Source organism: Wolffia australiana, chromosome 13, assembly GCF_029677425.1.
Source record: "Wolffia australiana isolate 7733 chromosome 13, ASM2967742v1".
Taxonomy (NCBI): Eukaryota; Viridiplantae; Streptophyta; class Magnoliopsida; order Alismatales; family Araceae; genus Wolffia; species Wolffia australiana.
This window is the reverse complement of record NC_135847.1, coordinates 6,158,403-6,230,491: the sequence shown is the minus strand read 5'-3', so window position 1 is coordinate 6,230,491 and position 72,089 is coordinate 6,158,403. Positions and strand designations below refer to the sequence as shown.

General features: G+C 45.6%; 1 protein-coding gene, 2 long non-coding RNA genes and 1 pseudogene across 3 annotated transcripts; 3 read left to right on the top strand and 1 right to left on the bottom strand.

The window, feature by feature from the left end:
* Positions 1-12,253: 12,253 nt before the first annotated feature.
* Positions 12,254-12,571, top strand: LOC144710879 (putative mitochondrial protein AtMg00820 pseudogene; annotated as a pseudogene).
* A 3,807-nt stretch (positions 12,572-16,378) lies between these two features.
* LOC144711092 (uncharacterized) lies at positions 16,379-17,126 on the bottom strand. The gene is made up of 2 exons (XR_013583451.1): positions 16,721-17,126; positions 16,379-16,644 (listed from the first exon to the last, which is right to left on the bottom strand). It is a non-coding gene; the product is annotated as an uncharacterized LOC144711092 (long non-coding RNA).
* Positions 17,127-23,269: 6,143 nt separating this feature from the next.
* Positions 23,270-50,127, top strand: LOC144710935 (uridine/cytidine kinase UKL1, chloroplastic-like). The gene is made up of 14 exons (XM_078584785.1): positions 23,270-23,620; positions 23,743-23,834; positions 23,997-24,066; positions 24,179-24,297; positions 28,771-28,867; positions 29,375-29,454; positions 32,749-32,943; positions 33,021-33,104; positions 33,164-33,224; positions 48,876-48,936; positions 49,138-49,231; positions 49,320-49,392; positions 49,654-49,736; positions 49,861-50,127. The coding sequence occupies exons 1-14, from the start codon at positions 23,449-23,451 to the stop codon at positions 50,002-50,004; spliced, it is 1,425 nt and encodes a 474-aa protein (XP_078440911.1). The 5' UTR covers positions 23,270-23,448; the 3' UTR covers positions 50,005-50,127.
* A 5,815-nt stretch (positions 50,128-55,942) lies between these two features.
* Positions 55,943-58,095, top strand: LOC144711470 (uncharacterized). The gene is made up of 3 exons (XR_013583559.1): positions 55,943-56,678; positions 56,858-57,187; positions 57,272-58,095. It is a non-coding gene; the product is annotated as an uncharacterized LOC144711470 (long non-coding RNA).
* The last annotated feature ends 13,994 nt before the right edge of the window (positions 58,096-72,089 follow it).

Sequence of the window (72,089 nt, the reverse complement as noted above, 5' to 3'; positions counted from 1 at the left end):
AGACTTTGGCATGTGACCTGTCGGCCTCGACCATGGAGGCCCTCGACAATGGAGACAGCGGAATAGGAGCGGCAAGGTACTGTGGAGCCCCCCGACATGGGAGGCACTCGGCACCAAAGACAGCACATCGTATGTAGAGATTGTCGAGACTGTAGTGGCAGAGAGCCGGTGCCAACGGCGGCATGTGCGATGCTAGGGTTTCCCAACAAGAGGCCAAACAAGAGAAGGGAAAAATGGGACAATACAAATAAAAATAAACATGCTTTTTTTGTTTTTTTTTAAATGTTCTTCATCGATACTTTATTTCTCTTATTTTCTAACTAGTGACAGGGTTACCCCCCCCCCCCTCCTTACATAGGGGTTACTATGGGCCCCATTAAGAGAATAAGAGGGCCCCTTACAAGGGGTTACTATGCAGCCTCACACACACGAACATACATCTTGGCCCATATAGAAGGCCCACAAATGGAAAAAAAGTCTCAAAATAGGAACAAATATATCGTCAACCTCCAGAGGCCTATTGACTAGGTTAAATACTTGAAGGCCAGGTCTTCAACTTCAGCCCATGTTCCTCAAGCTGGTTGAGACCGGTCTTCGGTTCTAGATGGTCCCCATTAAAGTTGTTCCCCTTCTCATAATACTGTCACAATACAACTTATGCCACATGTTACAACCATCCAACATCAGCTAGTTTAATGTAAATTCATTCAATTTAACTCAAAATGTTTTTCATCTCAAGCTATTTTTTTTCAAAACATAATATCTAAATAATTTATAGGGTTGAACTCCATATCTAATGATTCAAGGTCAAACCATAAATTTGTTTTTTGAACATTGATTCAATTAGACCCTATGGAATCAAACTAAAATTCTAACTCAAGCAAATATGTTAATTTTCTAACACCAGTTGTGTAATTTAGAGTCAACTAAACCTCATACCTACAACCCAAATCATTTAAATGAAAGTATTTAAATCTAAACAATCATACATAATTGCATTGTCCTTTATTCCTCAATCCACTATTTCCAATTTTCTCAAACCATATGCATCACCTCAATACTTTTTCCTAACCTTTTCTCTACTATTATTCCTATCTCACTCTACATGTGTCATTGATGATTGAGAGCATGCACCTCGCATGTTGGTTCTTAAGTTACTTAATGTGTAAATATCATTATTAAGTGGTTTAAAGGCATAAATTTTGTCACTTCTCCATTAATATGCGATGCCACTTAAGTTAATATTTGACATTATCTTATGCATACTTATCTATTTTCAGGTGTGTTAGACCTTTTTCAAGGTAAAAAATTACTAGTATTTAAACCTACACGATTGATATTATTATTTCTTGACTTAAGTGAATGTATTTAGCTCCAAGAAGTGAATACGAGTTAATTAGAAATCAAGTCAAGTCTAGTTGATATGGTTGGAACTTATATGTCAAACTAACATTTTGTCTTGAGTTTTATCTTTCAGGAGGCACAGAATAAAATAGAATTGAATTCTCGATATAATGGAGGATTTTCCATAAAAAAGGCCTTATCACGTTGGATATATGGAATTTTGATGTTTAACATTTTTTGGGACTTTCTGATATTTTCAAGAAATAAAATACCAAAAATAACAAAAGCTTATGTGTGCAATTAAGGGGCATTGGTGGTAGTTGACATTGGTACACCGCCAAGTGGCGTCATGCAACCAATCCAACCTGGCAATAAAGGCACACAACTGTCATGCACACAGTGCCCATGTCGTGCCTAGGTTGGTTGCATATGCAATTAAGGGGCATTGGTGTTTGGAGATTGATGTATAAGCATGAATCTCAATCTGGGAATTTTGATGAATTTACTACACACCACAACATGGGTTAACTCACAATACTAAGTCAATATAATCTATGATCCAAGTGCCAGAGAGTGTTTAAAATCCAAAAAAATTAGTGGTCAGAGTCAAGATTAAATTTTAGGTCAAAATTGTCTTAATAGCTTCCCTAGCTATTATCCAATAATGATAACAAGTTATAGGACTAGGGCATACATGAAAAATATCTTGAATCATTCCAAGTAACCAAACATTTTGTTTTATTTCAGATTATTACTGAATGTAATTTTTATTTTGGAAAACATGTTGTTTTACTTCTTAATCTCAATTAAGCATACTGTTATTTCCCTATTTACCCTAAACAAGAAGTAACCGTTACATTACGCATTGCAGGGGCATTTTAATCAGAATTTTAGAATCTTTAAAATGAAGAAAGAAACATGAAATGTAACAGGTGCTTCTTTTTTGAGTTTTTGATTCTAGACCGCTCTTGCAATCTCTCCTATCTCTCTATCATTCTTGAAGAAGGATCAACTGGTTGAAGCGAGATCAAAAGTTATTTGTGCAAGATTATAAGAAAAGAAGAAGGGCAATCAGGATCAACTACTGAGCCTATCAATCAAGATCTTTTAACATCATTGTGCTCAGGAGATCCTAAAATCCAGAACATCCAAAAGCAATCCAGTAAGATAAGTCTGTGTTGTGTTTTTATGTCTTTCTATTTTAGGGTAAACCAAACTTTGTGATAAGGTGTTGTGAGATAGAGGGTATTTCAAATCGTCATAAGTTTTTGAATCATCAACACAAGGTAACATTTTTTTTTCTAAGGTCTCATTAAATAAATATTACCTGTGTTAATCCTCATAGAAATACAAACCTGAGGAATTATTAGAATCTCTGGATTGTGGACACACACAATCAAAACTTCAATAGGGTTTTCAAGGGTTAAACAAGATTGCTAGGTCTGAATAAACCCATCTATCATTTGGTACACTATATTGTTGTTGAAATTATTCTCGTTGAACTTAACTACATCTATTTATAGTAATTCAAGGAGCAAAATTTTAATACAATTCTTTAAATTTTTTTCTTAGGTACATAGTCAAAACTCTGAGAAAATGTATGCAATTTTAGAAAGCTATATTATTGAGGAACAAGGTTTGACACATATCACAAGTCAAGTAACTTGTGCAAGACCTCTTTCTCTTTGCATTTCTTAACTAGAGACTACTACAGGCAAATTTTTTAGTGAAAGCCATTGATCATCAATTGAGATTACTATAGTAAGCTAGATTGATATTAATCCTACAGTGAGTACCTTCTTTATTGTTGGAAAAGACTTGCGTGTATAAGATAACTCTGCAAGAGAATTGAATCATGTATCAAGGAGTAGTGAAGAAGAACTTTCACAAGTTTATTCAGGTTTGAGTTCAAGTCTTCTATTGAGTTTAATTCCTTTCAGCTTTTACTGGTTAGTTTTATCTTGAATTGACAAACATTGAAAATACACTAAGTGATGTCATATGTTGTCGAGGACGTCATCCCCGACGGTACCGAGAAGATGCTCTGATACCAAGATGATGTTGGACGTCGTCAGGGATGCCATTTAGAGGGTATCAAGACAATGCTCTCATACCAATATGATGTCGGATGTCGTTGGAAATTTCTAACAGGTAAATTCCCTAAGGAAGTTTAACTACATGATGATGTGTCCTAGGCAGATGTATGTGCCAAGCTCTAAGCTCCGGGGCGGGTGGCCGATTGCGGTGACCTTCTGACCCTCGTCAGAGTGGCGACGATGACTAAAACGTGGAACGGAATAGTTCTGTTGGTGCTTGCACGTAATATATGGGCTTGACTTGTACCAAAGAACTCACTCAAATCATAGTTTTTGATATTTAAACTCTCGCCTAATCTGTCCTGAGTGCGGTGGAGTGCAGCCGGGAATATTCAAAAAGAGATAATATAATTGACGAGTAAAGGCGAACAACTTACCCACGTTTGTGGTGTTGCTCATCATCAGTATATTCATCGGGCAAAGACTAGTGCGAGAAGATGCGAAGGAGGTGTCGGAGATGAGCACGTGGTAGCTTGACTGGCAGCAATGGCATGATGCAAGAGTGAGTCGTTGGAGATAGGAGGCGATAAAGAGGGACGATCGGCAGTGGAGCATCTCAAGCTATCGGTCGTGTTTGGTGGTGCAACCTAAAGACGGTTTGGTGCGAGTGGCGTTTGGCACCGTGAAGGTGATGCGAACACTCATGCAGCAACAAATGATGCATGTGACGCGGCGGTGGCTCTAACGATCAGCATTCTGATAGGCTGCACAAGGTAGCAACTCGGCAGTGCGAGGGCAGTGGGATAGTCTAGGCTTGCAGCGGACGAGCCGGTGAGAAGTGATGCTGGGAGCCAGCGAGGCGGCATTTGAGCAACATCACACATTCCACATCTCGTTCCATATTCATTCATACAACATATTCATTATAGTGCACATGTGATGCTTATAATGAAGTCCATGAATACATGATCAAACCTAGTGAATTATGATGATATCATAATACGGAGATCGCTAGTCTTTTAGCATGTGTTCCAAACATTCCTATTTAGAGGATACGCGAGAGGGACATCAAATTATCTAGAAAGAATAGCACTATCTAGCCTCACTCATATGATGAGTATGGCTAGTCCCGTAGCCATTAGTGTGGACACACTAAGGATAGATAGTGGATGCTCTTTAGCGGAAAGAGTTCAATGAATTGAGCCATACGAATCCTTGAATGGTATTATACTAAACTGTCAATCAGGTTGGTTCACGCCACAGTTGTGTAAGTGGTCCTTAGACCTGAGACACTAACGCAGCCTTGGTATACGAACGATGCAGGAACACGACTTGAGTCCACAAGCCTTGCTCTACTTGAAGGAACTAAGTCCTGAATCCACAGAACTAGCCTCTCCAAACCTTGAGTCCACAAGGGGTTGTACTTGAATCCACAAACACACAATCACTCTCTAACAAAGAAAACACTCAAAAGGGAGAAACAACAATTTCAACAAGACAATAGATTTCAATAATTCTCATTCAGGGGGACATGGGGCCTTATATAGGCTACAAGAAGTGTAGGGTCATCCATAATGACTGTAACCATGAGAAGACAAGTCAAAACATTGAGAAAAACAAATCTGACAAGCTAAAATAGAGGATAAGCAACCTGACAGGACTGAGCAGAGATATCCTACAGATTTTGGGGCATGTAGAAGTTGTCAAGAGATATTTGTGTGGCTCAAGAAGATCCTGATGGGACAAAATAGAAGATATGCAGATATGACAAGTTAGAGCAGAGATCTTGGCAGAAGAAGAATCTGGTAAAGGATTCTGTCAGAAGATATTGTTAGAGAAAATCATGTTAGTGATAATCCTGTCAGAAGATCTTGTTAGGGAAAATCATGTTAGAAGATCTTGTTAGAGAAAATCCTATCATAGGATTTTAAAGGGCTTAAGGTATATTTTTGTAGATCATGTCAGTTCTAGAAGAATCTCTTTCTTGGGCCACAACTCGCCAATGGGCCTTAGAAATGGGCTTCTGGGCTACATCAGGCACCAAAGACGTATTGCGAATGGACAGTTGTACTTTGACTGTGGCCAACGAGTCTCTAATCATGGGATTCTAAACTGTCTTACTTCGAGTACATCAAGAAGTTTACGAAGACGATTGAGTGGTCAAGATGGCGTCGTCCACCCTTGGTATAAGAGGTGACAGCTCAAGGAAGATGATGCGATGAAGTCCTTGGCCAAGGTAGCGAAATATCAGAGAAGAGTTCTTCGATGATTTTTGAATGCATCAGTACTAACTCAGATGGCCGATTAGCGTTTGACAATTGACCATACCCTAAGTCGTCCAATGAGCATTAAGTGGATGAGGGACTATACATAGTAACTGATAACGAACAGGTTCCATGAGTGAGTCGATACACACTCCTTTGTATCTTCTAGAACACGAGGTGTAGCTTGGCCCCCCACGTGTTGGAGACTCAACCAATCGATTGGGTTAAATCAATCTGACATTATATAATCTATATGATGATATAGTTAATTACTTTAGAAGGCCAATAAAGGTTACTGGGTTGCTGGAGTCATTAACTATTATCAATGATCATTGCTTACACAACACAAAGGTATCAAGTATGACATTTTATATTCAGCTTATCAAAATTTCAATTGCATCTCATATTTTCAGGATGATATGGTCATTTTGATAAGGTCAAGGAAATGAGTCTGAGAGCCATGAACATAATTCTATGTTACATAGAACTAACATAAGAACTGTCACATATCAATCAAAATTATACTTATCATTGCCAGAGATAGAGAGCACCGCCGGGATCACAACATGGTCATCATCATCATTGTCATCGATGACCTACCGCTGCGCCCCGCGGCTTAAACGGGTACGCAAGAACGGTGAAGAAATTCAGGTTTAACTCCCCGGTTGATTAGCACGAGCATGCCATCCCATGTTTTGAATTTCTTGTTGGCTCGTGCTCATTTCATTTTCCAATTTATAGTGTTTTCATTTACGTCGCCTATATCATTGTGTTCGTACGTATCGTCGTGTTTCCTATTAATCTGTATCATCACATCGTCTAATTTCCAAATTTTATTTTGTTGTAAAACTATCAATCATATTTATTCATGTCATGTTTGTGTGACTGGTCCTTAGACTTGAGACACCAAAGATGTCTTGCAGATAGACAGTTGTACTTTGACTATGACCTTCAAGTCCTTAATCATGGGATTCTAAATTGTCTTAGTTCAACTGCATCAAGAAGTTCACAAAGATGATCAAGTGGTCAAGATGAGATCCCCCACCAAAGTATAAGAGGTGACAACTCAATGAAGACGATGTAATGAAGTCCTTGGCCAAGGCAATGAAATATTAGAGAAGAGTTTTCCAATGATTTTTGAACGCATCAGTACTATCTCAGATGATTAATTAGGGTTTTATAATTGATCATTTCTTAAGTTATCCTAAGAGTGTCAAGTGGTTGAGGGGCTATATGTACACGGTAAGCAATGATAAACAGGTTCCACGAATGAGTTAATACACACCCCTTTGTATATTCTTGAGCACGAGGTGTAGCTTGGCACCCCACATGGTGGAGACTCAACATATCAATTGGGTTAAATCGATTTGGCATTAATTAATCTATATGATGATATAGTTAACTAATATGGAAGACTAATAAAGGTTATTGGGATACTCGAGTCATTAACTAGATTAATACATAGGCCTAGAGGGTCAAACACATATGGTCTTTTGGACATTGGAAGATATCCTTAACTTTTGGGGGTTTTTTAAGAAAGATAGCACTTAGTATAAATTGGGAAAGGCCTTGAACAAAATTCACCCAGGCCATAACTATTCAGTGGCATTTCACTTCTTATCCTCTCTCCCCACACCTCCTCTCTATTCCCAATGCAATTGGGACGGCATAACGATGACGATAGAGGGTGAATAGAGCTTGTCAAGGTGAAGGAGGAGATTTGAGAAGCCGAGGATCACGTTGATACATTCAGAGTCTGCACACCTGAGTAGCTCAGCTAGTCTTACTTTGAGATCAAAGAAATCACGAATCCAATTCATTTTGTAGTGTTTTGTTTCAATGGTTTGTCGATGCCATCATGGTTCCATTATGAGTCTTTTGTTGTGAGTGGAATCCTCATCTTCATCCAGATCAAGGCCTCTAGAACCCAACAGATACAGGTCGAATATTATTAGGGTTAGGGTTGGTGTGTGATGGCAAAAACGTAGCCTTTCCAGGATGATATAGTGGAAACTGGAAAGCAACGAAGTTATGAGTTTGAAAAAGCCAAAATATCACATTAACCTCATTCTAGTGTGACTACATGCATAGTATTGTCTTTTCTTCATGAGTCTTTATCAAATGTCACTCCTTCAATCCTCACTCATAGAATGCAAGAATGGATCCAAATAATATTTTTGATGAGGATATCACTTTGTTAATTATAGTTAGGAATAGAATCCAAAGATGACCTATTTATATGGATAAAATATCTATTTATAATTCAAAGAAAATAACTAGATATATGGTAGAAAGATGAAGGTATACTCAAAATTTCACAACTGAGGCTCGAGGAGAATTAGATATCATGAGTTGAAGTTCAATACTTCTCAAGGGTCCATTTTCTTCTCTCATATTTTATATGTTTGGAAAATTGCTAGCGTGGTACCAAATTTTTGGAATCCATGAAACGTAAAAAATTAATTAAAACTAAAATTATATATTTTAACTTATAAAAATATTTTTTGTACTTTTAGACCATACAAATACTAAAAAAGTGAGAGAAAAAAAATATCGTTATAAATAATACTACAGCCCCAAAATTTTTTAAATAAATAAATATATTCTTAATCATCAAATTAGTTTTTTATTAATTTATGGTCAGAAAATTCAAGGAAAATTATTAATTAGGAAAAATCATAATTACTTTATAAAAATATAATAGAGCCCTATAATATTTTTAAGGGGATTTTTTTTCATGAATAAAATATTTTAATAATTTCAAAATAAATGAAAATTTGATTTTAAAATGTAATAAAATATTTTAAGCATTAATAAAAAAACATTTATGATCATTTCCAATTAAAATAAAAATATTAGCTTATGAAAATAATTTTTAAAATAACATGTTATTTGTGATTATTAGTGATATTGTTTTATTTTTTTAGAATTTTATTTTGATTTTCGTTTTTATTTTTTTTGTGATTATTACTGATCTAGGTACAAGTTGCTACAATACGCATATATCATATTGGTTTCATTCCTGATAATGCCTTATGTCTTCGAGTCAGGCATTTGATGACATTTTCATAGGTTGACGATTGATATTAGTTTTTCTTATATCTAACATATAGTTTATTTTGGACTCAGGCATTTTATGTTCATCATATTCTTTGTATGAATAATAATAATTTATGTTAGAGTATTAGTGTTAGAGTTTTCTCTCTCCTCACTCTCTCCTCTCTCTCTCTCTAGTGGGCTCCCCCCACTATTATGTAATCCCTATAAGTACCTCCCCACGTTATGGGTAGGAAAGATCATAGAGAAACCCTAGCCGTTAAGGCATTTCCATCGGGTTCTCTCTCTATCTCTTCGATCCCCCTCTCTCTCAATCAACTTGGTATCAGAGCTGATTGAGAGAGGATCGATCATCGCCGGTGGCTCCTGCATCATCTCCTCCGCCATCTGCAGCGCCGCCCATCTGCAGCGCCGTCCATCGTCTCCGCCGCCCATCTGCAGCGCCGCCATTTGCAGCGCTGCCCATCTGCAACGCCGGTTCCTGCAGCGTCGCCTATCTCCGTTGGTATCTGCATCGTCTCCGCGTCCTACTTGGTGCATCATCTCTGCATCGTCTCCGGTATCTGCATCGCCTTCGCCGGTATCTGCATCGTCTTCGCCGCCGGTCCATCGCTGCCGTCGCTGATTCATCTGCTGCCACCGGTTCACTTCCAGCTGTCGTCGGTTCCTTCTCCGGTGGGAGTTGACTTGCTGGTCAATCCTCTTATCTTCTCTCCCCTCGCCGATCAGCCAATATGGCCGAGTCGACCGCGATCTCATCCTCCTTCGTGGCCACGCAGTCGTCATCGGGCCCGCCTCCTCATCCAGGGAAGCACTCCATCGTGACCGCTCTCACCAAGCCAGCATATGTCTTCGACGGGTCAAACTATGGACCATGGAGGGGCGCCTTCCTGGAGTTCCTCAATGCTCACAGCCTTCGGCATCATCTAACCGATCCTCCTCCCGAGGAATCGGATCCAGAGTACCCGGAGTGGAGCAGGCTGGAGTCCGCAGTATGTTCATGGCTTATTTAGAGTGTGGCGACTCATATCATGGAGCCACTCAGTATGACTTGTCCTGCCCGGGCTCTGTGGCTCAAGTTGGAGACGACGTACGCCAACAAGAGCAACGTGAGCAGGACCGTTCGTCTGTATGAGGAGCTATTTGCTTGTCGCCAGGGGACCCGGAGCCTATAGAGCTATTACGGGGCATTCGAGGCCATCTTCACTAATCTCAACGTCTATCAGCCTTTGATTCTGGACCTCGATGTATTGACTCGCTACCGCGACGAGCTACGAGCTGGAGCATTTCTCAGCGGATTACGTCCAGAGCTGGCCGATATGATTCGAGGACAGGTACTTGGTGGACCCCGAGTATTGCCCACAGAGGAGATTTTCGCAGCCGCACTTCGAGTGCAGGACAGTCTGCCCCCTTCCCTGACAGCGCAGCCTAGTGAGACCTCGGCTCTCATTGCATCAGGAGGAGCTCCCAAGGCATCCGGGAAGGGCGCGACGTCCGGGAAGACCCGGAACTCCTATCCACCCTGCAAATATTGCGGGAAACAGTCTCATCCATCTGAGAAGTGCTGGAAGGAGTTTGGGAAGCCCTCTTGGGCTCTGGCTGCCACTGGAGGTAAGGCATCTCCGACCTCATCTAGCGCTGGCGGATCCTCCTCGACCACTTCCTCAGCTGCGGGTACGGTCAGCCTCGCACTATCTCCCTCGGAGCTGGCCTATATTCAAGCGTCACGGGCCTCATCACTCTATCCGACCCCAGCGCCCTCCGCCAGCCTCGCATCACTGGCTAGCAGCTTAGCCTCATATGCGGGGGGACTGGATCCTCTCTAGGTACGCCATCTATCCCTGCTCCTCTAAATACTTCTTGGGTTATTGACTCAGGGGCATCCTCACATATGACCGGTTCCCCATCTATCCTCACCTCCTATCGTCCCGACACCTCCCTTCCTGATGTCCGTATTGCTGATGGACGATCTTGTCCCGTCCTTGGATCTGGCCGGTCCCATGCCACCTCTTCCCTTCCTTTGCAGAATGTCCTGTATATCCCTGACTTCCCTACGAACCTGCTGTCCATCAGTGCGATCACTAAGGCACTCCACTATGGTGTATTCTTCTTTCCTCATCACTGCATCTTCTAGGATCTCGGTTCGGGCCGGAGGATTGGACTGGGCCGTGAGAATGGACGCGGCATCTACGAACTGGTGGCTGACTCTCCCTCTTCGGGACTTCAAGCCCTTTTTGCACTTTCTGCTTCTTCTAGTTCTCTTAATGACTCCTTTTTGTGGCAATGCCGGTTGGGGCATCCCAGTTTTGGAAAGCTTAAAGAAACCTTACCATGGTTACACTTATCTGATTTTCATTGTGAGTCTTGCGAACTAGGGAAGCACCATCGCTCATCATATCCATCGTGCACGGGACCACCCTCCCATCGTCCGTTCGATTTGGTCCACTATGATGTCTAGGGCCCCGCACCGGAGGGAGATACTACATTGTGTTCGTCGATGATTACACACGGGCGAGTTGGACATACATTCTAAAGAGTCGTAAGGAGGTTCTCTCTCGTGTCCAGCACTTCCTCATTGAGATCATTACCCAGTATGACACGAAGGTGAAAGTCCTCTGCACGGACAACGCGCTTGAGTTCACTCAGAAGGCGATTGAGGAGCTCTGCCTAACCCACGGCATAGTTCATCAGACTACCTGCCCGTACACCTCGCAGCAGAATGGAGTCGCAAAACGGAAGCATCGGCACCTCCTGGACATGGTACGCACATTGCTACTTACTATGAAGGTGCCTCAGTACCTCTGGTCTGATGCAGTACTGACCACCACTTACTTGGTGAACCGACTTCCCTCTGCTGCTCTCGGGGGTGCCATTCCCATTCAGAGACTGACACCCGAGGTCGATCTCTTCTCTCTACCCCCGAGGGTGTTCGGCTGCACATCATTTGTTCAGGATCATACGCCGGGACTCTCCAAGCTGGCTCCTCGCGCGCAAAAAGGTGTGTTTGTCGGATACGCTCGGACTCAAAAGGGATATTGCGTGTACTTTCCCGATCGCCACCACTATGTTACCTCTGCTGATGTGACGTTTCACGAGGATGTGCCCTACTTTGCCCCTACTTAGTCTAATGGTGACATCTCCTCGCCCGCACTATCTTCCTTACCCTCTTCCCTTCCTGTATCCGACACCATTATTCCCGCCCTTCCTCCTTCCCTCTCGGCGCCTCTGCCCGCTGCGTCCTCCACCCCTGCACCACTACCCTCCGACCTATCATCAGAACCATCTCCACCTTCCCTGTCGTCTCCATCGCCCCCATCGCCTCCGGTTTCCTCGCCTCCACCACCGCCTCCTTCTCCTCTCCCACGCTCCGATCTCGACATCCCTATTGCCCATCGCAAGGGCACTCGGCAGTGCACGCAGCATCCCATTGCAAACCATGTCTCCCCGGCCCGCCTCTCTCCCTCCTACCAGTCCTTTGCCCTTGCCGTCCTAACTGAGTCGATTCCCAAGTCGTATGTAGAGGCTTTGCAGGTTCCGGCGTGGAAAGCGGTGATGGACGCGGAGTATGTTGCCTTCATCCAGCGGGAGACCTGGACATTGGTTCCTCGTCCTACTGATGCCAATGTCGTCTCCTGCAAGTGGGTGTACTCCCTCAAGTACAATCCGGATGGCTCCATCGCTCGCTACAAGGCGAGCCTCGTGGCTCGCGGCTTCTCTCAGGCTTATGGTCTTGACTATCATGAGACGTTCTCTCCTGTGGCACGCCTCAGCTCTATTCGTGTTCTCTTCTCCATCGCTCTGGATCAGTCCTGGCCTCTCCATCAGCTAGATGTCTCCAATGCCTTTCTTTACAGAGACTTGGACGAGTAGGTGTTCATGGAGCAACCTCCGGGGTATGTTGCTCAGGGGGAGTCGTCTGAGGTATGTCTCCTCAAGAAGGCCATCTATGGTTTGAAGCAAAGCCCTCGCGCATGGTTCCACAAGTTCTCCCAGCTACTTTTCTCTTATGGCTTCGTCTCCACCGTCTCAGATCCTACCGTTATGCGGAAACGCACCCCGCATGGATGTGTTGTCCTGGCCGTATATGTCGATGACATCATCATTACTGGCAGTGATGAAGCCGCGGTTGCTGCAACCAAGGCGCATCTGTCTCAGCACTTCGTGACACGGGATCTGTCTCCACCCAGGTACTTCCTCGGACTTGAGATTGCTTATCGTCAGGGGCAGATGGCCATCTGCCAACGGAAGTACGCACTTGACCTACTGGAGGAGACACGGATGTTGGGGTGCAAGCCGGCCTCTTCGCCTATGGATTTGAATGTTGACTGGTGGGACAATGCCACGACACTTCTTGAGGACACAGGACTCTATCGTCGACTTGTGGGGAAGCTAATTTTCCTCACGGTGACTTGCCCGGACATCTCCTATGCGGTTAGCGTGTTGAGCCAGTTCATGCAGGCCCCCCGTTCTATCCATCTTGAGGGAGTCTACAGGATTCTGGCGTATATCAAGAGAGCTCCTGGGAAAGGTCTACTATATCGACGACAGGGTCATCTGCGCATCGAGGCCTACTCTGACTCCGGATATGCGGGCGACATGGAGGACCGGAAGTCTCATGGTGGATATGCCACTTATGTTGGGGGTAACCTGGTTACCTGGCGATCCCAGAAGCAGTCTATCGTATCGCGCTCTAGTGCAGAAGCTGAGTATCGAGCCATGGCAGACACCACGGCAGAGATGTTGTGGCTGCGTTCACTCCTCACCGAGCTTGGCTTTCCGCCCGAAGAGCCAATGAAGATGTATTGTGATAACATGGCTGCTACCTTCATCGCCAGTAATGCGACGTTCCATATGAGGACGAAGCATATTGAGATCGATTGCCACTTCATCCGACAGTACATCGTGAACGGTACTATCTGTACCCCACACGTTGCTTCCGCTCATCAGTTGGCAGACATCTTCACCAAGGCCCTACCTGGACCGGCATACGAGACCATGGGATCCAAGCTGGGCATGTTTGATCTCCACGCTCCAGCTTGAGGGGGAGTGTTAGAGTATTAGTGTTAGAGTTTTCTCTCTCCTCACTCTCTCCTCTCTCTCTCTCTAGTGGGCTCCCCCCACTATTATGTAATCCCTATAAGTACCTCCCCACGTTATGGGGAGGAAAGATCATAGAGAAACCCTAGCCGTTAAGGCATTTCCATCGGGTTCCCTCTCTATCCTTCGATCCCCCTCTCTCTCAATCAACTATTTCTATTAAGTTATATTTATTTTCAGTTAGGTCAAACATGTTTAAATTGTTTGATGAATTCCTAGAGACCAAAGGGAGACGTAGAATTTTTTAGTTTGCTCTGGATTAGAACAAAGCATTTATGATGCACTCTGTCTGAGCCGAAAGCTAATTATCATGTGCTTGTGTGTATACAAAAAGGACCAAAAAGAGACATTAACAATCAAGTCATCATGGAAATTTATTAGTCCTCTCCTGATTTGAACAAAGTGTCTATCAAGTACTCTATGTCTGCATCAAAAGCGACTTATTATGTACACATGTTAGTACAATATTGGTGCAATTGAAGCTATGTTATTGCATGAGAAACGCAAGAACATGACGCGAATCCACAAGCCTTGCTATTCTAGAATCCACGACATCTTGAGCTCACATAACTCACTGCTCCAACTCTTGAGTCCATAAGCACTGACCACTCTCCAACAAAGAGAAAGCACAAAGGGGATAAACAATATGATCAACAAAACAAAATAATCCAATGATAATCCGTCAATGATACAATGGGCTTTATATATGCCACTTAAGGTAACGAATCATCCACAATGACAGTTGCCTTGAGAATACAACTTAAAACACTGGAAAAACAACTCAAACATGATTAAACAGAATATCATAAGGCTAATAGGCCTCATTAGAGATCTTTAGCATATTATGAGGTCTCATGAAATGGGCTTTTGGGCTACACCACTAGTAATTTAAATTGTGGCATTTAAATGCTACTTATCTTATTTTATTATCTCGTATTTTCCCTTAAAAAATCGACCAATATCCATATCTCACATATGGAATATGCAGATATCGATATCGAGTACACATTATGATATCTGATATTTAGATAGCAGACTCTGACAACTTGATATCAAATTCTGATATCCATGTTTTCAATTTGGACTTAATATTTGCCAGAATATTGACACTTTTGGCACCCGTCCGCGTAATAATGGATGGTAGATATTAGATACCCGTCTGATATTCCATGTCCAAAACCATAATACAATATCTAGTTATTTGATTTGATATCCTTCGCTGTCCTGGCCCTTAGATGTCCCGATTAATATATGATTTGGGGCAAATATTTTTGATATCCCTCTTAGCATAACGAGTAGTCTCAGTTTCATGCTGATAATATGTTTATTTCCTTTAAAATTGGATCCCCCCTACATTTTCTGCTTAGAGATAGATAGGTAGATAGATAGAGAGAGGGGGGTAGGGATCGGGGATCGGATCTGATCTTTCGAATCTTGATCGAAAGATTTGAATGAACCAGTATGTTCGAATCTTTTGATCGAACAAACCCTTTGTTCGTGTTCGAATAAATAATTTGAATGAACTATTTGGTCGTCCGTGTTCGATCTGCCATTTGTTCAAACTGTTTGAACAAGTTCGAACAAATGGCAAGGGGCTCGCGGGGGACTGCCCATGGCTGGCGGTGCTGCGATGGCCATTATTGGCAACGTTCGCTGGTGGTGGTCGGTAGAAGAGGAAGAAGGAGCTAGAAGAAGAAGAAATAAAGGGAGGAGCTAGAAGGAGCTAGAAGAAGAAGAGGAAGAAGAAGAACGAGCCAGAAGAAGTAGCTATAAGAATAATAGGTAGAAGAAGAAAGAGCGAGAAAAAGTAGCTACAAGAAGAAGTGGAAGAAGTATTCCCCTTCCAAAAGAAAACGTACTGGACCATTATTTTGATTTTCTTCAAAGGAACAAATTTTGCTCCTAGCGAAGTGCTATTGGCGGGCCAAATTTTGCTTCAACGGAACAAGTTGAAAAAGATAAAACGACTAAAGAGGAAGAAGAAGCATAAGAAGTTAAAGAAGAAGAAAAAGAAGAATACGAAGCAGAAGAATGAAAATAAATGCAGAATAAAAAATGTAGAATGAACAAAAAAAGAAGCAGACTAACCTAGTATTCGAATCGGATTGCAAGAGCCGATCGTGAGTCCGGAGTCTCTCTCATTCTCTCTCTTCCTCTCTCTCTTTCTCAGTCTCCCATTCGCTGTCTCTCCCTCTAGTACTCTCTCTCTTTATCTTTGTGCCTCTTTTCTCCACTTTCGTCGAGACGATGATTCGACAGCTCGGGTGGGAAATGCACACCGAGTTTGGATTCGGTCATTTGAACCGATCCGATTTGAACAACACGTTCGAATCGGATCGAATTTGAACATTCGATCCGAACCGAGGGTTTGTTTGAACAATTCGATCTGAACCTGATGCATAGATTGGGTTTGGATCAGATCTGAAATCAACAGATGGGTGTTCAGATTCAATCATTTGAATGCTTGATCTGATCGAACATTCAAACGATCTGTCCGAAATCCTTGATCCCCAAGAGAGAGGAGGGGGAGTGGTGGAGAACAACAAGGGAAATGCCCCCCCCTCAACGAGATAGAACGTATTTCCTTTTAATTCCTTTTCTTTTCTTTTAATAGTTTTGGTTTTTTTTCTTGTAATTCCAAATGTTATCGTTGTCGTCACTGCCATTTTTGCCGCTGTGCCACCGCTGCCGCACCCGCGCCAAGCTCTCCTCCTCTCGTGTGCGACGAGCCGTTGCCATTGCCGGCATCATTTCTGTCGTCTGGAATCTGTCGCCTTCACCTACACGAATGCCACCACCACTGCTGCTGGTGTCCTGCATCAGCCACCATTGCTGCCGCTACCGTCCTACATCAAATTGGTATCAGAGCGCAAGATCCTAACGGATACAACTAAATCACAGTCTTTGTTGTGGATTTACTACACTTCTATGAAGAAGTTCATCAAGCCCTGGTGGATGTATTTCAGCTGATTAATGATGCCTTCCAGATATTTGAGTCCAACATGGACAAACGTCGATGCACTTGCAGTATGAGACGCTCCATAGTCCCTAGCAAGCTCCGTATGAGGCACTGGCAGGATCATCCAAAGCTGCATCGAGTGTTGTCGACATCAGTTCAAAAACCACCTCTTCCATCGTCAGCGCTACCCATAATCTCCTCCACGGCTCCTGCCGTCCGTCCCCCTCCAGTGTCAACCGAGCCTTGGTCTTCCCTGGCGGCACAACCTCCTACACTAACGGGCATTCCAAACCCTAACATTCACAATGGTCTACAGCCAAATCCGACACAGCTTGCTAGCTGCTTCACAGACCTGTATTAGTGGGGGAATCCAACTAGACTCTGCCTCTGTTGTCCTCGTGCATGCGCCCCTGCCATGTGCTCGAGCCAGCCATCCGTAATTCCACCGAAAGTTCTGCCCTACACCATCGACGTGCGCCACCACTCACACCTCCGCCCCTCACCGCCTTTCCACATAGCCGATCATGGCTCCGCCGCGCCTTGCCATCCACCATGCTCTGCTACCCCACGCCGCTGCCTTCGTTTGTAACCTTAACCGCATAAGACGCCACCCATGGCTCTGGCCTCGCGCCACCGCCCATGGTTTCGGCCTGCGCCCCTTGTTCAGTGCCGCCATGGACTCGACGGTGCGCTCGCGCCACTTCCTTGCATCACGGGGCTGGTGGCGCACGCTTGCGTCATCAGGCTCACATGATCTCCCTTGGCCATCTGCACTCACGCCGCCATGGTTACACCACCGAACTCTTGCCGCCGCACTTTGCTGTCGTTGCAGCAGTAGTCGCCACTCTTGGCACCTTGGCACAACCCCCTCATTTTGGTGCCCTATCTTCGCCTCACCACTTCACCTTCGCCTACCTGCTCGGTCACCCTCCAACTGTTTGTGACAATGTCTCACCGAGTCTGGCGCACTACTACGCTACTTGGAATCAACTTTTCATGCCATTGGATGTGATCATACCATCACTCATGCGTACTGCTCATCCACGTTACTCGCTAGAGTCGAGTTCTCTAATAGGGAGAATTGGTGGAGAACAACAAGGAAAACGTCCCCCCCCCTAACAAGATAGAACGTGATGGACGCTAGATTTCCTTTTATTTCTTTTTATTTTCTTTTAATAGTTTTGGTTTTTTTTTCTTGTAATTCCAAATATCCCAATGGAGAAGGCTATAAAAGCCCCTTCCCTGACCTAAACATTGGTGAAATTTGAATAGAGAATATTTTCATTTTTGCCCTATCGTTTGCCGCCTGATAACACCCTAATTTCGGTCTTTATTTCATGTTATTAGCATGATTTATGCATTTAAAAGGCTTAAATTTGGGTTGTTATCATATATTTACACAAAAATAATGCTTCCAAGTAATTTCTGATTTTTCCCTAATTTTCTGTTAATTATATAAATTTTTAAGGATTTATTGAAGCTCGAAATAATTATTTTTTGATGAAAATGGCACATTCAAAAGTTTATTTCGACATTTATCAACATGGGAATTAATCAGGGAATTTTCTAGAATTTTCTAGAATTTTTTACGAATTTTTAGGAATTTTCTGGGATTTATTTCAAGAAGAAATGCATTTATTCTATGAAAAAGGGCATATTTATAAGAGAAAAAATGTATTTATGCAATTTCTAGACTTTTGGGGCCTTTTAGCGTTTAGTTGCAAAAAGACCCTGAAAACTCTCGTCGCCACGGCAGGCGTAAAGATCCTATTTAAAATCATTCAGGTTTTATTGCAATTTTTAATATATATTTTTAATGTTTTAGGAGAAATCGGAGGAGAGAGTGTGCGTAAAGTATATCGCCAATTACTTTGCGGCGTCCAGTGGCCCAAAGCAATTCCAGGCTTAAAGGACTTTTCTGCAAAAGGAGGATTCAAAATGCGCCAGCCAATGAGAGCGACACGTCATTGCGTGTTTAAAACGAACTAATAAATAAATCAATTTTAAATCCAATGGATTAAATTGGTTTAAAATTGATTTATTAATAACTTTTGATCCTGAAGTCCGATTGAGATGATTTTTATGGATTTGTTCGTCTTGATCCTCTTTCTATCTGTATGGTTAGATCATTCAGATCTAGCCTACATTGATAGATAAATATTAAGTACTAAACGGGGTAAAATGGTGATTTTTACCCTATAACCTAAGTATAAAAGCTAAATTTGAGAGGAGCTCATTCTGGATGGTGCTCTATCACAGCTGCAAGACAGGGAGGAGCTCTAGCTTGGATCAAGTTATCTGGTACTTTTTTTCCTTTATTGTATTTGAACTTTTATGGATTTTGAATGAATTAGGTTAAGTTGTTTGTTTCTTCATCTCTATTCTGATCTGAACTTCTAAATCGCTTGCTTGAATGGCATGTACAAGCCCTGATTAGGATTGAGAGGAGAAATTGAGGGATTTACCTTGGCATTCAATTGCATTCCAAAAGAAACCTCTAAAAAATTTAGTTTTAATTCTTAGGAGATTAAGATTTCTCTTTTTATTTCTGATTTAGCAAATTCTCAAAACCAACCAAAACTTAAATCAAAATTTCTTCCAACCTCTCTAATTGAATTCTTTGATCCATCCAATTGGATCAATTAATTCAATCTAGAGCCCACATTTCTTCTTTTCATCTCATCTCTTCTACCCCCCTCTCTAAATTCTCACCTAATTAGGGTGACTTGATCCTCATTGAAGATCAAATTCACTCTAATTAGGATCTAAAACACCAAAAATAAAATCAAATTGAAATTCCTACTTGCCTCCCTTGGACGACACTCATACTTATCACTATACATATTAAGTAGAGTTTTATAAATTTTATTGCATAAGCCAAAAATTCACAACGACAAGGGCTAAAAATTTTGCGTAATTTTCACCCCTATTTTTGGCTTATCACCGCCGCCGCTGCTCCCGTGCTGCTGCTGCTGGCACCGTGACGCCGCTACTACCGCCATGCTGTCACCGCTGTGCCCGCCCCAAGCTCTCCTCTTGTGTATGACAAGCAGTTGTCATTGTCGGCACCATTTCTGTCGTCTGAATCTGTCGCCTTCATCTTCACGAATGCCACCACCGCTGCTGTCGTCGTCCTGCATCAGCCACCACTGCTGCCGCTGCCGTCCTGCATCAGGGAGAGGGAGGGGAAGAGAGAGAAGGAGAGAGAGAGAGGGAGAGAGAGAGAAGGAAGGGGGCGATAGAGATAGAGGGAGAGAGAGAAGGAGAGAGAGAGAGAGAGAAAAAGGGAGAGAGAGGGAGAGAGAGGGAGAGAGAGGGAGAGAAAAAGGGAGAGAGAGAGAGGGAGAGAGAAAGGGAGAGTAAGGGAGAGAGGAAGGGAGAGAGAGAGAGGGAGAGAGAGAGAGGGAGAGAGAGAGCGAGAGAGAGAGGGAGAGAGAGAGAGATCGAGCGAGACGAGAGAGAGCAAGAAAGCGAGCGAGCGAGAGAGAGAAAGAGAGAGAGAGAGATCGAGCGAGAAGAGAGAGAGCAAGAAAGCGAGCGAGCGAGAGAGAGAAAGAGAAAGAGAGAGAGAGAGAGAGAGAGAGAGAGAGAGAGAGCGAGAGAAAGAGAAAGATAGAGAGAAAGAGATAGAGAGAAAGAGAAAGATAGAGAGAGAGATATAGAGAGAGAGATAGAGAGAAAAAGAGAGTGAGCAAGAGAGAAAGAGAGATAGAGAGAAAGAGAAAGATAGAGAGAGAGATAGAGAGAGAGAGAGATAGAGAGAAAAAGAGAGTGAGCAAGAGAGAGAGAGAGATAGAGAGAGAGAGTAGGCTTGATGTAACACGACGATCGGAATTCGGTACGCCGTGGAGCGTTTAGAGATTAGGCTCTAAAGACAATGAAATGATGTGAAAATATAACACAATTGATTCTAAGAGATTTTAAACAAGAAATACTACAATCGTCAGAAGACGGGAGTGGTAGATCAATTAGTTGACACATGACAAGTTAATCACGATCGAGCTCCCAGTGATCCTCGCGACTAGATAGAAGGGACCGATGTGGTGGGGGACGTTCTCGTCCAAATGTGTCCACACCGTCTACGTAGACAATCAGAACCGCTACCGTCAATAAAATCCCTAACACAGATAAGTGGCTAATTCCTAGAATTCAAGTTTAGACTCACTCACGGCGATGAACAATTTAGAATTTGGCACTGGAAGAGATAAGTAATCACTGTAAAATGAAAGGGAAGAGATGAACGTCACCTGTCGACTTGGCGCAATGATAGGATATCCACGAGAGCAGCAGGCGTCCTGGTGCCAATTCAGCCCGGATGGGTAGTCAATTCAGAGTGACGAGTTCAACTAAAAAATTCTGATAAGCGAACAGAAGGACTCTTTCCCAATCGCGGAATCAGCTTGGAGAACACAGTCGCAGGTCATCGACCGACAGCCTCTTGAGGGATCAGTAACAATGGTATCGACCGTTGGCTTAGACGTCGGGTGGCTGGCGGACTGAAAACAATGCTCAATTGATAAATTTCAATCCAGGGAATAGATGGCTACTAAATCCATCCTATTTGCGTTGTTCCCACGGTGAAATGCTGTTGATACCAATTCCCCTTCACAGATCGAGCGCCTCCAAACGGTAGATTACTGGTGAACAACGGTCGGGGAATGACGACAGAAGTTCACCTGAGGAACAACACGACCGGAAGCGCCTGGTTCCAGAGACGATGGAAAATCCAGGTGAGGTGAATTTTCACGCTGAAAAAATTACCAGTAACTGCTAATTCTTCTTCTGACGATCTTTTCCAGAGAAGATGTGCAAGAAAGCCAATAAATCGTTCCTGGGTGGTCCAGATTCTCCTAATTACTACAAAATCAGAATCCAGGACTCGTGTTTTCACCGGCGCGGTGAGAGGATTCCAAAACGATCGGCGTTTCCCAACCAAGACATCAAGAGCAAGGAACAACGAGGAAGTAATCAGAGAACACGGCTTTCTCTCTTTGTTGATCTTATGCCTCTTCTACTACGCAATCTTCTTCTTTGACAATGTTTCTATCTTCTCCTTTTTCTTTCAGAGACAAGCACGATGAACAACAAAAAAAAAGAACTGCAACCAACAAGCGAGATTTGAAAAAATTCTCAACAATAATGACTCCTCGTTTAACTTCCACTTCTCCCCTTCTTAAAAGGTGGGGGAAGTGGCAGTTATGGAAGCCCAAATTGGGCCCCATTTAAGGGCAAGGCCTATTGGGCCTCCCCTTAAAAGGGATTCTTATTGGGAGAAGAAGCCCATTATGGATTTCTTCCCCCCTAAAGATGACACTTAAACACGACTAAAACACGAACGACGGGGGCAAGGCCGGTACTCACGCAAGGGGGGCCTCCAACAATTCAAAAATGATGAAAAGGAAAAGTACGTGAAGACATCTCAGCACTCTCCAAGGCGACGCGACTGTTTCTTCAAGCTTGATAGTGGAAGTGTTGGTTCTTCACATCGGCTCTGGCTCCGCGTAAGGGCTGGCAACGAGTCTGGACGCAATCAGCTGGTTGGTCTTCCATCAAGGCTTCAGGGATTCGGACAGATCGTTTGATTTTTCGATCAGATCGGGCCTTCGAACGATCGAATCCAAACAATTATCTGCCCCGTTCAAATCCGATCCGAACGCGATCTGAGCATCTGGTCAGATCGGATTGTTCGAACAAGGTGGCTGTTCGGATCAAATGTTCGAATAAGATCCGATTCGAACACGTTGTTCGAATTGGATTGAATTGAATGTTCGAATCCAGCGCCGCCAATGGCGCCTAGCGCCGGCCAGCGGCCGCCCAGCGCCAGCTAGCGACCATCCAGCGGCGGCCGCCCAACACCAGCCAACGACCATCCAAGCACCGCCAGCGCTGGCCAGCGGCCGCTAGTGCCTGCCAGCGGCCGCCAGTGCCTGCCAGCGGTCGCCCAGCGCCAGCGACCGCCACCGGTGCCAGTGACCGCCAGAGAGAGTCGCTGGCTGTTGCTGGCATCGCTGGCCATTTGTTCGAAATTGTTCGAACTTGTTCGAACAAGGTCGAAGAAATGGCAATCGAACACAAACGAACCAAATTGTTCGTTTGAAACTTTCGATCGAACACGAACAAAGGGTCTGTTCGATCGAAAGATTCGAACAAATCGTTCGAATCGGCTTTTGTTAGTTCGAATCTGTTGATCAAGATTCGAACGATCCGATCCGATCCGATCCGATCCCCGATGCCTGAGAGAGAGAGAGAGAGAGAGAGAGAGAGAGAGAGAGAGAGAGAGAGAGAGAGAGAGAGAGAGGGAGAGAGTGAGAGAGAGAGAGAGAGAGAGAGAGAGAGAGAGAGAGAGAGAGAGAGAGAGAGAGAGAGAGAGAGAGAGAGAGAGAGAGAGAGAGAGAGAGAGAGAGAGAGAGAGAGAGAGAGAGAGAGAGAGAGAGAGAGAGAGAGAGATGCGATCGAGGGGTTGATCATCCATGATCCAATCGTCCAATAGTTACTTTTTCCTTCATTCAATCGCGGTACGCGATCGGATCGCCGTACCCTAAAATTCGCGGCGATCTGTCTCGGGCCGAGAAAAACCCACCAATCAGACCTCCCCGGTGGCCCATCGCCGTCCTCAACGTGCTCTCGGAGGGCAGCGACGACGGAGAGGAATCGGAATTCTCTCCTTTCGTACCGCCCTCCGCATCTCCAGATGTCTACGGAATTCGCCATGGAGGTGGCGTCGCTGGGCCCTTCCAACGGGCTCCCCTCGAAGCCGTCCGCTGCGGGAAATTCCACCTCCTTGTCTCCTTCTATCGGAGGTTTCTCCGTTCAAACTGGTTCTTTGCTCGCCGACAATGGTCCTCGACAGCCGTTCGTCATCGGTCATGGCCTTTCCACTTCCCATTTTCGCCAATTTTCCATTGTCGAAGTCGTCTTAAATTCGATGCAACGCCTCCAGTTGTAATCTGATTGAATTGCGTTTCGAAATTCGGTCGTCCGTCAGGAGTTTCGGGGGGTACGGCATCCGGCAAGACGACTGTGTGCGACATGATCATTCAGCAGCTTCACGACCATCGGGTTGTCCTCGTAAATCAGGTAATAACGGGTGTGCTCAAACAATGTGTTTTTTGTTTTACGTTCTCAGAACGAAGAATATCATCGGTGATGTTGAAAAATTATCTTTCAGAAACTTATATTCGTGCAAATATGTATGATTTCTGTATTAGGATTAAAAATATGTATGATTCTACGTTCCAGGACTCATTTTACCGAGGTCTGACTGCTGAAGAAGCGGAATTCGTTCATGAGTATAATTTCGATCATCCCGGTAGTTATCACCACGCTAGTTCTTTTATTAGAGGGAGATGCTATTCTGGGCTGCTTTTATGTTCATGTACTTGAGTTCTATGGGATGAAGGATGTGCTGGCATTGCTTGTAGATGCCTTCGATACAGAGCAGCTGCTGGAGTGCGTTGGGAAGCTGAGAAGTGGACAAGATGTCAATGTTCCCATTTATGATTTTACCATCCACCGACGCTGTTCTGATCGATTCCGGAAGGTGAGATTTAATTTGAAACTGCAGAAATTTCTTCTTGTATCATCTATTGTGGCAGTATTTGTCTTGCCAGAGTAGGATTCTCCTTCTCCATGGATGTAGACGAGAGGACGATGAGGACTCATTTCAGCGAGATGACAATGATCATCATAACTCTGAAATTGTCATCGTCTCCGTTTGCAAATTTTTGATGGACAAGCATGACGAGTCATCAATGTTCTCTCTTTTTTTTCTACACATGACTGGCAATTATGAATCATCATTGTCTTTATCACTCGTCTAAGGCTTAGATGACAATGGTGATTTTCTCCTTCATCATTCTGGCGTTGGAGGATGATGACGACGAGGATGACCTGTCATCATCCCTTGTAGATGATGAACTTGCTATGTTTGGGAGGAAGCCCACGACCTATGAGATTCTGCATTCCTGAGCGGAGAGGAACCTGAGAAGCAGAATCGGATTAAGATTCTGCATTCCTGAGCTGCTCTCTCTCTTTTTAGATGTTTCGGGGAAACCGTTCCCATTTTTTGTTACAAAGAATGGTGTATCAAAACCTTTCTGTGATGCATGTAAGTTTGGAAAACGGAAACAAGCTTTTTTTCAAGAACCAGTGAGAAAATTTATTGGCCATTTGACCTGGTCCTTAGTGATATTTGGGGGCCTTTCAGAACATCTGTTTTTCGAAAGAGATTGTTCCTAATTCTCATCGATATCTGTACACGAACTATATGGGTCCATTTAATGAAACCTTAATCAGAGGCATCCAAAATTGCTCACGATATCTGTATTGGGATTAAAAATATGCATGGTTTATCCATCAAAGAATTTAGATTTACAATGCAAAAATATTTTTTGAGCTTTACATTGTCCAATTTCTTCTGTGATTAAGGCATTCTCCATGAGTCGTCGTGCACATATTCTCCCAAAAAAATGGGTTGGGAGAGAAAGTCTGGGCATGTTGTTGCCACCACCAGGACATTACTTTTCCAGGGTTTAGTTCCCAGTTAATTCTGGGTTAATGCGCTCTTGATGGATGTGTATCTGATCAGCCGGCGCAGAAGTTATAATATCGGATCTGATGCAGCTTTCTCGGCAAAAAATGCGTACTTGAAGATTCGAGGGGACGCGAGGGATGACCTAGCAGTCAGTAAGGCATGCCGCACACTGTTGAAACAAAAGATTCCCCTTAAAGAGACCAAAATATTTGGCTGTATTCCTCAATCAGATATAACTCAGGTGAGTCAATTGAGAGTTATAATGATAAAGGGTGTACGAATTTTAAAGATAATGAGACCCAAGATAAAGCTAAGTTGAATACTTATGAATACCAATATCATTGTATGCAAAATTTAGATGGCAAGTGCATCTTTTAGATGTGAAAAATCTATTCCTCCACAGTGATTTGGAGGAAATATTTACGAATTTATCCTGAATATGGAGTTCAAAAAGGGGAATGGAGTGTATGCTGGTTAAATAAGGATTTGCATGTGTTGAAGCAATCACCTTGAGCATGTTTTGAGAGATTCTCTCTCTTTGAAGGAGACGGGATGTAGACAGAGCAATTGGTAGCATACCGTGTTCATCAAACAGACTATCTCAGGGGGGTTTTTGGTTCTCCTGATATTCGTTGATGATAATTATTATCTCAGGCGGTAAGGATAAAAGGATTCAACACTTGAGCAGCAAGTATCAGAATTTCCTTCTCTTATATATTCTAATGGGAACCGTATCAGAATCTGATACTGTTAGTGAGAGACTAGCTACTATGGGCTAATGGGCCCTATTCTATAAGCCCAGTAGCCCATCTATCCTTCTCTCTCTTAGGGTATACATACCCACCTATGTACTCAGTTATGGGTATGTCATTATCTTCCTCTTCTCTTCCACAACAGATACGACCATGACATATCTAGGCCTTTTTCATCCTTTAGCCCAGTAGGGGCATTTTAGTCATTTGGACTTCTGTAATTCCTTTAAATAGAACAACCCGCCCTTGAGGGGGCAGCCAAGAAGTATCACAAAGAATGTTTCTGGCTCCTTCCGGCGACATCCACTCTGCCGGACCCCTCACGTAGGCGACGTCCACTCTGCCTGTCCTGCCTGCCGTAGTCCATCCCGGCACGCTGACGACCATCCCGGTACGCTGACGACCATCCCGGCACCTTCACCCTCCCTTCTCGTCTTCTCCCCGATACGAACCAGTAGGTTCGTAACAGAAACCTGTGGTCAAAGGCAGTTTCTATGTGCGTCATGGTCTCATAGTTGGAGACTCTTTTTAGATCCTTGAAATGCACCTCGGTCTTTATTAAAATTTGAACGGTGGGATTGGATGCACTTGTCAGCATAAACTCTGGGCATTCTGGCATAATAATATATGCCACTGGCAGAAATTCTGTTCAATGGAAATATCGAGAATACTTCTAGTGCATTCCCACTCCAGAGAACCAGTATATATTAGTTTTTGAACAAAGTATAGGTGCATTTCTGTATCTGTATGAAAAATAGCACATTCTGTATGAAAAATCTTCGTTTGTCTGCATCCAGTCATTGTTTTGAATATTTTGTGGTACACCTTCGTCCGGAAGCTTAATAATGTTCAATTCTTGTTTGCAATGGTAGACAGGAGTAAAGTACTTGTATCTGTTCTATACTAAGAGATATTATATTGCGATGCTTATTGATGGTCATACTCATGTGACATGGGTGTACCTTATTAAAGTCCAGTCTAAGGTGATTTGTGCTGAATTCAAGACCCAGTAAGATTAGACCGTTTGTACCTTCCAATGAGTAATGCCATGTTTATCTTCTGTTGTACTGGATGATCAATTATACTTTGTTGTAGGGTGGTAGTGGAAGAAGACAATAAGTTGGGTTTTATTTGCTCAGTTGAGCTGTAGATCCAACTGTAAACGACGGCACCAAACCACCCCCACCCCCCACCACTCCCCTCTCCCAAACACACACACACCCCTCCGCTGGTCCTTGTATACTCTCCATGGGGGTACTTATTTTTTAGTGGGCTTATTTGCTGCCCTTTATTAGTGGGCTGCTCTTGGCCCTTTTTATTTGTAAGCTGTCACGTGCCGCTTCATGTGATGGTGTTGTGTACCTTGTCCTGTCCGGTGTTGACCCCCTCAGTCTGCCTATCATGCCGGCATCTCTTCTTTCTCCCCCTCTTGTATTCGATGTAAAGGACCGGATCACATTCTTCTGAGGATGCACTGTCGGCCAGAGCTTTTGGCATACCCATGGGATCAGACCCGATGCAGTATTTAGGTCTACCATTGACGTGGAGACATGTTTCAGCTGCAGAGTTGCAGCCGGTGATAAAGGTGGAAATGAGATTGAAGGGACGTCAAAATAGAGTGTTATTCAAGGAAGCTGGTTGGTGTTATTTTGGTAGGTTCTTTCAGAAATCTTATATTTCTACCTTGCGGTCTTGAATATGCTAGCGGGGTAGGAATGCGATTGGAGGGATTACTGAAACATTTATATTGGGGAGGAGCTGGATCCAAGGCACACAGAGGGTTGTCTTTGGTCTCCTGGAACGTAGTGTGTAGACTTGTGAAACAGGGCAGGTTGAGGATTCTCCATCTACAATCCATGAATTTTTCTTTGCTGACTGAATGGGTGAAAAGATTTGAGAGAGCAGAGGATTTGGTTTTGAATGTCCTGAATGACAGGTATGACTCAACTCTTGATAGGGCGAGGTGCTTGATTAGATTTGGAGCGTACTGTCCATTGTGGCATGGTATGAGACAAATCTTCCCGCGTCTGCAAGTTTTTTGAAGACAAATGTGGACATGGTTCTGTTTTCCGATTCTGGACGGATAATTGGTAGAAGAAAGGCATTGTAGAGGTGGAGTTTCCAAGGCCTTTTGCCCTCGTGCAGAACCCGCAGCCACAGTCAGAGTGTTATTTTTGCAGAAAATAAGACACCCGGAGCGGTGGTCAATCTGATGCTATGAAAATATGAAGCTGTGTACAGTCCATATACCAATTGACCAAAATGGTCTGCCTTCACCTCCCTCCAAGCCAAAAAAAACATTAGCATCCTGAATGACATTCTCTATGGCTCTGGCTGCACCACAATGAGGTAATGTTTAGGGGGAGGATGGTCTTAATGGACAGTGTTACCCACGACGTGAATACACCAATGTCGAATTAGTTTGGAGGGGGTTGAAGGGAGGACCTAATCGGTCAGTGTATGGACTGTTTATATATTTTAATAGCGTCAGGTGGACACCGGTTTCGGGTGCTCCTCCTGATCTCAGTAAAATAAGTCATGTGCCTTGACCCTCCATCTATCTATCTATCTATCTATCTATATCTTTTGAAGAACTTTCTTGTATAATCTTGATTTAACTCTCCTTCTCATTAGAGAATGAAATGTAGTAGATTCTCAAAAGAATCTTGGTTTTAGCTCAGCATTTTTAAGTTTCATTCTATGGAAATAACTTAAGGTCTCATGGTAGGTAAACGCACCCGATGTCATTATTCTGGAGGGCATTTTGGTTTTCCATGATTCTCAAGTCCGTAGCTTGATGGACATGAAGATTTTTGTTGACACAGGTACTTAAGTGTTCTCATCTCCATCGTGTAACTTATAGTCAATATCTTTTGTTGAACTTTTTTTTGAAAATTACGGTTGAAGTCACAAACAGTCAGAAGTAAAACTGACATTTGTTGGATTCCATTCGGTGGATATGAAAATATTTTAAGACGTGAAAGGTACACAGCTCATTGCACAGATACTTAGAATTAGCAATTAATTGAATGTCTATATCATTCCATTTTACCTTGATTGTGTGGATGTTTTTTATGGTTTCCTGTAAAATCCACTATTCTTCTGATTAAAGGATTCTGACCTCTACTAACGTTTGAATTTTCAAGACCCATTCGCAGTTTCGTGCGACTCTTTCTAAATTTTACATCTTGCCTTTTTCGACTTAATCAAACTTTTTTTTCACATACTTCACCTTCAGTACATGAATCGATTACATTGCTCTTGAGTCTTTCCAAGGGTCCTGGTTTTCCCGGTACACTTCCAAATTGTTTGATTCTGTTTTTGCTATACAGATGCAGACATTAGACTTGCTCGTAGGATAAGACGTGATACTGTTGAAAGGGGAAGAGATGTAAATTCGGTTCTTGAGCAGGTGGCATTTTTACATCTTTCTTTTGTTATCTACCACTATTTGCTATTATATTGTGCTGTCCCGTTTTATTTCTCATACGAGAAGACTTACACATACAGTTGAATTTTTTTTCAAGTAAAAGAAAAGACTTATTGCCATGATGTTGTTTTTAATCTTGATGACTGTGACTTCTGGATGGACATAGTGATTCTAATGTCTTAATAACATTTAGTTTTGAGCACCCAGGGTGGGAGGCTCCACCATGTCCCTGCCTCCACCCCTTCCCTCTGGCATATCCATTTCCAAAATGGTATCTTAGCAGGATTGAGGGAGAGGAAGGATAAGAGAGGAAGAGAGAACTGCCAGGGCACTGCCTCCAGAGTGTGGGAGCATTGCAAAAGGAAGTAGATACACGATTAGAAAATTATTAGTGCGTTGCTGGAAGGAGCAGACACACTACCACAAAAATGCTTGATAGATACATGACTGATGTCCAGCGGTTGATCAACACAGTACTGAGATGGTCAGAAATTACTGGTGCGCGAAGGTCATGGCCACACATGCAACAGGGTGCTTGTGATTCAACCTTCAATCGTATTGGAAATTCTTGGCCATCAACAGATTCTTGGAAAATTCAATTCTTGCAATTTCGAAACAGTACTGAAATCGTCATTTGATTGATTTCAGAGAGAGAGAAGAGTAATCAGAGAGAGAGAGAGAGAGAAAAGAGGAATTGCCACAGCCAATCTCCTGACGCTGACCTCTGATGGCTGGCAGAGGTTCTGCAGTGACGGGAGAAGAGAAACAAGAACTGCAACAGATTTGAGGAAGGAAACTCTCGATGACTTCTTGATGTCTTTGGTGCATTCTTTCTTTTTAGTTATACTTTTCCCAACTCGTGGGCCTGGGCCTCCTTGGGCTGAAAGAAGGGCCTCGATATGGTACCAGGACTCTGTTTATCGTACCTTGCCTGTATCATATCAGCTTGTAGGCTGTGTGCCCAGCAACTGCTTTGCCCAAATATGTACATGACAGGCCCAGACCTGCAACACTTGAAAAATATAATTAAGAGGAATCTTAAGTAATGGGGAGAAAAATCACACTTCGAGTATTTTCCCTCTGATTTTCTGCTCTGACCTTTCCTCTGTAGTGTCTTCTGCAACCACCACGACGGCTCATGGACGAAAGCCCTTCTTTCCGATGGGTCTTTCAGTCGACACTTGGTGTATGAAAGTCAGTCAGGGATCCGGGCACCTCCTTACAACCAGTAAGACAGAACCCAGACTTGGTGGATCCCGGACTCAGGAATTCTGATTGTATCAGACACTACAGATCGCTCCTGGGCCCGTCATACACAAGCCCATGCGGTATCAGGCTGGAATTTACCTGATGATTGGCCAGGATCTCTGCCTGTTTATCATTGGAAGTATCGTACCATGGGGGTATATTGTTAAGCTCCGACTACTCAGATGGATAGATAGACTTAACAATGTCCAAGTACACAATGTCTGAGAAAGGTAGAAGAGATAGGTCGATAGGAGGGAAGGGGTAGTAGGCGGAGTGGACGACGCCTTCGAGCAGACGGGATTAACGACGTCTGGACTCGTTCTTGATGCTGTTCTCGCGCAGGAATGGTCGTCTGCAACGAGGAGGGTCAGAAGAGGCCTTGAAGCTGAAGGGTGCGTGAAGCACTTACCAGGTCAAGACTGCCGATCTCCTCTTGCCGAGTAGTTGAAATAGGTTCCGCTAGTAGGCCCCCGACGTGGGCCTGGGCCGACGTTCGTCGATGCGATGTCGGATCGTATCATATATTGCCACTGATGGCTTTACCTTTTGTTGACAGGGCCTGCTGGTGTCCCGGCCTACTGGCATAGAGTGTGCCAAAGACTCCGCTTGGTAACCCGTCAGCTACACACAGCTCAACTGTGGAGTGACCAAACCTATCTGGTAATGCCACTACATGACAGTGAGGTGCCAAGACAATGACGACAAACCAAATGACGACTCTTTTGGAGTCAGCCATTGAGGGGAAGGGGTCATCATAGGCCATGCCTTTGACTTCTAACCTCTCCAACCACTACTGCAGCTGCCAAGTCAGCTCGTGGACAACATGCCACGTAGACATCAGAGGCAACTTTGCATCCTCTCTCTATTTGATACGTTCTTTACTCGGAAGTATCAGAGAAGAAGGAGAAGACAAAGAAGAGCAGTTACTGACATGGGGGGGGGCGCATGTGAGAATGTCTTTAAAAGCCAACTCGAGTGGAAAATGGGGGCAGAGGATTATTTTCAAGAATGAGCAGTCGAGCGAGCAGAGGCCGGAGCAGCAGAGCCTGTGGCCAAAGAGGAGCTGATCAAGCTGGAGGGGATCGCTTCCTCAATCTATCTTCTTCAATACCTAATTCTACATATTGATTCTGCTGTCAAATTTGCTACGTTGGTGTTGAGTTTCAATAATACGTCCCATGTTGAAGATTGATTATTTCCTGGAGTTCTGGGGGTCCATGCAGAGACTTGGATCCAGACAAAGAGAAGTGGGGGGCAGAGCGCTGACAGTGCTTTGGATTATGACTTGCACCCTATGCTGTCCGTATGCGTTGCAATTGGTTCGGTGGTCTGTCCTTGCTGCGGTCGTGTGGTTGTCCTTGTGTGCATTTTTTCAAAACACCAGGCATGTGCCATGGTGTCTAGCTCCTTTGCACTATACTGTAGCAATGTGTCTGCATATTGGTGTGCAATGTGGCCATTTGATCAAGCATCTTGGGTTCCCCTAGTACGCCTGCACCTTTTCAGCATGACATGGTATCTATGGTGCAAAGGTGCTCGCTGACAAGTGCAGATGCCGTATTATTGTGGATGCCACATCAGCTTTGGTGCCACATATCAACATATTTCTGTTTTATTTTCCTCCACCCAATGCTCGAAATCCAAGCTTGCAATCAAACCTAAACATCATGCCATAAATTATTGAATTATTCACCATTTGTATGATATGTGTTGCCTCATGGACCCTGTGTTCCTGGGTTCCGTCTCTCTGTCTGATCCTTCCGTAAAAGTGGCGAGATGGGAGGCGATTTAGAGAGCGGACAGCTAACTAAACATTGCCAAACCTTCAATTTGACAATGCAATTTCCCATAAGAAGGTGACAGGTATTTAAAGGGAACTAGAAAAAAGAGAAAAAAATAACTAAGATAACCCTGAGAGGTTATAATGGTCATATCTGGGCAACAGGCTGTTTGTAATTTTTACAGTTATTCTCTGCTGTTAACTGCAACTGGTTACTATGTGTATAACACAACTGTTTTCTGCTGCAGTATGCTAAGTTTGTGAAGCCAGCATTTGATGACTTCATTTTGCCATCAAAGAAGTATGCTGATGTGATAATACCTCGAGGTGGTGATAACCACGTGGCAATTGATTTGATTGTCCAGCATATCAGGACAAAGCTTGGCCAGCATGATCTGTGTAAAATGTACCCTAATGTTTATGTCATTCAGTCTACATTTCAGGTTTAGCTCCTTTCTTCTTTCTGTGTAGTTCTTGTAATGGATTTACAAAAAGAATCATTAGTTTTGTAACATTTCAGATCAGAGGCATGCATACACTTATTCGTGACAGGAACATCACAACGCCCGACTTTGTCTTCTACTCAGATCGGCTCATTCGGCTGGTATTCCTCCTCCTCTTCTTCTTTGTCTCAATTCCTCCTGATACAGACTTCATTAACAGGTTGTAGAACACGGTCTTGGTCATCTGCCATTTACTGAGAAGCAGGTGACTACGCCGACAGGTCAAATATCTCTTCTCTACTAGTGACTTGAATTGTGATAAATCATCTTTGTTAGAGGAGTCGTCTCTTTATAATCAGATGACACGTCTAGAGAAAAACTTTAAGAGAGATAATATGCACAACAATATAAGTTTTTTCATGGTACATTGGCTTTGGAACTGAGTTTGTTGTGGCTAGGTGATAAGGACCTGAAAGTTAGTCCCTTTGGGAGAGAAAACAAGAGCGTAGGAAGATAGCGAGATAGAATGCAATGACGACGGCCCATGTCAGCTCCAGTGCTCCGATAATGAGGATCTCCCAGGCCGTAAATAATTGATTCCTTGATTGCTCTGCTTAGAGGTGAGAGCTAAAAAACTTTATGGAGTAATGATAAAGCCAAAAGGACCAAAACACCAATGTTAATCATAACATCACTCCCCCATCAGCACCAGCTTGTTCAAGAGCTTGTTTGTCGTTTCCCTCGTCTTCAGCCAGTGATGTTTGTTCTCTGTGTCTGTAGCTGGTAGTTCCGATATAGTGAGATTACACAAAAATATGGACGTTCATGTGAGAAGTTGGCAGGGCAGTTGGGCCAGGCGGAATCCAGGGTTGTTGTGGGAGGAGGCCATGAGGGAAGTGAGCAGTAGGGGGCGGACAGTTGGGCCTTCCACAGAAGGTCAGCATTTGGTCCACTGGGGGAGGTCTAAATGTAGGCTCTCTGATGGAGGGCCAATGTAGATTAACATGTTGTATAAGATCCTTAAAAAACCATGTTTTAGAAGAACAACAGGATAAACTTTCACAGTGGGTCTCTCAGCCAATTTCAGAACACTTGGGCATGTTGTTTTCCATCATACCATCTCACTGTTACAACCGTATCCTTTAACAGTGTTAGTGAGATAGGCCTTATATGGCTAATGGGCCTTGTTCTATTAGCCCATTAGCCCTTTATTCACACTCTCTCTCCTAGGGTATAACTACCCTCTCTCTTGTAACCAGTTGGGTGTTAGATTACATTTCCTTCTTCTCATCATCTTCTCTCCCGTTTTAATCCCAACCTAGAGTGGGATTCCACAAACAGTATTGTAATTTTCAAGAAATGCAGAGATATGGAATGATCCCACTATTCAATACAAGTAGATTCAACTTCTACGGAGAAACTCTATGTTTCTGCGAATGGAAATCTGATACAAGTGGCTTTTTTCTCCAAGAAATATCAAAGAAAGAAGCGAAGGACCGGGGCATGAGGAGCTCACGTGCAAACAAAAGCCTCTCACATGCAGTGGAGCTTAAGTAGCAGTAGTAGGTGTTGAAGAAGATAAAATGGATAGAACTTGGTTACTTAGAAAAGAAGGGATACATGTTCTTATATAGGGCTGAGAGAGAGAGTATTAGAGTTTTATCAATGTGGGATTAAGAGAGGGAACCCTTAGTGGGCGAATGTCTAGTGGACCTAATAGGCCACACCACCTATTTCCCAACAGTAGGAACCCGATGAGGCAGCCGGCGTTTTTGGGCAGAGTCACTTGCAACTGCAACTGGAGGCTGGAAGCGGGATCGGGCCTGCGCCCGGAGGGAACAACTCTGAGGAATCCTGTCATCGTTCTTCCTTTTTTTCCTTTCCCTTTTCTTCATCCTCTTTCCCTTTCCCTCTTCTCCATCCTAGATAATGAACCCTAGGAGGGAGAGAATGATAAGATATTGACATCACTCAATAGAGTACATGGCTGGGTATACATATACCCTAGGAGGGAGAGAATGATAAGAGGGCTAATGGGCTGATAGAATAGGGCCCATTAGCCCATAAGGCTGACTATTTCACTAACACCCCCCCGCAAGCGAAGTATGGATGTCATCCATGCCGAGCTTGGACACCGCACGTTGCAGGAGAGGTCGAGATAGTCCTTTGGTAAGGACATCAGCAGCTTGATCAGCGGATGGAACAAATTCCAAGTCAAAGATGCTCTCGTCCACGCGCTCCTTGAAGAAGTAGCGGTGGAGTTCCATATGCTTGATCCGTCCCTGTTGGCCAGGGTTCTTTGCCAAGGCGATTGCCGACTTGTTGTCGCAGTAGAAGTGGATCGGGCCGGAATACTTCACACGAAGGTCATGGAGAATTCCGTATATCCACTGGCCTTCAGAGGCCCCATCGGCAAGTGCCCGGTATTCGGCTTCAGCACTGGAGCGGGACACTTTGTCCTGCTTGCTGCTCTTCCAACTGACAAGACTGCCGAAGAGAAAAGTGCAGTACCCCGTGGTGGAACGACAGTCCACAACTGAGCCGGCAAAGTCCGCATCAGTGTACACCTTCACGGTCCGCTCCATACTCCGAGGAAAGAACAAGCCCTTCCCGGGCAGCCCTTTAGGTACGCAAGTACCGGTTGGTCGCCTGACGATGGATCTCCGCGGAGAGTGCATGAACTAACTGGGAGGTTGACGGCGAAACTGATGTCGGGCGGGTGTGGGTCAAGTACAGGAGTTTCCCACCACCTGCTGGTACTGATATCGTTCACGGTGCTGAGTCCTCCCCTTACCCAACTTAACATTAGGGTCGATGGGAGTAGTAACCGTGCACACTCAGTCATTCGGTCAAGGCCAGTAGGTCAACGGCATACTTCTGCTGTGACACAAAGATCCCCGGGGAGTAGGCCACCTCAAGGCCGAGGAAGTAGCGAAGAGGCGAGGGCCTTGATTTCAACTCCTTGGCCAACGCCAGAGCTGAGGCGCCGGCCTCTGCAGAATCGGACCCGTGATGAGGATGTCGTCGACGACACGGCCAAGATGGAGACACCAGGAACTGTGACGGAAGAATAGGAGGCATCCCCATTGCTCTGAGTGTAGGCCTCGGTCTTCATGACCGAAGAGAACCGACCGAACCACATCCGCGGTGACTGTTTCAGTCCATAGAGAGACTTCCGCAGCCGGCAAACGGTGCCCGGGGGGTCAAGGGTATACCCGGGAGGTGGCTGCATGTACACCTCCTCCGTCAAGTCACCGTGGAGAAAAGCATTCTTCACATCGAACTGTCGACGCCAGTCGGAATGAGCCGCAAGCGCCAAGAGGAGACGGACTGTTTCCATCTTCGCCACAGGAGAGGTCTCGAAGTAGTCCACGCCATACGACTGAGTAAACCCCCGAGCCACAAGTCGAGACTTGAGGCGCTCGAGAGTACCATCAGCATGATGCTTTTTGGCATGAATCCACTCGCAATCCACCGTACTCTTGCCAGGAGGAAGTGGGACGACTTCCCAAGTGTGGTTCTTGAGCAAGGACTGCATCTCCTCATCCATCGCCGATTTCCAATGAGGAGAAGCAAGAGCATCGGATAGGCGACGAGGGAGGGGATGCGACTCGATGTGAGAAAGAAAGGACCGGTAGGAAGGGCTTAGCCGATCAAAAGAGAGATAGTGAGATAAGGGGTAGAGAGGTGTGCGAGTCCACTGACAAACCCCTTTCCGAAGGGCGATAGGCCATCCCAACTGAGCATCATCATCAGTAGACGAGGGTGACGCATCGTCCGACGGAGGAGCGGAAGCAAAGGAGGGAGAAGAAGATAGCTCCCCGGGGGTAGGTGGAGGCTCCCCGGGGGAAGATGGTGCACTAGGAGAAGGATACGGTGCACCAAGAGTAGGAGGTAGCTCCCCGGGGTGAGAGATGGACTTCCCGGGGTTAGGAGGTGCACTCGGGGGAGGATACGGTGCACCGGGAGGTGAGACGGTAGGAGGCAAGGGAGAGAAGGTGGCTGGGGACGGCGACGGTGGAGGAATGGGTCCCACAAACGGAAAGGGTTCCAAGGAAGGAGTCGAAGACGCCTCAACCAGTGGAAGGCGTGGCGAGGTAGAATCACCGAAGTAAGACTCATGCTCGGCAAAGGTGACGCTTTGCCGAGATGAAAATCTCCGAGACGGAGGGTGGTAGCAACGGTAACCTTTCTGGAGAGAAGCGTACCAGCGAAGACGCACCGGAGAGCTCGAGCATCGAGCCAGGCGAGAGGAGCCGATCGTGGACGCACGCCGTGCACCCGAAGATGCGAGGAGGAGTCCAGTCCGCAGTGAGAGATGGGGAACGCGGTGGAGAGATCCAGTGGGCTGACAAACCCGAGGGGCTGGGAGGAGACGGTTTACGAGATGGGTACTCGTTAAGACCGCCTCACCCCAATACGCCCACGGAACAGAATAGTTCAGCAGAAGGGTACGGCGGTCGACGTGACATACCCGATCCGACGTTCTGCCATACCGTTCTGTTCGGGGTGGCAACACAAGAGGACTCGTGGAGAATCCCATGGTCAGCAAAGTACGTGGCCAGCTCGGTGTTGACGAAGTCCCGGCGTTATCGGAGCGGAAGCGCTGAATACCTCGGCCAAACTGAGTACGAACCATGGTGCAGAAGTGACGGACCGTCGGAGCAACCTCAGATTTGGCGGTCAACAAGTAGATCCATGTGTAGCGGGTGGCCTCATCAACAAAGATCTGAAAGTATCGGTGGCCCTTTAGGCTAGCCTGCGGGGCGGGTCCCCAAACATCACTATGGATGCGAAATAATGGAGTGGAGGAGTGCGAGGTGGACGGAGAGAAAGATGAACGACGGTGCTTCGCCAGTTGACAGGCATCACACACGATAGTCTGAAGGTCCAATCCAGTACACATCGAAGGAAAGAGACGCTGTAAAACTGAAAATGGCGGGTGACCCAGCCGTTGGTGAGCCAACTGGAGACGTCCCATACGCTGCACATCCGCCGGTCGGAGTTGGCGGTGAAGCAGGAAGCACCGAGAGCGCCCCCCATCGTCCAACAACAGCAACCCGTTCTCCCGCCTAATCGGTGTAGTCCGACCCACCTTGTCAGATAGAAACATCCCGTCAGGCTGGAGGTGAAAAGAACAGGACAAACTGTCAACCAAACGCTGAGGAGACATAAGTATAGCTCGCAGGGCGGGGACATGAAGAACATTGCTGACCACTCCGAGGCCGTCTACAAACACTGCCCCAATTCCAGCAACACGCAACCGTCCACCACCGGCTGTAAGAACTGTACGGTCCCCACTATGCCTTTCGTAGGATACAAACCGGTCATTGAACGGGGTCATGTGTTCGGTTGCCCCCGAATCAAGAACCCAGCTCGTATCCGATACGAGAGGCGAGTAAGAAGCCGTACCACAATACCACTGTTCAGACTGAGGGAGAGAGAACGCACCAAATCCACCAAAATGTGCCGTCGACTGAGTCGGAGTCTGCATAGTAGCCACTTGGTCACGGAGACGGGCCAAGTCGGCTTGGAGCTGCTCAATAGTCGCCGGGCTGGTAGAAGAGGTAGAGGAGGAGGCAACCATAGCTTTCCCTTCGATAGCCTCCTTCTTTTTCCGGTTGTCGTACTGACGCTTCTTGCACCACTTGCGGAGATGTCCAGGCTTGCTGCAGTAGGAGCAAATCAGCCCGGAGGGGGCCGCCTCCTCGGGGGGAGCAGGAGCGGGCGAGGGAGGCCGGGCGAGGAGGGCAGTCGAGTCACGAGCTTCCTCCGAGGAGAGAGTGCCAATGACATGAAAATGACTCTCCTCTTCCTGGAGTTCCTTCACCAAGTCATCAATGGAAGGAAGGCCTTCCTTGCGATGGAGGGCACGGCGCCGAGTGTCGTCATACTCCTTGTTTAGGCCATAAAGAAACCCCAAGAGGCGTAGGCGAAGAGTGTTCTGGAATGACTTGCACGTCGGATCATCCGTCGGCAAGTAGTAGTCCACCTCGTCCCACAGCTTCTTGTGTTCCAGCGCATAGTCCGAGATGTACAGTGCGCCTTTGCGAAAGTTGCTGGCTTTAGCAACGAGCATAAAGAGGCGTCAATTGTCCCCTTCAGGGCTGCAAAATTTGTTGTCCCAAAAACCCTTCACGGTGGAGCAGCGAGGGAACCTTTCACAGAACGAGGGTGCCAGGGAGGTCGTGTAGAGCCATCCAAGGACGAAGTGTTCCTCGGCTTCCCACGCCGCATAGTGTGGATGGGTCGATGGAAGCGGGGCTTGTGTGCAATGCTTGAACAGTTGGCGAGCCTTGAGAGTAGTCTCGACAAAGTGATGCCACTGTAACAAATTCGGGCCCTGGAGACACGTCGTGTCGGGAACCGCCGGCAGAGAATGAGTAACCTTGTGTGAAAAGGGTTCTCGTTGAAAGTCTGCATCGGTGAAGCCATCATCTGGGACGGCCGGTTGACGCGTCTGGCCCGTGGAGTAAAGTTCCTCCGACATCAGAGCCGTGGTCTCTACGGAGACGGCTGTTGTGACTGAGGTTGCGGCCCGTGCTGCAGCTGCTGCGGCGGCTGCGGTTGTTGGCAGTGGCTGCGGCTGCTGCTTCGGCGGCGGCTGCGGCTGTTGGCTGTGGCTGCTGCTTCGGCGGCGGCTGCGGCTGCTGGCTGCGGCTGCTGCTTCGGCGGCTGCTGCGGCTTCTGCTGCTGCTTCCGCGGCGGCTGAGGCAGCTGGCTGCAGCTGCGCGCGGCTTCGGCTGGCGCGCGGCTGCGGCTGCGCGCGGCGCTGTGGCTGGCGCGCGCGGCTGCGGCTGCGCGCGGCTGCAGCTGGCAAGCGGCTGCGACTGCGGTTGGCGCGCGGTTGCGGCTGCGGCTGTGTGCGGCTGTGGCTGGCTCGCGGCTGCGGCTGCGGCTGTGCGTGGCTGCAGCTGGCGAGCGGCTGCGGCTGCGGCTGTGCGCGGCTGCGGCTGGCACTCGGCTGCGGTTCCGGCTAGGGCTTTGGCTGCGGCTGGCGCTCGGCTGCGGCTGCGGCTAGGGTTTTGGCTGCAGCTGGTTCTCCGGATGCTCCGCGGGCTGGCTACAGCTCGCGCTGTGGCTGATCCGTCGGTCACGCTCCGGGTTCGCTAGACAGCGAGAGGGTGATGTCAAACCCTAGATGGAAGAGCTCTGGAGCCCTGATACCATGTCAAGAGAGGAAGGAAGAAGATAATGACATCACTCAATAGAGTACATGGCTGGGTATACATACCCTAGGAGGGAGAGAATGATAAGAGGGCTAATGGGCTTATAGAATAGGGCCCATTAGCCCATAAGGCTGACTATCTCACTAACAGGAACCCTTAGTGGGCTAAGGTCTAGTGGACCTAATAGGCCACACCACCTATTTCCCAACAGTAGGAACCCGATGAGGCAGCCGGCGTTTTTGGGCAGAGTCACTTGCAACTGCAACTGGAGGCTGGAAGCGGGATCGGGCCTGCGCCCGGAGGGAACAACTCTGAGGAATCCTGTCATCATTCTTCCTTTTTTTCCTTTTCCTTTTGTTCATCCTCTTTCCCTTTCCCTCTTCTCCATCCTAGATAATGAACCGTGAACCACAGTTATTTACGCTTTTCTTCTGAAGTACATTAGTCATTTTCTTGACCGGAAGTTCCTCTCTTCTCTCTGTCAACTGACGACTGAAGGCGATATGAAAATCCTTTCAAGATGTATACCGGGATGATGAGGGCTAAGAGATTGCGATCCCATGAGAGCGTATAAAGATTGTAAGTAGGCCACACTTATATTAGTGGCCCATGGTTTTAGCTTTTCGCTATTTGAGCAAAATATATGCAAGTCCAGCGGTCAGACCCAGATCCAGTCTAATAGGTCCAAAATGTAAACTGGCCCCGGACTGAACATTAATTTAACATGGATTAGTCAATCCTACGCTTACCTTACAGCGCAAGAGTTTTAACCATCATATCAGAAGTGGCTCTTCAAGTTAATTGGGTAACATTCTTTTTAATTCATTACAAAGGATGTCTCTCTCGATGGAGTAGTGAGAGTCTGCTGCCAGTTCCACCCTTCTTTATCGTCGCTGCTATCAGGTGACGCTAACAGACTCCTATACTCATTTTATTCATATCCGATCATTGCTACCCCATTAGTAGGAAAATTCAGGACGATGGTTTACTCATAAATTGGCTTGAGTTGAATCTGTTGAAGTAAGATTAACCAGTATCTTGTACATGGATTTACATGCTTAAAATTAGTGTGTCCATAGCCTCTCTCTTTAAGATCATTGTGAGGCGATGATCTCTTCTTTACATAATGAGGTTTTTTTTATCATCGTAATTGAATTGCTAAATGGAGCACAAAAAATGTGGCTTATAGACTGTTTGAACCACTCTTAATGGGAAATCAGACTTTGGTAATTGGGCTGTAGCATGTCCATGAGATCAAGTGTAATTCAGATGGTAGATTGACCACTAAGACAGGATAGATATCCGAACTAGATGATCAAACATGATGCTTGTTCGAAGATTAAGATTTCCATTCTTTTTTGTTTTGCAACCATGCCTTAGCACTATTTCTTTCATAAACATGTAAGGTATTAGCATAGTAATATCCCAAATTCTGATCTTAATATTTGAACTGGATATGCCCCAGTGATCTAAACAGATGTCGCTCGAGGCACTTATCCCAGCACCGGATTTTGAGCTTTGACAGAAGGGTAGTGTTTTTTTTTTAATCAAGATGGGCTCTTGTTGTGGTCAGTAAAGATAGGGCGTCCGAAGAAGGCTAGAGGATGTTATAACTCCAAGAATGTTCCATTGAAAACCTTAGAAGATACATCATGAATTGGAATGTCTAATCTGAGAATAAGGCAAAGGAGAATAGTCGAGAGCAAGTATGATGGAGCACAAGACAGATCAAATTGGTGTTTCCTAGTTTTATTGAAGAGACCAGCTGAATCAGCCTTCTCTCATGCCAAGATCTGAGCATGAGGATCTCCCGCTTGGAACCTTAATTGCTCTCTTGGAAGAAGTCGAAAAGTCGATCCCACATTGCAAGCTCACTTACTTTTAGTGGCAGACCTTCCTGCCTTAAGCAATCTGAATTCTCACATGCGAATCTCGAATGTGAATCACCAGTTCTGCGCTGCCGCTTATTATGAGAAGTCCTAGTTAGGACCTTATCAGATGACTCGTGGCAGAGCTATGCCATTCTTACAACTCTGGGTTTGTAAACCATTGGATGGATGCCAGCCCCTGTTGCTTGCCGGTACAGGCCTCTGCAGGGCCTTCGATCAAACACTCTCAAAAGTTATTTTCCTTTCTGCTCTGCCAAAATGTGACATTGATTGATCTGCACTATGCAAAATAGGTGGAGCTTAGTTGGAATCCTTCTCCTCAAAAAATTCCTCGAGTGATGGCACACCAGTAAGTTCACAGACGATCTATTTGAGAGGTTCACACATCAACTGACCTTGCTGGAGGCTGCTATGTCCAGCCACATGTCATGTCACAAGTCACAGCTGTCATGCTTGGCTCATATTTTCAGGTAGTGACCGAGCAAGCAGATGTCTAGGTGGGACTGAATGATATTTTTGCCTGAACCCCTCGTCTGACGAAGAATCCCTTACAAAATTCTGAGACGACTTATCTTTATGCTCTGTAACCTGATATTCAGGCAGAAGTGGTATGTGAGACGCCAATTAACTTCCATGTGATGATGGATGCCTTTGTTGAGGCAGAAAAATGTTTACAGAATTATGGACCTCCCCTTTAGGCCGAGAAGGAACGGGGGCTGAGGAGGGGTTTGGGAGTGGTCACCTGATACACCCTTGGTGTAGCAATGTGATGGTATTCAAAATCCAATCAAGAATACTGAGTAAATTCAGAAGGTTTATCGATAAACTCAATTCAGAAATAATCCCGCACAGATCGACCCAGTACAATAGGTAAGAATTCAGAAATGTACAATGCAAAAAAAATCTGGGAATGCTTTCTCTCTGTGTAGAGCTCTCCACCTCCGGTCCAGCAGGCCGGTTCCAGCTGCTCCAGCCCTGATGGCCCACATCCTTCACTTCTTGACGAGATCTTGAAAAACAGAGTGTCGGTCTCTTCTTTATTTTAAAGGGAAACTTCCCTCTAGTCAACACATGGGCCTAACCGTCGTTCACCAGCCCTCTTCTTGCTTCTTCTTTTATATTGCCTTGAGCAGAATGTATCAATACCTTCCCCTTGAAGATTTAGCTTGTCCTCAAGCCTGAAGTCTGGGAATGTTTTGCAAAAACGATGTACTTGTTCCCGTGTTGCTTCGGTGGTTGGGATGTTAGTCCATTTTCGTACTTCTACGCCATAGGTGTGATTGACGAAATTTAAGAATGTCTTTAGGGTTCCCCATGCCATTCATAATCTTAAGTTAGAAAGGAGGGAAGTGGCTGAATGGGATGATGACAGCCACTGCCTTTTAAGTAAAGGTGAATGAAAGAGTACATGTAGGGTGGACTATGGGGTTGGATCCAAGTGGTATGCTACTGGCCCTATTTTTCGCAGTATTTTGTTGGGTGTGAAAATTTTGGGCAAGTTTTTCACAGGTTCTTTTTACTAGTAACTTCATCCTTTATGGTCTCAGCTTCAAGTAGATGATATCGCCTTCCGAGAATTCTTTGCCTCTTCTATGTTTATCTGCTTTAACTTTCACCCATGATTGGGCCTCTGCCAAATGCTGTTTTGGAATAGTAATAATTTCATCCCCTTTGGTAAGGAGCTAATCGGTGGAATCAAAAGGTGATGCTGGTGATCAATAACGAATCAGGGATGGAGGATCTCTGCCTTATGCAGTCTTGAAGGGTGTTCTCTATATAACAGTGTGATATGAATTGTTACAATTGAATTCTGCCCGATGTAGCAATTTTTTCCACGCTTTTTTGGATTTTCTGACATGAACTATCGTAAGTAGCATTCCAAACCCTGTTTGTGACTTCTGATCGTCCATCAGTCTCCAGATGATAAGTAGATGAATTTTAAACAATTGTAAGTAGCATTCCAAACTCCTGTTTTTGACTTATGGTCGCCCATCAGTCTCTGGAAAGAGCTACATCGTAAGTAACACGTAACAATTGTAAGTAGCATTCCAAACCCCTGTTTGCGACTTCTGATCGTCCATCAGTCTCCGGATGATAAGAGGAGACGAATTCTAAACAATTGTAAGTGGCATTCCAAACCCTTGTTTTTGACTTCTGGCCGTCCATCAGTCTCTGAAAAGAGCTACATCATGAGTAACATTCCAAACCACTGTTTGCGACTTCTGATCATCCACCAGTCTCCGGATGATAAGAAAATTGAATTTTAAACAATTGTAAGTAGGTTCTGAACCCCTGTTTGTGACTTCTGATCGCCCATCGGTCTGTGGAAAGAGCTACATCGTAAGTAGCATTCCAAACCCTGTGTGTGACTTCTGATAATCGATCAGTTTCTGGAAAGAGCTACATTAAATCAGTGTAGCTCTTTCCAGGAATTGCTTAAAAAAATTATTGACTATCTCAGTCCGAAATAATTGATTGTGGGATGCCATAGAGCTTGACAATTTCTTTAGCAGATCTGTGATACACAATGTTTCTACTCCAAGCATTATCAGAGGAAGAAGAAAAGTCAAGTGTGAGAAGACTGATATGTTCTTCTCAAAAAAATATAAAGGAGGGCGATAACCAAAGAACTAAGTCCGCATCAGCTCACGAGGACTAAGAGGGTCAAAGACCCTATAAATAAAGTCAGTGACAGATCTAGGGGTACGAATTTTGGCAAGAAGTGTCAGGTCCTGTCAAGAAGCACGGAAAGGGCTGGAGAGCAGGAGAAGCCTGCGTCTGGAAGAAGGATCTCGCGATCCTGGTTCATGTTATCTTCTATTCATTCTTGCTGAATTTATATTGTACACATTTCATACATTTCTCTCGTTCTGCAATCGTCTTGTGTAACGAACTGATAAAGATCTTCTCTCCGTAGACAGAATTAAGATCATATTTCGGATTTCATTTTCTTGATCTTATCAAAGACCCATGTTGACTGAGCACATGTGAGAATTATATAAACAAAGTGAAAACGGGGAAGAGAGGACAGACTCACTTTTCAAGAATTTGGTTGCTGAGAGCAGACTGAGGGCTGGGGAGCTGGATCAGTCCTGCAAACCAGAAGGGAATAGCTCGCGCGAGTTCTCCATTTGTTTCTATCCACATTCACTCTTTTCTTTGAATTCTTCTTATCCTCTACATTCTCCTTTTGGTTTGCGGATGAACTTATCATCAATATCGATAGCTTGATAGGGCATGATCTTGCATTTTGATTGAATATATATTCGATCTGGTTCATACAATATATATTCCATCAGATCGATATCAATATGGCAGCAATAAGTTCAGTTGAGAAAGAGTGATTGACTGCAATATAGTGGCTATATTTGCTAAAATCGTACAACAATCGTGATTGAATCAAATCCTTCTGATTTTGGTAACCATTCAATAAAATCCGTGGTCCTATCTTCCTAAAGTTGGTTTCGTATAGGTAAGGGTTGCAGCAGCCTTTCTGGTGAGGGAGTTGAAGATTTTTGTCATTGGCAGGTAGGACATTTTTTTCATGTCTTGCTAGATGATCTGTTGAGATATTCTTTTGAACGTCCTGTGCAATCCTCCAATCTCCACCTATTGTTGAGTCATGAGATTCTTGTAGAATTTGGGAAATCAAAGATATATCTGATGGTAGAATAATGCGCCCCTTGTAAAGTAAGAGGATTTGATTGGATGGTTTAATTAGAAAATTCCCCTCTATCCGTCTCTATGCCTTTTTTTTTGCTCCCAGTTTTGGGTCGTTTCTGACTTCTTGGTCGACCTTTATTTTGTCCAGCCTCTGTGTTACTGATTTTTTTAAGAACTTGCAGTATGTACCATGATACGCAGTGTATTACTAATATGAACTTGCAGTCTCCTTCGAGATCTTCTTGCGATCTGAATACGCATCTGCAACAGCATTCTTCTTTCCTGCTTTTTATTTTATTTCAAAATTATAGCCCAAGAGTTTTGACTCCCATTGGTTATTTTGAATTTCTATCTTTTTTTGATCCGATGGAAAGCACAAGCAAAACTAGTCGGTGTACATTGAGGATTTGTTGAACATAAGGTAGTGCTTCCATTTTTGAACAGCCCAGACCTACTGCCATGAGCTCACGTTCATATGCCAACTTGAATCAGTTATGAGACGAAAACGTTTTGCTGCCCCTTGTAATAAGCAATTGGGTGGCTCTCTTGCAGTAAGCAATTGGGTGGCTCTCTTGTAATATTATACTGCCCCCAGTTCATGTTATGATGCATCAGTCTCAAAGCTAAATGGCAAGGGAACATTTAGTATCGTAGGATTGGTATTGATGATAACACTTGTTTCAGCTTGTCAAATGATTGATCAGCTGCATCATTCCAGAGGAAAAAGTTATTTTTTAAGAGAGCTGTAAGTGGTTGAGCAATGACAACAAATTGAGATATAAACCGATGATAATACCCTGTTAATCCTAGGAATCCTCTCAGTTTTTTCACTGTAGAGGGAGTCTTCCACTGGTTGATAGCAACTATGCAGAAATTCCATGTCCTAAGTATTCAATGTACTGGCACTCTAATTTGCATTTCAGTGGATTGATATAAAGGTGAATTTTTAATAATAAGTCAAATACAACAACTAAATGACTCTCAGTTTCTATGGAATAATCCATAATTTCTTCTATTCCATAATGCCCATACTTATTTGACTTGACCCTGACTCTAGCTTCAGCCCCTTACATATGAACTTCCACGAACGTCAGATGGTAAATGTGAGAGGAAAAAAGCTAGAGCTTCGAATTCTGATGGATATCCCGATAAGGTTCCAGTTTGTTTAAGATTCATAAGCTGAGTATGCTTGAATAGAAATTGTACCTCCTTTCAAAATGTTGGCAAAAAACCAGCCAGCGTTTATGCCAAAGTGTTCTTCGATGTATATGAAACCTCTTGGGCAGGCCTCTCCGTACGTAAAGAAACCAGTTGTAGCTTTTCTGAAATATGTTAATTCTTAAATACCTTTCAACAACATTCAGCCACATTTGTGCATTTGATCCATTGGAATAGGGATGAAGAGTTAGTTTCCAATTTGGAGTTGATAGCTTTAAGCTGCACTGGAATATTTGTTAATATTTCTCCCGTAACTGGAATTTTGTCCATGTTTGCTTTTCCACGATCTTCTTGATCTCCCAAGGTGGTCAGGATTGTCAGCCTGTTCTGTCATTCTGGTCACAGCGCCAATCACAGCTCCAGATTGATGCACCCAGGGTAAAGCAATGTGATGATATTCCAGATCCAATCAAGAAGACCGAGTAAATTCACAAGGTGAATCATTAAACTCAATTCGGAAATAATCCCATACATATTGACCCAGTCAGATAGGTAAGAGTTCAGAAAGGTAGAATGCTAAAGAAATCAGGGAAAGCTTCCTCTCACTCTGAAGAGCTCCCCTCCTCTGATCCAGCTGGCCGACCCCTGCTGCTTCTGCTCCAATGGCCAGCACCCAACACTTCTTTACGAGACCTTAAAAACACAGTGTTCTCCCGCTCATCTCCTTCTTTTATTTTAAGGGGAAACTTCTTCTGTAATCAACACGCAGGCCTAACGGTCGTTGACCATCCTCTTCTTGCTTCTTTTATATTGCCATGAGTAGAATGTATTATCGGCCTTGAAGTCAAAGTTCATCGTTGGAGTTAGCGTAAGAAAAATTGAGTCTACAGAATCAGCAACTCCAAACCTTTAATCTGAAAGGGCTTACCTGGATTCAGACGGGTCCAAAAAGAAGTTGAGCCTAATTCCAAAAGCACCACTGTAGAACTCTCGCCATCCTAACACTGATAAGCAGAACTACTTTCTCAAATTATGAGAAAGGAGTGACTATAAGGGGGCCGTATGTATCAGAAGGAAAAATGATCATACATGTGGCAGCATTTGGCCGACCTGAAAATGAAAAAAAGAGGTTTCTGAGCTTTGACTGACCTGACAGAAGATCTTTACGAATATCAGGAGTTGGTCTACTTTTCAAAAAAAAATCAAGAGATTATGTCTAATAAGATTTATCTCAGGTCAAAGTAAGTAGGCCAAAAGAAAGACTAAGCTTGGAATATTAAGCTTCCTCACAAGTGACAACTCTCTACTTCAGTGTTCATTTGGTAGCCCCTCTTAAAAGTAGTTCCTTCAGACTAATATGATTTATTTCTGCATCTATTCCAAATTGGCAACCCCGCACGTGTCTCAGTTCTAAGTGGAGTCCTTGTTGGATACTTGAATTTTCTTCCATTTGCTCTCGTGGTTCCTAAATACCAGTTTGTAATGTTTTTTGGGGATACGACTCTTTTGTTGAATGCACCTGAGGGTTCAGGAGGCATGTTTGAGCCACATCTGTCCAATGTGAGGAAGACCTTCCGAAGGTGGAAGTTCTTGAATGTTATTCACAGATATCAATACGTAAGCTTCTTTTTAAGAGATTTTTCCGTTGACATAGATGCAATGTGTATTCAGAACTTTAATTTACGAAGGAAGAGCCTGAATTCACAAAGATATGTGTTCAGAGCGATCTGACACCTCTGGTAGGTCAATTCTTGTTTTCCCAACATGAAAAAAATGAGCCATTAGCTGCAGGGAGGATACTCATGTTTCACTGAGGGGATGCTAAACATTCCTAGCAAAGCCTTCAAAATGATCTGTTTAAGAGGTTTTATTTTTAGCGGAGACGTCTAAATTATTAGATTCTGGAAAACTTGGATAGAACTTAGAGGACATAAAATTAGATTGTCTTTGGTCTCCTGCTTTGTGATTATATTGTTATCATAATGTTAGTCCTATGATATTACAAGAGTGGTATTATCCCTTTGGATTTGAACAAGCTAGTTTCATTTTTCAGGATCGCTGTATACTGGAGTGGATTTTTGCAAGAAACTTTGCGGTGTGTCCATCATCCGAAGGTAATTCTTTTTACCTGTTAACTTTGAGTAGTGAGGGGATTCCCAATTTAAATTGACTATCTTGTGTGCATGATCTTGAAAAAGTTGACAATTGCCATCATCTTATGTGCATATTTTTGTGCACACTTGAGTGCATACTTGTGTGCATGAACGTCAAATTCTTAGTTGATTTCTCTTGTAAATATTGTTTGGGTATTAAAGTGGAGAAAGCATGGAAAATGCTTTACGGGCCTGCTGTAAGGGAATAAAAATAGGAAAAATATTGATCCATCGTGAAGGGGACGATGGAAAGCAGGTATGTATTTGGCGTTTTCTACTGTATTATGCCTGATGGAGATCTTTCCGCAAAAAAATGACTTTTTATTCATCATTTTTGCGAACAGCTTATTTATGAAAAGCTTCCAAGAGACATCTCAGAGCGCCATGTTTTGCTGCTTGACCCAGTTCTGGGCACAGGTGAGTTCCTTGGTTTTGGTCAATACTTCCATCTATTCTCCTAGAGTTGTTTAAGTATGACTTTCTTACGAAGCATTGTTGGATTTTAAGGAGCGAAAACTTATGTAATTTTTCTCTCTACTTCCACTGCCCTCAACCACTGCACAAACATTCCAATCAGTTAATTTTCTGTTTTCTCCCTACATTTGAACCTTGTTTTAGTGTGGTAATTTTTTTTTTGACAAATTTAAAGATTGTAATTCATAAAATACTACTGTGCAGGAACTTCGGCAAACCAGGCTATTGAACTTCTTATACGGAAGGGAGTTCCGGAGAAGAGAATAATCTTCCTGAACCTCATTTCAGTAAGAGCGCATGATAATATAATATAGAGCACATGTTGTAATACTACTAAAAATATATAGACCTCTGCTCTCTGTTCTTCCTTGCTGATTTATCTGTTGACTGTTTGTCTGATGATGAATGCAGGCGCCTGAGGGAATCCATACTGTCTGCAAACGCTTCCCTTCTCTGAAGATTGTTACATCTGAAATTGATTCTGGTCTCCATGAGGAGTGTCAAGTTATCCCTGGATTGGGCGAATTTGGCGATCGTTATTTTGGCACTGAGTAATTTTTTTATTTTTTTGTCTATTCTTTCAAATGGATTCCTATTTTCAAAGTCCCCCTCATATCCGAGGAGATAGAATAACGGTAATAGCAAGTTGAGGGATAAGATATAAGACATTATTCATCACCCTTTCTTGTCATTTTGTGGATGTAAAGCTCTCAAACAAGTTGCAAATCTATCATCAAACAAGAGCTGAATTACGTTTCTAGACTGGGATTTCTGTCCTCTAAAATGAAGAATGCACAGCAACATGATTCAGCTCTTCTTGCATCAAACAAGAGATGAACCATCTTGATCTGCTTATTTTATTTACACTATAAAAAACCACAAATGTTGCACCAGTGCAGAACTAATGAACTATTAAATAAGGCGAACCTGATGTCTCATTCATGACGTCCTGTTATTAGCATAACAATTTTATTTACTAATGACACACATATATGAGGCCCTAGACTGTACACACTGACACTTCAAATCCAACATGCAGAACGGCAATGCCTGCATATCTCATTCATCACTAGAGAATCATTCGTTTGGTGCAGTGGATATTAGGAGACAGAGAGTATATATTAAATGTTAAAAGTCAATGATTTAGATTGAAAATGTTTCTAAAAACAAGAAAAGAACAAAAAGGAATGAAATTGTACAAATTATTTCCAATCAAACATCCAAAAATCCATATAATGGACCAGACGAAATTACATTATATATGAAAAACGGGATCCATATAATGTATCTAATGAACTAATCAATAAGGAAATCCTGTTACACTTCAAATTGAGGACACTTTGCTGTACATACTAACACTTCAAATTGAACATGTAAAACACAATGCCAGCACATCTAATTTATTACTAGAGAATTATTCATTCGGTGCAGAAGGTGAGAGGATAATGAGTGAATGTATCAAAATTTTGAAAATAAATATAATGCTCCAGGAATATTTTTGTGGTAATAGAATGCACACATGAATAAGATACGATGTAAGTAAACAGGTGGTGGTATGTTGACAAATATTAGTGTTGTTATGCAAACCACCAGGCCGTGAGGCTTTCCCTGGGGATGTTTTTAATTTACATTCCTGTCTCTTAGAAAGGTCCGCCAAATGATTGGTCCAGACAGGTGCAGGTAGCTTGACTGCTTTACCCACCATTGGAACACAAGCTGGATAATTTTTTTCAAATGCAATAAATACAGATAAAAAAAATAGGTTTATAGATAAAAATAATACAAAAAAGAATTAAAAACATAAATATAACTTATTTAGATGTTCCGAAAAGCAATAATAAAAATTAAACAAAATATGTAAGAACTAAATATTTCCAATCAAAATATCCAAAAGACAGAAGATGGCCAAATAAATAGACAAAAGAATTACAGTATGTGTGTGACAAATCTATTCAATAAGGCAACTGATATATCAGCTGACATCCTGTTATTATCACATCAACTTACATATACATCAAATCTAACATGTAGAACTCCCATGGCAGCATATATCAGTTGTTGTTAAAGAATCATTCATCTAGTGCAGTGGTTGATAGGAAAAATAAAAAAATATATAAAATGTTAAAATAGATATAATATATTTAAATGTTTCTAAAAGTAAGAAATAAACATTGAAAAAAATTGGTACGAAACTAAAAAACTGTTTTTAATAAAATATCCAAGACTCCAAATTGTAGACCTAACCAAATTATGTTATTTTGATAAAAACAAATCAAATCAATATGGTATAACTAATGAAAAATTAAATATCTCAATTAATGTTACAGGTGGTGTCATATTTATGACATCTTGTTAACTAGCAAGAAAACAGAATTCGATGGGGGACCATCAAGCCTTACAAGTGTATCGTCTTTGTTTTTTTAGCATGCGCGTGTATCCGTTTTCCTTTTTCCTAATTGGGCCCTCCCTTTAAACTTTTGGGCCTTCTTTCCTTTTTCTAAGGAAGAAGGCCCATATTTCCCCTATAAGATGGGAGGGATATCCTCGGTAAGAATAGGAGCCAAGTGAAGAAACAAAAGTCATGATGTAGTTGTTTAGTTTTTTAGGTATATTTTAGGTAGTTATATTATTAGTCTTAGAGTTTGAGTTATTTATAAAATTGCCACTATGACAAAGAGAGGAGCTAGAGTTTCATTGTACTGTTGCCAGAGCACCGCCGTCGTCGTTGTCGGCGCCGTCGTCTTTGCCGCCGTCTTTGTCGGCACTGTCATCTTCGCTGCCATCACCGGCGTCGTCGCCAGACCAGCCTCGCTGGCTAAGGCCCCAGCCGCAAGCAGCGGGTGCCGCCATCAGCAACAGGCGCCTATCGTAGTGGCCGCAATCGCTCGCAGCGGCCACGGCCGCTGCCTCCGCTGCCCTTCAGCTTCCCTTGACTGCCTCAAGGGCGGCCTCGCCCTCCCTTGACCTACATGTGCCATCATCGTCCGTGGCACTGTGCTCGCCTCCGAGTCCATCGCTGCAGCAAGCTGCGCCACCGCTGTCCTCGCCACCACGCTCGTCTTTGAGCCCGCTGCCATTTTACATGCGCCACATGCTTGCCTGGTGTTCTCTAGTGTAGTTTTGAGGAGAGAAATTGCCAGACGACCCGCTGCCACCACTTCACTACCACAAAGTACATGCTACCGCATATGAACCGCTGCCGCGTCACCTCCCTTGCCTACCTTCATCTGCCAGTAGTTAGCTGACAACCCTAGAAGCGACGCTAGACATCGTCCTCACCAATGTCTGATAGTAGCTAGATGCAGCCACCCGATGGCACTGCGCCTTTACGCCGTCTTATGCCTGCCGATACAGTCTCCTAGAGAAGTTTCAAGGGAGACGATTGCCGAATGACATGTCACCACTACTTCACCGCTGCAAAGTACATGTCGTCGCAGGATATACGGCCATTGCTCTGCACCGTCGATGCCAGTCTTTGTCGCCTATAACGAGCTGTAGCTGAGGCTCATCCCATCATCGTTACCAACGCAGCCGCCTTGTGGTGCTGCTCTACTGATCAGCCCACCTCTCCTTGTGGTGTAACAAGAGCTGTCCGATCCCAGCGCGTCGTGTTACATTAGAATTTCATAATGATATATATATATATTTATTTATTTATTTCTTTTTTTAACACGCCATGACATGTCGTTCTCTCATTGGCTGGCGCATTTTGAATTCTCTTTTTTGTAGAAAAGTCCTTTAAAAAGCCTGGAATTGCTGATGGACGCCGCCCAAAAGTAATTGTGTATATGCCCCTCGCGCACTCTTTCTCCTCTGGTTTCTCCTAAAAACATTAAAACAAATATTAAATAATTGCAATAAAACCCTAGAACAGTTTAAATAATAACTTTACGCCTGCAACCACGACCGAGAGCCATTTTTGAGGGCATCATTGCAATTAAAATTTACAAAAAGCCCTTCAAAGTTTGAAAATAATCTTAATACTGATTTTTTCCATGTAAATATATACTTTTTTCTTCATAAAAATGCATTTCTTCCTCGAATAAATCTCAGAAAAACCCAATAACATCCTAAAAAATCCTAGAAAATTATAGAAAATTCCTTGATTCATCCCCATACTAATAAATCTTGAAATTAAATATTAAACCTGCCATTTTCATTTCAAAATAATTATTTCAAGCTCACATAAATGCCTTAAAATTCATTAAATTAACCAAAAATGAGGCACAAATCAGAAAACACTTGAAAAAGGTATTTTCATGTAAATATAAGATAAAAAACTCTTTTAATCTTGTTAAATGCATTGAATTGTGCTAAATTACTTGAAATAAAAACCAAAATTAGGGCTTTATCAAATATACTTTAAATCATGAGTAAATTTAGCCTTAAACACTCAAAGGTAGTAACTATGAACTTAAAAGTTATCAAACAAATAAAGTGGAATATATTTCAGAAAATATTTAAATTATTTATATTCATGTCATAAATATAAAAGACCTAAATACATGATTTGACTTATTTACCGTAGTCAAAGTAGCCTTTTAATACAACTAAGGCTGCAATCTTATCTTCACTTATAATCAGTCACCTAGTTGATTAGGACCTACTGTGCTTTGATGACACCACTTATTGTGGCATGCATTGCTGTGAACATTCATTAATTCACACATTAAGGAATTGCGCTAAAAATAATTCCCTTAGAGCTTAATCTTCTATATGTACTTATGAATAAGGCAATTAATATTACAGGTGATATCTTATTTAACACATTCTGTTAGTAACGTGAAAACTTAATTTTTTATGAATCATGAATATAGTTATTTGTTTTACACAGACTTTAAATCCAACATGTAGAAATGGAATATCAGAATTCTTAAGATTCATTTCTCAGGAATCATTTATTTGGTGCAGTGGATGATCGGAGAATGAGAAAATATTTTAAATGTATAAAATGAATATAATATTATTCGATGTTTCTAAAATGAAGAATTAAACATAAAAATGGGTACAAAATTGAAAACAATATATGAAATCGAAATATCCAAAAATCCAAATCGTAGAGGTAACCAAATTACATTATATGTAAAAACAAATAAAATTAATATAATATAACTTATGAACTAAATGATAACGTAATTATTATTACATGCGATGTCACATTTATAACATCCTTTTACTAGCATGCAAACTGTATATATGTTGTCTGACATTCCGCAGACTTACTGTCACTGATGGGAGACCATCCAGCATTGAAGACCTGATCTCACCAGTTTGCCGAGTGAGGGCTCACGTGCTATACCCAGCCTTCAGAATACCCAGCCTAGTCAATGGGCCCCCTGCCAGCATAATGTCATCCTGTTGCTAGCACGCAAGTTTAGTATATTTATGAATTACACATCAGTAAATTAGCTGAATTTAGTTACCATTTCTTCAAATCAAACCTGTAGACCCATTATGCCAACATATCTCCTCATTACTTGAAAATCATTCATTCGATGGAGTAGGTGATATGAGAACTCGCGAATGTATAAAAACATTAACAATAAAGATAAATTCTTTATTGTTAAGTGTAAGGTGTATGGTGTATTTTTAAGGAAATATGAAATAAGGAAATAAAAATCAAATAAATGGGTACACAATGAAACAAAATATTTAACATCACAGTATCCAAAAATCCAAATAATATACCTAACTAACTAAATTACATACTATATACAAAAAGAAAAATCAATGTCATAGAACTAATGAATTCATAAATAAGGAAATTAATATTACATGTGATGTCTTATCTATGACATCCTGTGACTATCATGCAACCTTAATTGGTTTAAGAATCATACAGACACCGTTTTGACTCTTCGCCAGCCTCTACGTGGGGCCATAGCCGATGTGAAGAACCAACATGATGCAACACGACCTGCCGGGCTCGAGCGGCTTGTGATTACACCACAAAGTGTGGAGGGCAGTGCGGCGAAATGGCAGCACAGAGCGGACGCTTCGAAAGTCGTGGCGGAGTGGACCTGGCTTCAATCTGCTATCGGGCGACAAAGATAGGCGTCGGTGGTGCGGAGCGGCGGCTGTATATCCTACTGGGGCATGTACTTCGCAGCGGTAAACTAACGGCGGCATGTCATCTGGCAATCGGTGGTCTCTCCTCGAAGAGATTAAAGTGGGGGGGGCGGTGGCAACACGGCGGTGACGCACTCCGGCGTTAGTGATGCGAATTCCGGTCGACGGCAGGCGAGGCGCCGTCGGCTTCTTCTTCTCCCTCAAGGGGTCCATCCCCTCTCTTGGGGGTTGTCTCCTCTTCCAAACAAACTGCAAAACAACAATAATCTCCTTCATCTCCTCTAGGGCATCTCTTCTCCTTTTATAGGGGGAGAGAGAAAACCCTAGGGGTTGGCCCGTAATTAGGGAACAAACCCCTAATCGAGCCGTAAAACCACGATTCGAAACGCGATGGAAGGGCCAAAACATGGAGGCCCTTCCCAAATGAAAGCAACGAAGAAAATCCATGAAAACGCAAAGAAAATGGTTCGGGGAAGCTTCCTCCTCAAGCTGTGTACTTGAACTCCGGATCCTTCGCGTTGGCTCGGGCTTCGTGGCATGTTTGGTCACGTGTCGCAATGGGTTGATCTTGTGCTTCGTCTTGCGGATGGTCCCCCATCACGGCGGACACTATTAGCTCGTTGGGGAACCCATCGCTGCAGGTCGTTCGAGGAGATGGGTGGAGAAGAGGATCTCTGTGGCGATTCCATGATCCACCAGCAGGCAAACACTGGGTGAGGCCGGTCACGAGCTGGGGAAATGTCTTGGAGTGGGCGAAGCCTGATCAGGATCGGCCACAACCCGGGGCAATCCTCAGAGTTGCGAGCGGCCTTCCCCCAGGTGCAGGAGGCTGTCAGTGATTCTCGCTGCATGAAGATTTCCACGGCCATGAGATAGCCGTTCACCTGCTGATTTTCACAGCCGTGAATTTTCTTTGACATTGCGTGAGAATTTTCTACGACCAAGAAGCTGCCGTCGTTAGAAGATTTCCACAGACGCCACCAATAGGACCATTGGCGAGGGTCCGACGACGGATCCCGAAGACTCGTAGTTGTGCTTCGAGTCTACAACCAGTTTACGGGAATTCTCTGGCGGCTGTATCTGGATCGGTCGATTGTGGAGAAAAAAAAGGACGACGGTCGTTGGAAGTAAACGACAACAAATTCACTGGCTCCGGGAGGGTAAGGGAAACTGGGGCAGGGCGCTGCCGTCTACCTTCTTGGGTTCTAGATTCAATGAGCCCTTTCCTACCGATTCTTCATTCTCCTTCTCCTTTTCTTTTCTCCTTAAACCAGAACGATAAAACAAACTTGTCTTGTCAATTCTTGGTCTGCGTTCTTAGGGCGCCCTCTTGATGTAGGACAACATCGGGGACGATGTTCAGCCGTCACCGCGGTGTCGTATTCGGTGTCAAAAGCATCATTGCACGACGTCTACTCAGGGATAGCCGTCTAGCACGGGTCTCCTACGGGAAGATCTACGATGTAATGCACAGGGTAGGGGTTTCATACGTGCAATCGCCGACAAGCAAATGGTGTCAACTCCGGGTATCGACGGGGTCGCCCAGAAACGGGGGAATAGACCTCCTGACCCTCGTCCGGACGGATGAGGTTGCTACGGCGCCGAACGGAATGACACCTGTCGGATGGTGCTCGCACGTGACGGGCGAACCCGACTCGCACCAAACCAGGTAAGATGCTCAAATGCACGTAATTTTCACTCAACCTGTCACACTCACCTACGTCTAACCTGAGCGCGGTGGAGGCAACCAAAGGCGCACTGTAGGAAATACAAGATGGGCGGAACAAAGTACCTCATTGTCGTCCCGACTGTGTCGTCTTTGTCTCGTGCCGGAGTCCGACGGGTGCGTCGGCGGTGTCGAGGCGGATGGCGGTAGCAGGCGACCCGAATGCGTGTAGATGCCTTGAAGCGACGCGACAGGCGCGTAATGGCACAGCGCGGAGGGCACGACGTATGGGTGCCAGCTAGCGACACAAAGGCTTGGTCGCGGTGCGGGTGTCGCGGAGCGACGCTTAGGCGTGTGCGGTGGTGCAACGCGGGGGCACGGACACGGGTGGTGCCGAGCAGAACGAGCGATATGGGCGCTGCAAGGAGCAGGGCTCGGCTCAAGCGGATTTCTGGGTGCAACCTTGTGGATCGTGCAGAGTCAACGGGGGGTCGTGGGGTCGGAGATCGGTCGAGGAGGCGTAACCGGCGGCTGTTGCAACGGCCGGGTGCAGCAGCGCGCGCTGGGCAACACTGGCGAGCGGCGTCAACCGTGGGAGGTGCCGGTAGAGCACACAGACTCTCCACGGAACGGGACACAGGCGAAGTCAGCGTGACAGCGGCGGGGGATACAGCTGCTGCTCAAGGGGCGAGGTCGACTGACATAGGACCACTACGGGTTGTACGATTATGCGATAGATGACGAAGGACTGGACGACGAGATATATGGGCTGACTACGAGAAGGTGGACGACTAAGGACGAATCCGGATATTTGAGGGATAAAATAGCCACAGAAATCACACGGTCGGATTTGGACTTTAAAACCGATGAAAATCTGGTGGTGCAACTCCGACCCTTATCGAGGTCGGGAGTACTGTCTTCCCCCACTGTGACGATGCCAAGCACCAAAATCAATATGACGAATTCGCGTCGCCTTTGGCGTCGTGTCATAACTGCCTAATGTTTCTTGAAATTCAAGAAGAGTTAAACAAAACTCAATTCTTGAAATTATGACTGCCTAATGTTTCTTGAAAACAATGGCCTATATATAGGCCTTGGAAGAAAGAGAAATGGACGAGAAAGTAAAGACGTGTACCGTGTCACACCAAAGGGCAGTTGTGGATCTGCCTTTGGCGTCGTGTCATGACGCGTATAGGGACGTGCACGGGTGGAGACGTGCTAGTCGACGGCTGCGGCGTGTTGACTTTGGTGTTGACTCTGGTTGACCGTGGCGGGTTGACTTCGGTTGACTTCGCCGTCGGGTTCATAGCAGGTGTGTTCACTCTGGTTGACCGTGATGGGTTGACTTCGGTTGACTTCGCCGTCGGGTCCATAGTAGGCGTGTTGACTCTGGTTGACCGTGGTCACGCTTTCGACGGTGATGTGTAGGCGTCCTCGCCATCAATTCCCCTGGGGTGCGGAGAACTCGACTCCGTCGAGTAGGCATCTGAAAGCTCCAGCGGGATCACCAAGTCGGGGCGCAGGCGAGCCAGGTCTTCCTCCGTAATCCACATGTCGTCCGTCGATGCTTTGCCTTGCTAACGAAGAAGAAACTTCTGCACCGTTCCACCTTTGGTGAAGGTGATTAGTTCGTCCAGTATCTCCTCGATGATTTCATGCCAGTCAAAGGGTAGTGATGGAGGAGTGGACAAGTCAAACTCACTCACCAGAAAGTCCGAGGGTAGAACGGGGCCATTAGATGAAGGAGGTGGGGTTTTAAACGCGACTAAATCCGAGATATTGAAAGTGGTGCTTATTCCCCACGAAGGGGGTATGTCGACGGCATAGGCATTTTCCCCAACTCATTTGAGGATCGGAAACGGCCCGGTACTATGAGCATGAAGCTTAGTAACCCCTTTGGAGGAAAATCTTTCTGGCCTTATCCGCACCATCACCATTTCACCTTCTTTAAATTCACGAAAACGACAGTGCAAATCTGCGGACTGTTTATATGAGACATTACTATTTATAATACGTGTATGGATTTCCTCATGCAGACTTCTAATATGATGAGCAAATTCATGACCTTCATCTGAGACTCTAGCATGTGGTAACATAGGTATGAGGTCGGTAGGGGTACGAGGAAGATGACCATGCACAATTTCAAATGTACTCATATCGGTCGTACGGTTGACTGACGCGTTGTAAGCAAATTCGGCATGCGGAATGACAGAATCCCAAGACTTGAGGTTGTCTCCCACCAGCGATCGTAATAGGTTGTCGAGGCTCCTATTAACGACCTCTGTTTGTCCATCAGTTTAGGGGTGAAAAGCTGTTGAAAATTTGAGTTTTGTTCCCAAAAGATGCCAAAGAGTCTTCCAAAAGTAGCTAGTGAATCGGACATCTCTGTCCGACACTATGCTTTTTGGAAGTCCATGGAGACGTACTACTTCATTGAAAAATAATTGAGCGACATGAGAAGCATCAGAAGTTTTAAAGCGGGAATGAAGTGAGCCATCTTCGAGAAATGATCAACAACCACCATGATGGAATCATGGTGTTTGTTTGTCCTCGGAAGCCCTATCACGAAGTCGATGCTCATATCCTCCCAAGGCTTCTGAGGGACCGGTAGTGGGGTGTAGAGGCCAGTGTTCTGTTTGACCTGCTTAGCGAGAGCACATGCACGACATTGGGAAACTATATTTGCTACGTCTCGCTTTAGGGAGGGCCAAAAGAACCGATGCTCAACATAGCTATGGTTTTATCCCTACCGAAATGACCACTAAGGCCTCCAGCATGCGTCTCCCATACAAGGAAATCCCTAAGAGAGGACTGGGGAATGCATAGGCGACGTTCATAAAATAAGAATCCATTTTCTAAAATGTAATCTTTGTATTCAGGATTCGGGTAATTGCCTAAAGTCTGTAGAATGGGAGCGAAATCTGGGCAATCAGGATATAGGTCCTTCAGTTGTTCAAATCCAATAACCTCAACCTTCATAACATTTAGTAAGTGGACTCGTCTACTCAAGGCGACCCTATTTTCGACACCTCTCTTGTGTTTAAGCAAGAAGGTATAGGACTGGATGAACTCAACCCATTTAACATGTCTAGCATTCAATTTCTGTTGAGAATGGACACACTTCAAAGCTTCATGATCGGAGTAGAGGACAAATTCCCTAGAGAGCAAGTATTGACGCCAATGACGTAAGGATTGGACAATTGTGTAGAACTCTTTGTCATAGGTGGAATATTTAAGTTTAGCGTCATTCAACTTCTCACTAAAGAAAGCTATGGGGTGATTCTCTTAACTCAGGACTCCACCAATTCCTAATCCCGACGCATCACATGCAACCTCGAATACTTTATCGAAATGGGGTAAATGGAGAATAGGGGCGTGAGTCATTCCAAGTTTGATCTCATCAAAGAAATTTTGCGCAGCTGTTGTCCATTCAAAATGATTTCCTTTAAGACATTCAGTCAGGGGCGCCATGACGATACTAAATTTGGATATGAATCACCTATAGAAAGTCGCTAATCCGTGAAAGCTACGAACATCGTGGACATTTCTGGGCGTAGGCCATTGTATAATAGCGTCTATTTTGGCCGTATCGATAGAAACTCCTCGTGCTGATAAAATGAAACCTAGGAAGGAGACATGATCGACAAGAAATGAATACTTTTTGGGGTGTGCATATAACTGTTCATTTTTTAGGACCTCACACACTAGACGTAAGTGATGGATATGGTCGGGTCGGGATTTACTGTAGATAAGAATATCGTCAAAATAAACTACGACATAGTTTCCTATGAATGGCCTAAGAATATGATTCATCAGTCGCTGGAATGTGCTAGGTGCGTTTGATAAACCAAAAGGCATGACCTTCTACTCATATAGTCCATCCTTGATTTTAAAGGCAATTTTCCACTCATCTCCAGGGCGGATACAAACCTGGTGATAACCGCTTTTAAGATCAATTTTGGAGAAAATTTGGGAACCTGCCATCATATCAAACATGTCGTCGATGCGAGGAATAGGAAATCTATACTTGGCGGTAATCTTATTGATGGCTCTACTATCAATGCACATGCGCCAGCTCCCGTCCTTTTTGGGAGCTAGTAGTGCTGGGACGGCGCATGGACTGAGGCTCTCCTGAATGAATCCCTTGTCCAAGAGTTCCTTGTACTGCGTGGGGTCCATATGATAGTGGGGAAGATTTGGAAAGGAGGATTCGGGAACGAAATCAATGGCGTGCTGGATTTGTCGCATAGGAGGTAGCTCATTGGGTAAGTCCTTGGGGAAGACACTATTAAATTCGGCTAGTAATTTGGAAACCTCCGGTGGGAGTGACGTGGAATCCTCTGAGTGATGATCAGGAATCATAGCTAAGCAAATAGACATCTCGCAATCTATCTCCTTCCGAAATTGGCGACCGTTAAGAATGCAAAGACCTAAGGAAGGAGATTTTGGCGAAGGTTTTTGTGGACTTTGGGTATAAGGATGCCACGTAATTTTCGTTCCCTGATGTATGAATGAACAAGTATTGCTCCTACCGAAAAGATGTACATTGTTATCATACAGCCAAGGACGGCCGAGGATAACGCTGCCCACCTTCATGGGTAACACATCACACAATACGTCTTCTTCATAAGATTGGACTTTCAAAGGAAGACGACATTGGTTCTTTACGGGAATTGAGGTAGCATCAATCCAGGAGACATAATATGGGTTAGGATGGTCGATTAGAGGTAAACCCAAATGTGACGTCATGACATCAGATACGGCGTTAATACAACTGCCGCTGTCTACAATCGTTTTACACATCTTGTCACGAATCTTGAAATATGTAAAGAATATGGACGTCCTCAAAGCAGAATTATCGGTCGAAGGCTGAGTAAGGGTACATCGGACAACTCCTCTAATAGATGTAGATGGATCCCGACGAGGAGGGGTTGGTGGGCAGTCGGTGATACCGATGAAGCCCACTAAATCTTCCTCGTGCATGAATTCGTCTTCGACGTAGCTATCTATCCTATTGATGGGTTGATCATCTACGATTGGGGTGTTATCGGAGGGCTCCTGACCTATATGTAGGGTTCGAGATGGACATTGGGAGGCTCGATGACCACGACCCAGGCATTTAAAACAGGTCAAGCCGAAGGGACCGATATGTGTGGGATTGGATTGAGGAGGAGCTCTAGCCGTGGAGTCAAGGGAAGACGAGGTAGGGGCATTTGGCGTAGTAGAGGATGGTGTCGGAACGGGTGGACGATGTTCGGTGGGAGTATGAGTGGCGGTAGGAACTGGTGGCGGTGGTGCCGGGAGGGCTAAGGGAGGATTACGCTGGGTCGCACAGTTGGAATAAGGATTAGATAAGTGCGATCGATCGGTGAGAGCAGGGCGATTGTACACGGGGGTATGATATAAATTCTGACATAGCTCTAGGTCTTCTACAATCTGATAAGCCTGTTCTAGGGTAGTGGCTTTGCAGACTAGCAGTTCCGTCTCAAGATAAGGGTTAAGACCGGTTCTAAATCGAGAAATGACGACTTGAGGACTCTCTTTGACTGGACACCTCATATAGAATTCCTCGAATTGGGTAATGTACTCAGAGACCGGATATCTACCCTGCTGTAGTTTATGCCATTGATCTAGGAGATTGTCTAAGTAAGCTAGTGGAACATATTTCTCACGCAGTTTGTCCTTCATTTGGGGCCAGGTATCGATGGGTGCCTCACGACGGTGATAAATTGAAAATTTAAGGTTTTCCCAAAAGATCTTGGCTTGTCCCCCTAATCTCATCTCGGCATAGTGGACTTTCTGCCACTCTATTATATTGTACCACTTAAACTAACTGTTTAATTTAGATTCCCAATCAAGATACTCCTTAGGGTCCCTAGATCCCTCATAGTATGGAACATCGACTTTGACGCTACGCTGAATCTGCTGCCATTGGTTGTCGTGATCCGCACGGCGGTGATCGCGAGGGGGAACCACATCCTCGGGTGGAAAAGGATCGTTCCTGTCGGGAGGATTCCCGTTCCATGCACGATGTCTATCATCAGGCGGATAAGGATCATTCCAAGGGGGATGATTCCTATCGCACTCTGGGATCCTCTCCTCCAGTGGATGGTAATCGTCTCCTAGTGGGCAATTTCCATCAAGTACCGGGGCTCTATCCACTGGTGGATAGGGATCGTTCCGTGGGGGATGATTCCTATCCTGGCCTGGGGTCCTAGGCTCAGGCGGATAGTAATCGTCTCGACGATTTCTATCATGAATCAGAGTGCGAATATCCGAAGGAATCAGATCGTCTCGCTCGGGATGATTTTTATTTGGCTTCCAGATCTATCCTCGGGTTTTATAGGATCATCAAGGTCGTGATGATTCCTATCACGATCTCGAGATCTAGAATCAGGTGGGTAGTGGTTCTCGGGATCACGGCGATGTCGATCCAGACCTCTATTTTTGAGTTGGTAAGTCCGTTCGCTCACCGCATCGATCGAACTAGTTAGACGGTTTTCCATATTGGTAATTCGTGTATTGATATCACAAAAACCATTCTGGACAGCGTCTAATGCACGATCGATGTCCCCTCAAGAGGAGGTCAGTGGGGCGGACGATGACAACTCATGGACAGGGACGGACACCTCACGACTGTCTTGCGGTTGGTCTGTCATTAGAATGGAGACTTGTTTGCCTGAACACAAATGCATGCAAGGGGACTGACGAATGATGAAAGGAGACGTCTACAATGGCGAAAACAACTAGGCTACAGGTTAGGCTCTGATACCAATTTGACATAGGACCACTACGGGTTGTACGATTATGCGATAGATGACGAAGGACTGGACGACGAGATATATGGGCTGACTACGAGAAGGTGGACGACTAAGGACGAATCCGGATATTTGAGGGATAAAATAGCCACAGAAATCACACGGTCGGATTTGGACTTTAAAACCGATGAAAATCTGGTGGTGCAACTCCGACCCTTATCGAGGTCGGGAGTACTGTCTTCCCCCACTGTGACGATGCCAAGCACCGAAATCAATATGACAAATTTGCGTCGCGAAGAAACACTCAAGAAGAAGAGAGAAGAGGTAGAAAATCCAAACCAAATCTAATTCTGACGGTGGTGGAAACTTCTTGAGAAAATACTGAACGGAGAACACTTCGACACCAGAGAGTTCAGGCGTACCTCTGCACCGTAGTGCGTGAAGAGGATGTGGGAAATTCTAATCGTGACGCGGATGGACGAATCCGAGCATTGTGAGGCCCACTGGACGATGGGATCTGGACGTTCTGGGCGTTGAATGGCCCTGGTTGAGACTCGGCCTGGTTGCTCAAAGGCTGGAGTGCTTGGGAGTGGGCGTCGTTGGCGGGACGACTGACGTGCGCTACGATAGGGTGTCGCGGATCTAATTGGTATGCCCCGATGTATGAATCTTTGAGGGTGTCTGAAGCGTGGATGACAGGCACGCAGCGTCCGGGGCGGGCGGCCAAGGGCGGCCTTGGGCAGCTTTGGTTGGGGCGGCACAGGTGGCCTGGCCTGCACTGGCGGCCTTGGCTGGGCGGCTGGCGGCCTGGTGGGGCGGCCTGGGCAGCCCTGGCTTGGGCGGCCTTGGCTGGGGCGGCCTGGGCGGCCCTGGTGGGGCTGCCTGGGCAGCCTTGGCTGGGGCGGCCTGGGCTACCTTGGCGGGGTTGCCTGGGCGGCCTTGGGCGACCTTGGCTAGGGCGGCCTGGGCGGCCCTGGCGGGGCTGCCTGGGCGGCCTTTGGCGAGAGAGAGGGTGAGAGGGAGAGAGATAAAGAGAGAGAGAGGATGGCGAGAGAGGAAGGAGAGAGAATGGAAGGCCGACATCGCGAGGCGGCGGCGGCGGCGGCGACGACGACGACGGCTAGGGTTAAGAGGGATAGGGGAGGCTGGGCAGTCCTCCAAGAAGAGTTAAACAAAACTCAATTCTTGAAATTATGACTGCCTACTGTTTCTTGAAAACAATGGCCTATATATAGGCCTTGGAGGAAAGAGAAATTGACGAGAAAGTAAAGATGTGTACCGTGTCACGCCAAAGGGCAGTTGTGGATCTGCCTTTGGCGTCGTGTCATGACGCGCGTAGGGACGTGCGCGGGTGGAGACGTGCTAGTAGACGATTGCAGCATGTTGACTTTGGTGTTGACTCTGGTTGACCGTGGCGGGTTGACTTTGGTTCTCTTCACCGTCAGGTCCATAGCAGGCGTGTTGACTCCAGTTGACCGTGGCGGGTTGACTTCGGTTGACTTCGATGTTGGGTCCATAGCAGGCATGTTGACTCTAGTTGACTGTGGCGGGTTGACTTCAGTTGACTTCACCGTCGGGTCCATAGCAGGCGTGTTGAGTCCGGTTGACCGTGGTGACGCGTTCGACGGTGATGTGTTGGCGTCCTCGCCATCATCGACGTAGGCGCGGCCAAAGAATGGTGGTGCAACTACGCGGCGGCGCGGTGCGACGCTCGAAGGACGCCGCATGCGGCGAGCTTGCCGACGAGGCAACACAGTATGGCGGCGCGGCGGCTCACGGCGATGGGCGTTTGGCCGGTCGATGGGGAAGGCGTCGTTGCTGGAGCTTAGGGTGTCGTGGCCGGTCGGTGGTGGTGTTCTCCTCCCTTTTCGGGCTCCCTCTCTTCCTCTTCTCTTCCTCTTTTCTCAACGTGGAACAAACGACGATTCTTCAAATTCACCAAAAGCTTAGGGTTTGGGGCATCCCTTCTTCCCTTATATAGTTGGGAGAAAGGGTGGCCCTTGGACCAAAAGACAAGGGAAACAAAACAGAAAACCGATAGGACCTATGACCTAGGACCTTGACATAAAGAAGACAAAGGAGACAAACGGAGAAACGATGAGACCAGGGGGGAGAAGAGATCCTTATAGGACGATCCTCCCTCCTTACATATGATCATGAAGAGAGTAAAAATGCAGAAGGATAAAGATCAAAATGGAAATGACGAAAAAAATGAAAACATAAAATATGACGATGAGGTGTCAGTTACCCAAGAGATTTGAATTCGGGCATGCGTACCGTCGCCTTGGCTTGCCGAGCGGGCTGAACACATATGGCTGGTGCTGTCGAGGGCGACGGTGATGTCTCCGAAGATATTTCCAAGGTTGCGGCTGGGGCTGCGCCATCAATCCTCCCGGGGTCAGAAGAACTCGACTCCGGCGAGTTAGGTGCGTCGAAAGGCAGCGGGTGAAGTAGATCCGGTCAAAGGCGGTGGAGCTCTGTCTTTGATATCCACTTGTCATCTACGCTGGTCCATCCCAGCCATCGTACCAAGGACCTCCTCGAGACTTCGTTCCCTGCATAGTCAATTATCTCCTATAGTACACAATCGATTGCCTTGTGCCAATCGGGTGAAACAAACGGGGAAGTGGTCACGGCAAACTCACTCACACTGAAAGGGTCTAGAGAGGCTTGGTCGAGGGGGTGAGAAGGGGTTCGATACGGAGCCAAATCCGCCACGTTGAACGTGGAGCTTATTCCCCACGTAGGAGGAATCTCCATGACGTAGGCATTTTTGCCCACCCTTCGGAGGATCGAGAACGGGCCGGCACTACAAGCATGCAGCTTCGTAGCCGTCCCGGGAGAGTATCTCTCCGGCCTAAGCCTAACCATCACTAGGTCTCCCACATTGAAGAATCGTGGTTGGAGGTGCAAGTTGTCAGACAGCTTGTACAATGCATTTTTGCTCGTGATCTTATCATGAATATGCTGATGCAATGCAGAAACATGCTTGGCGAATGCAATGCCATCCTCGGATACCCTAACATATGGGTCAACAGGTGCTAAGTCTAGTGGGTGACGAGGGGCTTGGCAATAGACGATCTCAAACGGGCTCAACCTGGGGGTTTGGTTCACCGAGGAGTTGTACGCGAACTCGGCGCAAGAGATGATAAAATCCCAGGTCACGAGGTGTTCACCCACTAAGGAACGTAGTAGGTTGCCCAAACTTTGGTTGACGACCTCTGTTTGACCGTCGGTCTGTGGGTGGTAGGCAGTCGAAAATTTGAGCCGTATGCTGAGGAGACTCCATAGGGTCTTCCATAAATAGCTTGTGAAGCGTATGTCTTGGTCTGACACAATCGCAGCTGGCAGGCCATGGAGGCGCACAATTTCTTGGAAGAACAGTTGTGCGACCTTCGTGGCATTGAACGTCTTCTTGCAGGGCATGAAGTGCACCATCTTCGAGAACCTGTCAACGACTACCATGACAGAGTCGTGCGGTCGTGCTGTCCGGGGCAGACCTAGGACGAAGTTCATGCTAACGTCATCCCAGGGAGGCTTAGGCGTCGGTAGGGGGTGTATAACCCGGCGCTCTTCTTGACCTGTTTGGCCAAGTCACATACGCGGCACTGGGCAACAATGTTGCCGACATCGCATTTCAGCGACGGCCAGTAGAATTGGTATTCTACACAGAGATGGTCTTGTCACGTCCAAAGTGACGACTAAGACCTCCGGCGTGACATTCCCATGTGAGGAAGTTGCGTAGGGACGTGCGTGGCACGTATAGTCTGTTTTGATAGAATAGATAGTCGTCGGTAATGACGTAGTCCCGATAGTCCTGGGTCGGTCCCTATCAAACTCTAATGATGATCGGTCCAAAGTTAGGGCAACTCTCGTATCGCTCTCGAATGGTCTCAAACCCAAGGACCTTCACCCTCATGATGTTGAGCACGTGGGCTCGTCGTCTAAGTGCATCGGCGACGACGTTGTCTTTGCCCTTCATGTGCTTGATGACGAAGGAATAGTCCTGCAAATACTCGACTCCTTCTCGCGTGACGATCACTCAACTTCTGCTCAGAGTGCAGGTATTTGAAGGCCTCGTGATACGAGAAGATCACAAACTCCTTGGAAAGGAGATAGTGTCACTAGTGTCTTAGTGCTTGGACGACTGCATAGAACTCCTTGCCGGATGTTGAGTAGCGCAGTCTTGCGTCGTTAAGCGTCTCGCTGAAAAACTCGACGGGTGACCCTCGTGGCTGAGGACACCATCGATCCCGACGCCCGAGGCATCACAAGTAACCTCGAACACATTCCCGAAGTCGGGTAGGCGGAGGACAAGTGTTTGAGTCATCAAGAGCTTTACATGCTGGAAAGCTCGCTCGGCGGCTTGCGTCCAAGTGAACGGCTCTACCTTGAGGCAGTCATTGATGGGAGCCATAATGGAGCTGAAGTTCTGTATGAAGTGTCGGTAGAAAGTAGCAAGGCCGATGAAGCTCCATACGTCGTGGAGGGTGGCCGGTGACGACCATGATGTAATGGCCCGGACCTTGTCTGGGTGCACGGCAACGCCCTGGGCAGATACGATGAACCCGAGGAAGGTAACTTTCGATGTGAGGAAGCTACACTTCTTAGGGTGCACGTATAAATGTTCACGTCGAAGGACGGTGCAGACTTGCCGAAGATGGTCGAGGTGCTCATTTCCTGACCGGCTGTAGATGAGGATGTCATCAAAGTAGAGGACGATGAACCGCCCAATAAAAGCACGCAGTACCTTGTTCATGAGGTGCTGAAAGGTACTTGGCGCGTTGTAGAGGTTGAAGAGTATGACTCTCCACTCGTACAACGCGTCTTTTATCTTAAAGGCGGTCTTCTATTCGTCACCCGGACGAATCTGAACCTGATGGTAGCCACTACATAGATCTATCTTCCAGAAGACAGTGGCTCCAGCCATCATGTCGAAGAGGTCCTGGACGCAGGGAATGGGAAGACAGTATCGTCCCGTTATCTTGTTTATGGCGCGGCTGTCGCAGCACATGCGCCCTGTGCCATCCTTTTTCAGAGCTAGGAGAGCGGGTACCGCGCAGGAGCTGAGGCTCTCCTGGATGAGGCCCTTCGCGAGTAGTTTGCGGACCTGTCGTAGTAGCTCTTCGTATCTCTGCGGCTCCATCCGGTAGTGTGGCAGGTTTGGCAATGAGGCGCCGGGCTCGAGATCGATCGAGTGCTGGATGCTACGCATCGGCGATAGTTCGTCGGGTAGTTCCTTGGGGAAAACATCACCAAACTCCGATACAAGGGCCTTGACCTCAGGTGGTCGGTGGTCTATGGGTGGATCGGCAAAGACGTCAAGGGTGACGGCGAGGCACAAGGGCGTGTCGTCTCCCTCGTGGCCCAAGTCTCGAACAAACAAGGGGCCTTAGATGACCATGAGCCCTACGGGCTTGGTCGGGACCTGCTTGTTTGCCGGTTTCGTCATGTACCAGTGGCAAGTGACCCGTCGTCCCTGGTATAAGAACGAACACGTGTTCGTCCTTCCGGCTAGAGTAACATCGTGGTCATATAGCCAGGGACTGCCCAGGATGATGCTTCCCACTTTCGTGGGAAGTACGTCACAGAAGACGCTCTCATCGTAGGCGCTCACCTTCAACGGTACACGACACTGGCTCTTCAACGGTAGCGATGAAGCATCTATCCACGACATGTCGTAGGGAGTTGGATGTGGGATCGGGGTTAACCCGAGTCGGGTAACCATCATATCGGATATGGCATTGATGCAACTCCCACTGTCGATGATCAGTTTACACACTTTGTCATTGATCTTGACATAAGTGTAAAAGATCGATGTGCGGAGTGACACATCTACCATAGTGTCCGGTTGGGGCTCTACTCGAGCGGTCCGAACAGGTGGGGTGGCTCGAGGTGGTGGCCGCACCCTACCATGATGGAGGACCATCTCGGAGATGACACGACGGGACATCGTCAGCCACGCCGAGCAGCTCGCGCCGACGCTCGCCACTTGGGGTTTAAGTACCCCGCGTAAGTATTTGCATTTTCACTTCCGTTTGTTTTTCCTCTTTGTTGTCTTTCTGGATTTTATGGATTGGGCCAATGTTGGGCCCCGTCCTTCGTCTTTCATTTTCTCTTTTTTGTTTGTATTTCAAATTTGTACGGAGAGGCCGAACCACGTCTCGCGACGGTTCGTCCTCTCCCCACGTTCACTTGGCACCCATCCTCACTATATAAGGGGATGGCATGCCCAAGGAACATTTGGAGTCATTTGTTGACAGTTTCAAGCTTGTGTCTCCCCTACTATAGGACGTAGTGTAGGAGGCCTGGCTAACCTCACCCACGTCGAGATCACTCTGTGGCGTAGAGCCCACGTTCCCTCGTCGAGATCACTGTGAGAGAACATGTTCAAGCGCACCGTCGAGATCACTCCAGCATGATTAAAGATTTTCAAGAAGTTGCCGCCGTCAAGAACTGAAGAGTCCTCCGTCGAGATCACTCCGAAGGTGCCTGGAGGTTCTAGACGACGCCGACGTACCACCGCTCTGGGAGTTCCTCGCGCACCAAAAGTACCCTCTCAGGCCAACCAAGAATCCATCCATCTTGGAAGATTCTTGGTGATCTCCTGCCAAGAACCCTCTTCTTGATCACCCCGCCATCACCACTTTTGCCCTCCTTTCCCTGCCACCTTCTCCTCCCCTTCTCTCCTTCCCCATCTTCTCTTGATCCTCAACCACGCCCGCCTCTCTTCTTCCGCACACCCTCTTGTCCTGCCGCCCTCCGTCCCCTCCGTCTTCCCCGTTTCTTGACTCTCCACCTTCGCCTTCACCCTCCTTCCCCTCGCCATTTCTTGCCTCACCACCCCTTCATGTCCACCCCTCGCTGTTTCCTCCCTCCCTCACGCGGCCAAACCTGCATCTCCGCACGCGCGAGGTTGCACCTTCGCGAGCCGCCCCCGTGAAACAGCGGCCCGTGCCCGCTCTTAGCGCCTCACCAGAGCGAGCCCTTCCTTGGCGCCCCCACGATGCTCCGCTGAGACCCGCTGCCACCGCACGCCCACCTGCCGAGCGGCCCGCGCGCACTACGCCTCTGACCGCGTGCGCGCGCCATGTGCCATCGGCTTGCGCGCCCCGCACCCTCCGCACTGGTGGCGCGACCTGGCTCAGCGACTGGGCACAGCGCGGGGCGGCGCGACGGGACGCGGTGCGGGCGGCGCGATGGGCATGGCGCAAGCGGCACGGCAAGGGGCGGCGCGAGTCGGCTGCGCGGGTGGCGTCAGTGCGAAAGGCGGTGAGGCAACGTGGGGCTCGGCAAGGCGGCGCACGGTGCAGCGAGGCGCACGGGTTGCGGCGGCGGCGCAGGCGGCGCGGGCGCGCGAGGCGTTGCGGGCGCGCGCGGCGCGAGGGGCGCGGCGAGGTGGTGCGGGCGCAGCGAGGTGGCATGGGGTGCGCGGGCAGCCGGACGGTCTCGACGGCGACAGCGCCACCGACGGCGGCAGAGCCACCTTCTTCTAGGTCACTCGGACCTCTCTCTTTCTTTTCCAAAAACTGGTTTCTCTCAAAGGGAAAATCTATCTATCTATTACATTGGGGTTGCTTATATAGGACCCATGAGGAAAATAAGGGACAAAACACTTAACCTAAAAGATGAAAATTTATCTAGACCTAGGAAAAAAATGCGGATAGTTGAGGGCTTTGCCATCAGGTAGAAGGTTGGACGTTGATTCTAGGCGCTGGACACCTTGGGCCGTAAAATGCCCCTCATTCCTTAGACGTCTAGTTGGTCCGAAGGGTCATTGGGAGTCTGATTCAGATCAATATCTCCCCATTGTTTGACATCAATTCTCCTCCCATTCCGGGACGTCTTCGACGCTCATTCGTGGTTTTCTTAATTGGCATCCATTTCATTGATAATACAAACCGATTCATTGTCTCCTGTGACATAATACGAGCCGATCGATCCCGGCCGACGTCGTATTACATCATATTGGTATTAGAGCCGGTCGTGTTAGCTTTTGCTTAACACGGTCGGTAGTCTATCATTCGATTTCCATTTCTATTACGCAAGTCATATTTTGAAATTCATTTGCATTATACTCGTCGTATCATCTCATCCATCACGTGCATACCCGTAGACATTTAGGTTGTGGATGGTTGACCATAGAA

Excerpts from the sequence above, each read along its gene's own strand:
- LOC144710935 (XM_078584785.1), top strand. The coding sequence starts at position 23,449 with ATGTCTACGGAATTCGCCATGGAGGTGGCGTCGCTGGGCCCTTCCAAC. Across the intron at positions 32,944-33,020 it reads TCATTCAGTCTACATTTCAG|ATCAGAGGCATGCATACACT; the intron begins GTTTAGCTCCTT and ends GTAACATTTCAG. Across the intron at positions 33,105-33,163 it reads CAGATCGGCTCATTCGGCTG|GTTGTAGAACACGGTCTTGG; the intron begins GTATTCCTCCTC and ends CTTCATTAACAG.